Here is a 72,089-nt window from a genome sequence, read left to right as displayed (position 1 = left end):
CATCACTATCTTCTTAGTGCCGTGTAACTTTCGCCGGTGCACAGAACCCACCATTAGCCTCCCTCAAAACAGCCACCATACCTACCTACTATGGCTTTTTCAAAGTCATTCCGAGATATATTGCCATGCAACTACCACCATGACATGTTCCACCACGTCTACATTGCCATTGCATGATCGTAAGATAGCTAGCATGATGTTTCCCTTAATGTCTATGCCATGCTAGATCATTGTCACGGTACACTACCGAAGGCATTCCATATAGAGTCATCATTGTTCTAAGTTTTGAGTTGTAAGTGTGATGATCATCATTGATGGAGCATTATCCCATGTGAGGAAATAAAAGAGGCCAGTGAAGCCCATATACAAAAAGAGGCCAAAGATGCCCACCAAAAAAAATAGGCCAAAGGGCCCACAAAAAAATGAGAGAAAAAGAGGGAAGGGACAATGCTACTATCCTTCCACACTTGTGCTTATTAAGCACCATGATCTTCATGATTGAGAGTCTCTCATTTTGTCACCACCATGTAGCTAGTGGGAAATTTTTATTATCTAACTTGGCTTGTATATTCCAATGATAGGATTCCTAAAATTTGCCTTAGGTCTTCGTGAGAAAGCAAGTTGGATGCACACCCACTAGTTTTCTTTAAGAGCTTTCACATACTCTTAGCTCTAGTGCATCATTTGTATCGCAATCCCTACTCATTCACATTGATATCTATTGATGAGAATCTCCACAGCTCATTGATATGCCTAGTTAATGTGACCATCTTCTCCTTGTTTGTCTTGCAATCTCCACCACACTTCACACCACTTATAGTGCTAAAACCATGTATTGCGTGACAGTTGAAAAGGTTTGAGAAAGTAAAGGTGTGAAAACAATTACTTGGCCAATACCGGGGTTGTGCATGATTTAAATTAGTTGTGCAAGGATGATAGATCATAGCCAGACTATATGCTTTTGTAGGGATAACTTTCTTTTGGCCTTGTTATTTTGAAAGTTCATGATTACCTTGCTAGTTTGCTTGAAGTATTATTGTTTCCACGTCAATAGCAAACTATTGTTTTGAATCCAATGGATCTGAACATTCACGTCACATAATAGGAGTTACAAAGGACATCTATGCTAGGTAGCATGAAAGCATCAAAAATTCATTCTTTATCACTTCCCTACTCGAGGACGAGCAGGAGTTAGGCTTGGGGATGCTTGATACGTCTCAAACGTATCTATAATTGTTTATGGTTTCATGTTGTTATCTTGTCATCTTTGGATGTTTTACATACCTTTTATATCTTTTTTGGGACTAACTTATTAATTCAGCGAAGTGCCAGTTCCTGTTTTTTGTGTGTTTTTCACTCTTTTCAGATCTGATTTTGGAACGGAGTCCAAAGGGAATAAAATCCCCGAAATAAATTTTTCCAGAACGAAAGAAGATCAGGGGACTTGAGGGCCAAGGCAAGAGAGCCACAGGGGGCTGATGACCCACAAGTATACGGGATCAATCATAGTCCTTTCGATAAGTAAGAGTGTCGAACCCAACGAGGAGCAGAAGGCTCTAATAAACGGTTTTCAGCAAGGTAATAACTGCAGGCACTAAAAGTAGCGGTAACAAGTGATGGTGTAGTGAGGTGAAACGTATCAAGCGAAAAGTAACAAGTAACAAGTAGTAGCAACAGTGCAACAAGTGTCCCAATCCCTTTTGTAGCAAGGGACAAGCCTGAACAAAGTCTTATAGGAGGAAAAACGCTCCCGAGGACACACGGGAATTTTTGTCATGCTAGTTTCATCATGTTCATATGATTCGCGTTCGTTACTTTGATAGTTTGATATGTGGGTGGACCAGCGCTTGGGTACTGCCCTTACTTGGACAAGCATCCCACTTATCATTAACCCCTCTCAGAAGCATCCTCAAATACAAAAGAAGAATTAAGACAACGTCTAACCATAGCATTAAACTAGTGGATCCAAATCAGCCCCTTACGAAGCAATGCATAGACTCGGGTTTAAGCTTCTGTCACTCCAGCAACCCATCATCTACTTACTACTCCCCAATGCATTCCTCTAGGCCCAAATATGGTGAAGTGTTATGTAGTCGACGTTCACATAACACCACTAGAGGAAAAGACAACAAACAGCATATCAAAATACCGAACGAATATCAAATTCACATGACTATTATCAGCATGACTTATCCCATGTCCTCAGGAACAAAAGTAACTACTCACAAAGCATAATCATAATCATGATCATAGGTGTAATGAATAGCATCAAGGATCTGAACATAAACTCTTCCACCATGTAATCCAACTAGCATCAACTACAAAGAGTAATCAACACTACTAGTAACCTTACAAGTACCAATCGGAGTCGTGAGACGGAGATTGGTTACAAGAGATGAACTAGAGATTGGAGAGGAGATGGTGTTGATGAAGATGCCTCCCCTCCGACGAGAGGAGTGTTGGTGATGACGATGGCGATGATTTCCCCCTCCGGGAGGGAAGTTTCCCCGGCAGCATCGTCGTGCCGGAGCTCTAGATTGGATCTGCTCAAGTTCCGCCTCGTGGCGGCGGCGAAACCACGAAAAAGCTCCCGATTGATTTTTTCTGGAACGAAACCCTTCATATAGCAAAAGAGGGGGTAGTGGGCCGTCAGGGAGCCCACAAGCTTGCTAGCCGCCACCAGGGGGTGGCGGTGGCAGGGCTTGTGGCACCCTGGTAGCTCCCCTCTGGTACTTATTTAGCCCAGTATTTTTTATATAATACCAAAAAATTCCACGTAAATTTTCAGGGCATTTGGAGATGTGCAGAATAGTGGACTAAGATTTGCTCCTTTTCCAGTCCAGAATTCCAGCTGCCTGAATTCTCCCTCTTTAAATAAACCTTGCAAAATAAGATAGAAAAGGCATAAATATGGTACCACAAAGTAATATAAAAGCCCATAAAGCAATAAATATCAACATGACAGCATGATGCAAAATGGACGTATCAACTCCCCCAAGCTTAGACCTCGCTTGTCCTCAAGCAAAAACCAAGTTCCATAAACATGTCCACATGTTTAGGGGCGAAGGTGTCGATAAAACATAATACGGACATGAGGGTATCATGATCACACGTAGAACATCAATACATCATAAAGATTCTTATGGGAAAGTAACAATTCCTTCACAAAGCAAAGCATGAAGCAAAAACCTTACCGAGAAGTAACCAACAACAGTCCAAAGTCAATGAGGCAATTGCATTTTATCAGAACATCAGAAAGAGTCAAATAAGAGCTTGTAAGGCAAACCCACATACTCAATCATCTCTTTTGTTTTCCACAATTGTTACAACTCACGTGGTACTCATGGTGTCAAAGTTTCAGCTGGACACAGAGGAAGATAGGGGCTTATAGTTTTGCCTCCTAACTATTTACCTCAAGGGTAAAGTCAACAACAATAAAGCATAAGTACTCAACTCCAAGTTGATATATGAATATAGATAATTCCCAAGCATCTGACGGTAGCCAAGACAAGGGAAAAAATAGGGAATTGGTGAAGATCACCATGACTCTTACAAGGGTAAAAAGTAAATGTACAAGATAGGCCTTTCGCAGAGGGAAGCAGAGGTTGTCATGCGCTTTTGAGGTTTGAATGCGTGTCGTCTTAGTGCGGAGGAACGTCACTTTATATTGCCTCCTATGATAAAGAACTTTATTATGCAGTCTGTCGCTTTTATGTCTTCCTCATCACAGGTTCGTACAAAGCTTATTTTCCACACACTAATAGATCATACATATTAGAGAGCAATTTTTATTGCTTGCACCGATGACAACTTACTTGAAGGATCTTATTCAATCCATAGGGAGGTATGGTGGACTCTCATGGCAAAACTGGGTTGAAGGTTTATGGATGCACAAGTAGTATCTCTACTTGGTGCGGGAGTTTTGGCTAATATGAGGTGGAAGCAATCGTCACATGCTAAGGGATCTCTAATCATATAACATTGTTTGGAACCAAGCAAACACAATTCATTATGTTGTCTTCCTTGTCCAACATCTACTCCTAAGCATGTAATAGTTTGGTGAGTGCTCACAATTGTAAAAAGTGTCTAAGATGACATATTTATATGTGAACCTCTCTTTCCTTATTACTTCTTATTAATTGCAACAATGACTGAGGTCTATGTTGATTTTGTTCTCAACAAGTTTCAATCATCATACGTGTCATATGTGAAGTTATCACTTCCCATAAGATCATCTCATGATCTTTCATGCTATCGTTCTTTTCATACTTTTGATCATGGCACAAAGCAAAGCCCTTGACCAAGAAACTCTTTATTATATAGCTCGCAAGCTCGAATACATTGGGGGAGACACAAGGCAAAAGACTCAAACTAAATACTAAAGACTTATTCCTCTAAGAGAAGAAATAAAAAATGAAAAGGAAAGAACTAAAACAAAGGTAAAAGCAAAAGATATAAAGGTGATACGATACCAGGGCAACTCCCCCAAGCTTGGCAGAAGCCAAGGGGATTGCGCATACCAATGCTTAGTTGTCTTCCTTTGGTGGTGAAGGTGGTGGAGTTGTTGAAGCAGTCTTCAACTTGTCTAATTTCCACTTGAGCAAAAAGTTCTGCTCCCTTAGATCGTCATTTTCCTCCTCAAGTTTCAACACTCTATGGCAAAGTTCCTGCTTACTCTCCTACAAGAAACGAGAAGGGATAAATAAGGTCTTAGGCTTCTTCCTTTGGTCAGGGAGGCTTGACTTCTTGAACTCCACATGAGTGCGTCCAGGTTGAGGTAGATGAGCCTCCTCTTCATCGGAACTCGTTTGTTCCTTCCCCTTGGGCTCATAGTCCTCTTCCTCGTTAGTGGTCCAGCCATATGGTTCCAGGTCCCCATTAATCCTAGAGTTAGCACGATCATCGGCCACATAGATCTCTTCTTATGAATCTTGAGAAGACATCTTGACCTAAACCTACGGCGGACAACAAGCTCGAAACGAAAACAGAGGAAAACTGCGCGATACGGAGATCAAAACCTTGGGGCAAATATATATTGATTTTTTCTGGACCAGAAGGAGTGCTCCGCAAGAAAACAGAGTCCGGGAGGCACACGAGGTGCCCACAAGCCCTCCATCCGCCACCAGGGGGGTAGGTGGCGGCTTCCAAGCTTGTGGCCGCCTCGTGCGCTATCCGGACTACTTTTTATTTTTCTAAGTTTCCAAAAAATCCAAAACAGAGGAAATTTCCTATTGGAAAAGTTTCGGAGTCCAATTACTTACCAAAATAGATACCTCTTCGTTTTCAGGGTCTGAAACAGGCTGATAAACATCCCTTATGTACTCCTCTGGAGTTATGACATTGATGATATTTCTCTTAACATTTATGGGAGTACCGGAGATATAATGCTTGATTCTTTGCCCATTTACCACTCTAGGAAAATTTCCTTCCGTGTTATTGATTTTGATGGCACCGGAACGATATACTTCCTCGATAACATAAGGACCTTCCCATTTAGAGAGAAGCTTACCTGCGAAGAATCTTAAACGAGAATTGTACAGCAGGACATAATCACCTACATTGAACTCTCGTTTCTGTATTCGTTTATCGTGTCATCTCTTAACCTTTTCCTTGAACAACTTGGCATTCTCATATGCCTGGGCCCTCCATTCATCTAACGAACTGATATCAAACAACCGCTTCTCACCGGCAAGTTTGAAATCAAAGTTGAGCTCTTTGATTGCCCAATAAGCTTTGTGTTCCAGCTCAAGATGTAAATGACAGGCCTTACCGTAAACCATTTTATACGGCGACATGCCCATGGGATTCTTATAAGCAGTCCTATAAGCCCATAGTGCATCGTCAAGTTTGCTGGACCAATTCTTTCGAGATCTACTGACGGTCTTTTGTAGGATCAATTTGATCTCCCTATTACTCAACTCCACTTGACCACTAGACTCAGGATGATAAGGAGATGCAACTCTATGGTTGACATGATACTTAGCGAGCATCTTGCGGCAAACACCATGAATGAAGTGCGAACCGCCATCAGTCATCAAATATCTAGGTACTCCAAATCTTGGGAAAATGACTTCTTTAAGCATCTTAATAGAGGTGTGGTGATCAGCATTTTTAGTGGGGATAGCTTCTACCCACTTAGTGACGTAATCCACAACAACTAAGATGTGAGTATACCCATTGGAACTCGGGAAAGGTCCCACATAATCAAAGCCCCAGACATCAAATGGTTCAATGACAAGTGAATAGTTCATAGGCATTTCCTGACGCTTACTTATGTTCCCTATTCTTTGGCATTCGTCGCAGGACAAGACAAACTTACGAGCATCCTTGAAGAGAGTGGGCCAATAGAAACCTGATTGCAAAACCTTATGGGCAGTTCTATCTCCAGCGTGGTGTCCTCCGTAGGCTTCAGAATGACACTTCTGCAAGATCTGTCCCTGTTCATGTTCAGGCACACAACGTCTAATAACACCATCTACTCCTTCCTTATAAAGGTGAGGATCATCCCAAAAGTAGTGTCTCAAATCAAAGAAGAATTTCTTCTTTTGCTCATAGGTGAAACTGGGTGGTATGTATTTGGCTACGATATAATTTGCGTAATCGGCATACCACGGTGCACTATGTGAAGTGCGGATGACATTTAATTGCTCACCAGGAAAGCTGTCATCAATAGGTCGTGGGTCATCAAGGACATTCTCTAGCTTAGACAAGTTATCAGCTACAGGGTTATCAGCACCCTTTCGTTCAACGACATGCAAATCAAATTCCTGTAGCAGGAGAACCCATCTGATCAGCCTAGGCTTAGCGTCCTTCTTCTCCATAAGGTACTTAATAGCAGCATGATCAGAGTGAACAGTGACTTTGGAATCAACTATATAGGATCTGAACTTTTCACATGCAAACACGACTGCCAAAAACTCCTTTTCCGTAGTGGCATAGTTTCTTTGGGCACTCTCTAGCATTTTACTAGCGTAGTGAATAACATTCAACTTCTTGTCAACTCTTTGTCCTAGAACAACACCAACAGCATAATCACTAGCGTCGCACATGATTTGAAAGGGCAAGTTCCAGTCAGGTGGTTGAACAATAGGTGCGGTTATCAAAGCCTTCTTAAGTATTTCGAAAGCTTCCTCACAATCCTCATCAAAAACAAAAAGGAGCATCCTTCTGCAAGAGGTTGGTAAGAGGCCTAGAAATCTTAGAGAAGTCTTTAATGAACCTTCTATAGAAACCATCATGACCTAGGAAACTTCGTATACCTCTGATATCTGTGAGGCAAGGCATTTTCTCAATTGCATCAACCTTAGCCTTATCAACTTCCATGCTTCTTTCAGAAATTTTGTGTCCTAAGACGATACCTTCGTTAACCATAGAGTGGCACTTCTCCCAATTCAAGATGAGGTTGGTATCTTCGCATCTCTGTAAGACTCGATCAAGGTTGCTGAGGCAATCATCAAAGGAAGACCCGTAAACGGAGAAGTCATCCATGAAAACCTCGACAATCTTTTCACAAAAGTCAGAGAATATAGCCATCATACATCTTTGAAAGGTGGTAGGTGCATTGCATAAGCCAAAAGGCATACATCTATAAGCAAAGGTACCTAAGGGGCAGGTGAAAGTGGTTTTCTCCCGATCAGATTATGTAACAGGTATTTGCGAGAAACCTGAATAACCGTCTAGAAAGCAGAAGTGTGTGTGTTTTGATAGCCTTTCTAGCATTTGGTCAATAAACGGCAAAGGATAATGATCATTCCTGGTTGCCTTGTTCAGTTTCCGGAAGTCTATCACCATCCTATAGACAGTAATAATCCTTTGTGGGATTAGTTCATCCTTATCATTAGGAACGACGGTGATACCTCCCTTCTTAGGTACGCAATGTACTGGACTTACCCAATCACTATGAGCAACAGGATGAATGATTCCTGCTTCCAGAAGCTTTAATATTTCTTTTCTAACGACCTCTTTCATCTTAGGATCTAATCTCCTTTGATGATCAGCAACTGGTTTATAATCAGGATCGGTTTTAATCTTGTGCTGACATAGAGTGGGACTAATAGCCTTAAGATCATCAAGAGTATACCCAATAGCAGCATGGTGCTTCCTCGGAGTTTTTAGTAACTTCTTCTCTTCGTGCTCTGAGAGGAGAGCACTAATAATAACAGGATATATCTCCTTCTCATCAAGATAGGCATACTTAAGAGTATCAGGCAACTGTTCAAGCTCGAACACAGGATCACCCTTTGGTGGGGGAGGATCCCTAAGCAGTTCAACAGGCAGATTATTCTTGAGAATAGGATATTGTTCTAAGACAATTTTATCTATCTCATCTCTTTCCTCCATATGCATATCATTTTCATGCTCAAGCAGATATTTCTCTAAAGGATCCGTAGGAGGTTCGGCAATAGAGGCAAGAGCAATGATTTCATCCCTACCAGACGCCTCTTTTTCATGGGGTTGTCTTCCAAACTTGGAGAAGTTAAATTCATGAGACACACCCTCGAAACTAACAGTGACGGTTTGCTTAATGCAATCAATGTGAGCATTGACAGTGTTGAGAAAGGGTCTACCAATATATGGGACAAAAGCTATCTTGTGCAGTACCAAGGACGAGGAAATCAGTAGGATACTTCGTCTTACCACACAAGATTTCTACGTCTCTCAAAATTCCTAGAGGGCAGATAGTGTCTCTATTAGCTAGCATAATAGTGACATCAATGGGTTCTAGCTCAGCAGGTGCAATCTCATATTTGATTTCATCATATAAGGAACGGGGTATTGCACTAACACTAGCTCCCATATCACATAAAACATGGTAACAGTGATCTCCTATCTTGACAAAAAACAACGGGCAGGCCAACTACATGTCCGTATTTGTATTTCGCGTGAGGTTTAGCAATTCTAGCAGAGTCCTCACATAATTTGATAACATGCCCGTCTACGTCTTCGGTTAAGAGATCTTTGATAATAGCAACACTAGGTTCAACTCTAATCTCCTCAGGGGGTGCAAGTGGTCTAATGTAACCCCTACGTATCACAGTTGGAGCTTTAGAATAATCCTTTATCCTAGCAGGGTATGGTGGTTTCTCAGCGTAGGCACAAGGAACAACAGGATCACTAAAAGCAATGACTTTCTCCTCAACTAGATTGGTTTTGACTATGTTGCTTTCTACAGGAGGATGATACTTAAACCACTTCTCTTTGGGAAGATCAACATGAGCAGCAAAAGATTCACATAGAGAAGCTACTATCTCAGAGTCAAGTCCATACTTAGCGCTAAAATCTCTAGAGGTGTTTGTCTCAACAAAAGATTTAACGCAATCAAATTGGAAAATCATACCTGACTCCTTACCTTCCTCCAGCTCCCAATCTTCAGAGTTACGTTTGATTCTTTCCAATAAATTCCACTTGTGGTCAATATCCTTCTTCATAAAAGAACCGGTACAAGAAGTGTCAAGCATGGTACGATCTTCATGAGAAAGCCGAGCATAAAAGTTTTGAGTGATAATTTCTCTCGAGAGCCCATGATTGGGGCATGAATATAGCATTGATTTAAGCCTCCCCCAAGCTTGAGCTATGCTTTCCCTGTCACGAGGCTAAAAGTTATAAATAAAGTTTCGATCACGATGTACTAAATGCATAGGATAAAACTTTTGATGAAATTCCAATTTCAACCGATTGTAGTCCCATGATCCAGTATCATCACATAGCCTATACCATGTCAACGCCTTATCCTTCAAAGATAAAGGAAAGACTTTCTTCTTTACCTCATCCTCGGGCAAACCTGCAAGCTTAAATAAACCACAAACTTCATCTACATAGATCAGATGCAAGTCTGGATGTGAAGATCCATCTCCTGTAAAAGGATTAGCGAGCAGTTTCTCAAGCATACCCGAAGGAATTTCATAAAAGATATTTTCAGTAGGTACCTCGGGTTGAGGAACAACTCCTCGTGCTTCCGTTCGTGGTGAAGATACCCCGAACAAACTCCTCAAAGGAATAGTTTCCATAGTGACAAGTGACAATAAATTTCAGCACAGTATAAAAATGTTTCCATACCAATTTCCACTTACCAAAGGCGCTTCACTCCCCGGCAGCGGCGCCAGAAAAGAGTCTTGATGACCCAAAAGTATAGGGGATCAATCGTAGTCCTTTAGATAAGTAAGAGTGTCGAACCCAACGAGGAGCAGAAGGCTCTGATAAACGGTTTTCAGCAAGGTAATAACTGCACGCACTGAAAGTAGCGGTAAGATGTGATGGTGTAGTGAGGTGAAACGTATCAAGCGAAAAGTAACAAGTAACAAGTAGTAGCAACGGTGCAGCAAGTGGCCCAATCCCTTTTGTAGCAAGGTACGAGCCTGAACAAAGTCTTATAGGAGGAAAAACGCTCCCGAGGACACACGGGAATTTCTGTCATGCTAGTTTCATCATGTTCATATGATTCGCGTTCGTTACTTTGATAGTTTGATATGTGGGTGGACCGGCGCTTGGGTACTGCCCTTACTTGGACAAGCATCCCACTTATGGTTAACCCCTCTCGCAAGCATCTGCAACTATGAAAGAAGAATTAAGACAACGTCTAACCATAGCATTAAACTAGTGGATCCAAATCAGCCCCTTACGAAGCAACGCATAGACTGGGGTTTAAGATTCTGTCACTCCAGCAACCCATCATCTACTTACTACTCCCCAATGCCTTCCTCTAGGCCCAAATATGGTGAAGTGTTATGTAGTCGATGTTCACAAAACACCACTAGAGGAAAAGACAACATACAACATATCAAAATACCGAACGAATATCAAATTCACATGACTATTATCAGCATGACTTATCCCATGTTCTCAGGAACAAAAGTAACTACTCACAAAGCATAATAATAATCATGACCAAAGGTGTAATCAATAGCATCAAGGATCTGAACATAAACTCTTCCACCAAGTAATCCAACTAGCATCAACTACAAAGAGTAATCAACACTACTAGTAACCTTACAAGTACCAATCGGAGTCGTGAGATGGAGATTGGTTACAAGAGATGAACTAGGGATTGTAGAGGAGATGGTGCTGATGAAGATGTTGATGAAGATGCCTCCCCTCCGACGAGAGGAGTGTTGGTGATGACGATGGCGACGATTTTCCCGTCCGGGAGGGAAGTTTCCCCGGCAGGATCGTCCTGCCGGAGCTCTAGATTGGATCTTCTCATGTTCCGCCTCGTGGCGGCGGCGAAACCACGAAAAAGCTCCCGATTGATTTTTTCTGGAACGAAACCCTTCATACAGAAAAAGAGGGGGGCTATAGGGCCGTTAGGGAGCCCACAAGCTTGCTAGCCGCCACCAGGGGGGTGGCGGTGGCAGGGCTTGTGGCGCCCTGGTAGCTCCCCTCTAGTACTTATTTAGCCCAGTATTTTTATATAATCCTAAAAAATTCCGCCTAAAGTTCCACGGCATTTGGAGATGTGCAGAATAGTGGACTAAGATTTGCTCCTTTTCCAGTCCAGAATTCCAGCTGCCTGAATTCTCCCTCTTCAAATAAACCTTGCAAAATAAGAGAGAAAAGGCATAAATATGGTATCACAAAGTAATATAACATCCCATAAAGCAATAAATATCAACATGAAAGCATGATGCAAAATGGACGTATCAGTGGCCCACAAGCCGTGTAGCCGCCATCACGGGGCGGCGGATACCAGGCTTGTGGCCTCCCTGGCGCCCCCTGACCTAGCTCCTTCGCCTATATATTCCCTAAAATACCAAAAAAATAGGGGAATCCACGAAAACACTTTTCAGCCGCCGCAAGCTTCCGTTTCCGCGAGGTCTCATCTGGAGACCCTTCCCGGTGCCCTGCCGGAGGGGACTTTGGAGTTGGAGGGCTTCTACATCCACATCATCGCCCCTCCAATGACTCGTGAGTAGTTCACTTTAGACCTACGGGTCCGTAGTTAGTAGCTAGATGGCTTCTTCTCTCTCTTGGATCTTCAATACAAAGTTCTCCATGATCTTCATGGAGATCTATCCGATGTAATCCTCTTTGGCGGTGTGTTTGTTGAGATCCGATGGATTGTGGATTTGTGATCAGATTATCTATGATATATATTTGAGTCTTTGCTGATTTCTTATATGCATGATTTGATATCCTTGTAAGTCTCTCTGAGTCTTGGGTTTTGTTTGGAGAAGTAGATCTATGATTCTTGCAATGGGAGAAGTGCTAGGTTTTGGGTTCATACCATGTGGTGACCTTTCCTAGTGACAGAAGGGGCAGCAAGGCACGCATCGTGTTGTTGCCATCAAGGGTAACAAAATGGGCTTTTATCGTAGATATGAGATTGCCCATCTACATCATGTCATCTTGCTTAAGGCGTTACTCTGTTCTCATGAACTTAATACACTAGATGCATGCTGGATAGTGGTCGACTTGTGGAGTAATAGTAGTAGATGTAGAAAGTATCGGTCTACTTGTTTTGGACGTGATGCCTATAGATATAATCATTGCCTTAGATAAAGTCACGACTTTGCGCGGTTCTATCAATTGCTCGACAGTAATTCGTTCACCCACCGTCTACTTGCTTTCATGAGAGAAGCCACTAGTGAACACTACGGCCCCCGGGTCTATTCACACCTATCGTTTCCACTTTAGCTTTTACTTTGCTTTGTTTCTTTTTGCTTTCAGTTCTCACTTGGCATACAATCTATAAGGGATTGACAACCCCTTCATAGAGTTGGGTGCAAGCTCTTTGTGTTTGTGCAGGTACTTGTGACAATCCTTCACTGGATCGATACCTTGGTTCTCAAAACTGAGGGAAATACTTACCGCCGCTGTGCTACATCACCCTTTCCGCTTCGAGGGAACACCAACGCAAGGCTCCAAGGCCACGGGGGAATCCTTTGCATATTTGCCAAGGAAGTCCCTAAAGGCGTAGCGTAGCAGAAAGATTCCTGGTGCCGTTGCTGAGGAGTATCAAGACAAGAATAGTCTCCCGTCAGCAAGCTTGTTTCTGGCGCCGTTGGAAGGTCTTTTGTTGCAGTAACACACGTGCACGGGGAACTATTCTTCCCCGACAACAGAGTCAGGAAAGTCTTGCAACAAGTAACAGCGAAGTAGCAAGGAACAACAGTAGCAGCAGAGTAACAGTAGTAGCAATAGTAGTAGCAAAGTGGCCCAATCCCTTTTGTAGCAAGGGACAAGCCTGGACGTAGTAACGTAGCAAGGACCAGTAGTAAAAGACTCGTAGGCGGTGGATCGGTGATGGATGAGTATGCCGGATGTGATGCGTCATGTAAGAGCTATAACACGGAGAGATATGTAATTGGCTCCCGTTCGTCAATCTAATGTAGGCATGTATTCCGTATGTAGTCATACGTGCTTATGGAAAAGAACTTGCATGACATCTATTGTCCATCCCTCCCGTGGCAGCGGGGTCCTAATGGAAACTACGGGATATTAAGGTTCTCCTTTCAATAAAGAACCGGACCAACGCATTAACACGTGGTGAATACATGAACTCCCCATACTATGGTCATCTCCGGGACTGGTTCCAGCTATTGTCACTCCGGGGTTGCCGGGTCATAACACATAGTAGGTGACTACAACTTGCAAGATAGGATCTAAAACACACATATATTGGTGACAACATAATAGGTTCAGATCCGAAATCATGGCACTCGGGCCCTAGTGACAAGCATTAAGCATAGCCAAGTAGTAGCAACATCAATCTAGAACATAGTGGATACTAGGGATCAATCCCCGTCAAAACTAACTCGATTACATGATAGGTCTCATCCAACTCATCACCGTCCAGCAAGCCTACGATGAGATTACTCACGAACGGAGAAGAGCATCATGGAATTGTCGATGGAGGAAGCTTGATGATGACGATGGCGACGATTTCCCCTCTCCGGAGCCCGGAACAGACTCCAGATCTGCCTTCCAGATGAAGAACAGGAGGTGGCGGCGCCTCCGTATCGTAAAACGTGATAAAACCTTCTCTCTCATTTTTTTCCGGGCGAGACGGAATAAATAGAGCTGAGTTTGGGGGCGGTGGTGCCACGTGGGCCCCACAAGCCCTCACGGCGCGGCCTAGGGGGTGGCCGCGGCCTGTGGGCTTGTGGCCCACTCGCAGGCCCCCTCCGGTAGATATTTGCGCAGGTATTTTTCTTTTATTCCATAAAAATTCTCCGTAAATTTTTAGGACATTCCGAGAACTTTTATTTCTGCACAAAAACAACACCATGGCAATTCTGTTGAAAACAGCGTTAGTCCGGGTTAGTTCCATTCAAATCATGCAAATTAGAGTCCAAAACAAGGGCAAAAGAGTTCGGAAAAGTAGATACGTTGGAGACGTATCAACTCCCCCAAGCTTAAAGCCTTGCTTGTCCTCAAGATACTCAGTTGACAAACTGAGAGAGACAAAATAAAAACTTTGACAAACTCTGTTTGATCTTGTTGTTGCAACAATGTGTAATTCACAACCAGAATTTCAGCAAGATCACAAGCAAACCACATAAGCAAATGACATATAGGTCTCACGGTAAACTCATATCAATGGCATAATCAACTAGCAAGCAAATAATAATAAGTTTCAAACGTCAACACTTCAATCAAAACAACATGAAGGAGCACGAATAGATGGTATCTCGCTAGCTCTTTCTGAGACCGCAAAACATAAATGCAGAGCACCTTCAAAGACCAATGGCTGACTAAACATTGTAACTCATGGAAAAGAAGATCCAGTCATAGTCACACTCAACACAGTTAAAAGCAAAGCATAAAAACGACAGAGGTGCTCTCTAACTCGTGCTTTTGTAAGAGGAGGATGACTCAACAGGAACATAAATAGACAGGCGCTTCGTAGAGGGAAGCATTGATTTGTAGAGGTGCCAGAGCTCAAGCTTTGAAAACAGAGATAATAATTTTGGGTGGAATGCTTTAATTGTCAATGCAATGACTAAGATTTCTCAACATCTTCCACGCTACACATGCTATAGGCGGTTCCCAAACAAAAAAGTAAAGTTTTGACTCCCCACCACCAATCAATCACACTCCACGGCTAGCCGAATCCTCGGGTACCGTCCATACCAACATCAATCCTGGGGGAGTTTTGTTTGCAATTATCTTTTTGATTTGAGCATGGAACTAGGAATTCCAATTACCGGCCCCTTTCTCGTGAATGATAGTGAATAAACACATATCGAGGATAACACGCATAGCATGGAAGATACCTATAGCCCCCTGCCACCACATGAGCGGTTCGGGCATGCAAAACAGATTATTTCTTGAAGATTTAGAGAGTGGCACATGCAAATTTACTTGGAACGGCAGGTAGATACCGTATATAATTAGGTATGGTGGACTCACATGGAACAACTTTGGGTTTATGGGAGTGGATGCACAAGCAGTATCCCCGCTTAGTACAAGTGAAGGCTAGCAAAAGACTGGGAAGCGACCAACTAGAGAGCGACAACAGTCATCAAAATGCATTAGATTAACTAACATTGAGTGCAAGCATGAGTAGGACATAAATCACCATGAACATGAACATCATAGAGGCTATGTTCATTTTGTTTCAACTACATGCGTGAACATGCGCCAAGTCAAGCCACTTGAATCATTCAAAGGAGGATACCATCCTATCATACTACAACACAGTCATCTCAAAATTCATGTGGGCAACCAAGACAAACCATTATAAGCTCCTAGCTAAGTAAGCATGGCATCAGCAACTATGATCTCTAAGTTGTCATTGCAAACATGTTTCTCTCACAACAAAGCTGAATCAGGCGCGATGAGCTAGTCATATTTACAAAAAAAAAAGATTGAGTTCACACCAACTTTTCCAGGCTCAGTCACTTCATCACATATGATCATTATTGCCTTTCACTTGCACGACCGAATGATGTGAACAATAATAAGAGTGCTCGTGCATTGGACTAAAGCTCGAATCTGCAGGCAAACACAAAGGAGAAGACAAAGTAATATGGCTCTTTGAAAGCTAAACAGGTATGCATGCAAGAGCCACTGAATATTGTAACCAATATCTTCTACCTTGACCCAAAGAAAAAGAAAACTATTTACACGGGAAAGCTCCCAACAAGCAAAAGAAGAAAAAGAAATTCTTTTTGGTTTTCTCAAACTAGACAGACACACGAAAAGAAAACGAGAAAAAGAAAATAAACTAACATGGATGATACAGTGGCAAAGTGTGAACACCGGCTAACAAAGTGAAAGCATAAGCAAGAATGTAAAGTCGGTGAGAACACGTACTCCCCCAAGCTTAGGTTTTTTTCCTAAGTTCGTCTACTCCCAAGGAGGGAAATAACCAGCTCCGGGATACTCCGGAGTGGACTGAGGATGCCACTGTTGTGTGAACTCCTCTGGCTCCCACTGATAAACTGGCATCTGGTACTCGACTGGTGGCTCGGGCACGGGCACCTGTGGTTGCGCTAGGCCCCAATATGCGTAGATGTCCGAGGGCATAATAGTGTACCTGCCTGCTTAAAGGTTGAACAAAGAAGGAGCAGGCAAAGTAATAGTCTCACGGGTACCCTGACTAAATACCAGGTTATAAATCATCCTTCTATTTATATCTCTATCAAGAAAGTCATGGCGAACCATGCTATTGTAGTCTAGATATCTCTCGGGAAGAAGAATCTCTTCTTCCTCCTCCAGTCTAATGGGTATATCCAAGTGTCTGGCAAGGCGGGTAGCATAGATACCTCCATAGACAACACCTTTAGAACGGTTAAGGTCCAACCGTTGAGCTACTATAGCGCCCAAGCTATAAGTTTTATCATTGTAAAGGGCTTCGCGCAAGACCGCAAGATCTGGGGAACTAAGTGACCCAGCTTTCCCACGGCCAATCAAACATTTTCCCACAAATAGTGAGAAGTACCGAAGCACAGGAAAATGAATGCTAGCAGCTCTAGCGCAAGACACTCCTCTCTCCTCTCCTACAACAATTGTTCCGATGAAAGCTTCCAAGTCCCGTGGACGAGGTTCATGAATATCCCCAACGTAAGGTAATTTGCAAACATTGTAAAAATCCTGGAGTGACATGCGCTGGGGGATATCATAAAGTTTGAACTCAATAATAGGAGGATTCTTCCTCGGATAGAAGTTAAAGATTTGTACGAAGATATTAGTGAGGAGGAGGTATTGCGGACACTTATCTTCAACGAAGGCAGTAAGGACTGCGTTCTCCACCAAGTGATAAAAGTCCTCATAAATTCCAGCGGCGCGTAGGAACACGTCGCTTGGCCACTCGCACGCTCGAACTTCTGTGACTCGAGGGACCAAATACTTGGGCTTCTTCTCACTCCCATCATCCTTGGGGTCACGGCTTGAAGAGCCTCTTAAGAACCTCCTCATCTTTCCTTTTTCTATCTCTGAAAATTTTTGAAATTTTTAGTGATTCTAAGGAAAAGTGAATAAGGCTCAACGAAACTCGTAGAAACTACTCCAACAAGTGCCTAGAGGCCATATTACGCATAAAAACTACTTGGGACCAGCTAAAATTAGCATGCAAAGCTCAATAATATGGTCACCAAGGCAGCAAAAATACGCGGAGTATAAGGCACTAGAGCAAAAACTAATTGGACCAATGGAGGAGTCACTTACCAAGGAGTAATTTCCCCAAAACAGTTCGGAGAATGGTGATTTGAGCAAAGAGATCTAAAATCCCAGCAAGAGGAGCAAGAACACAGGTTTGAGCTGCGAAACGATTTTTTTTGGAGGTAGCAGAACCAGATGAGAGCAAGAATAAGTGGAGGGGATGCCTGTGGGCCCTGTTGGGGAACGTCGCATGGGAAACAAAAATTTTCCTACGCGCACGAAGACCTATCATGGTGATGTCCATCTACGAGAGGGGATGAGTGATCTACGTACCCTTGTAGATCGTACAGCAGAAGCGTTAGTGAACGCGGTTGATGTAGTGGAACGTCCTCACGTCCCTCGATCCGCCCCGCGAACAATCCCGCGATCAGTCCCACGATCTAGTACTGAACGGACGGCACCTCCGCGTTCAGCACACGTACAGCTCGATGATGATCTCGGCCTTCTTGATCCAGCAAGAGAGACGGAGAGGTAGAAGAGTTCTCCGGCAGCGTGACGGCGCTCCGGAGGTTGGTGATGACCTTGTCTCAGCAGGGCTCCGCCCGAGCTCCGCAGAAACGCGATCTAGAGGAAAAACCGTGGAGGTATGTGGTCGGGCTGCCGTGGGAAAGTCGTCTCAAATCAGCCCTAAAACCTCCGTATATATAGGTGGGAGAGGGGGGACCTTGCCTTGGGGCTCAAGGAGCCCCAAGGGGGTCGGCCGAGTCCAAGGGGGGAGGACTCCCCCCCCAAACCAAGTTGGACTTGGTTTGGTGGGAGGGAGTCCCCCTTCCTTCCCACCTCCTCCTTTTTTTTGTCTCTTGATTTTCTCTCCTTGGCGCATAGAGCCCTTTTGGGCTGTCCCACCAGCCCACTAAGGGCTGGTGTGCCACCCCCAAGGCCTATGGGCTTCCCCGGGGTGGGTTGCCCCCCCCCCCCCGGTGAACTCCCGGAACCCATTCGTCATTCCCGGTACATTCCCGGTAACTCCGAAAACCTTCCGGTAATCAAATGAGGTCATCCTATATATCAATCTTCGTTTCCGAATTATTCCGGAAACCCTCGTGACGTCCGTGATCTCATCCGGGACTCCGAACAACATTCGGTAACCAACCATATAACTCAAATACGCATAAAACAACGTCGAACCTTAAGTGTGCAGACCCTGCGGGTTCGAGAACTATGTAGACATGACCCGAGCGACTCCTCGGTCAATATCCAATAGCGGGACCTGGATGCCCATATTGGATCCTACATATTCTACGAAGATCTTATTGTTTGAACCTCAGTGCCAAGGATTCATATAATCCCGTATGTCATTCCCTTTGTCCTTCGGTATGTTACTTGCCCGAGATTCGATCGTCAGTATCCGTATACCTATTTCAATCTCGTTTACCGGTAAGTCTCTTTACTCGTTCCGTAATACAAGATCCCGCAACTTACACTAAGTTACATTGCGTGCAAGGCTTGTGTGTGATGTTGTATTACCGAGTGGGCCCCGAGATACCTCTCCGTTCACACGGAGTGACAAATCCCAGTCTTGATCCATACTAACTCAACTAACACCTTCGGAGATACCTGTAGAACATCTTTATAGTCACCCAGTTACGTTGCGACGTTTGATACACACAAAGCATTCCTCCGGTGTCAGTGAGTTATATGATCTCATGGTCATAGGAGTAAATACTTGACACGCAGAAAACAGTAGCAACAAAGTGACACGATCAACATGCTACGTCTATTAGTTTGGGTCTAGTCCATCACGTGATTCTCCTAATGACGTGATCCAGTTATCAAGCAACAACACCTTGTTCATAATCAGAAGACACTGACTATCTTTGATCAACTGGCTAGCCAACTAGAGGCTTGCTAGGGACGGTGTTTTGTCTATGTATCCACACATGTAAATGAGTCTTCATTCAATACAATTATAGCAGGGATAATAAACGATTATCTTGATACAGGAATTATAATAATAACTCTATTTATTATTGCCTCTAGGGCATAATTCCAACAGTCTCCCACTTGCACTAGAGTCAATAATCTAGCCCTCACATCACCATGTGAATTACATTGTAATAAATCTAACACCCATACAGTTCTGGTGTTGATCATGTTTTGGCCGTGGAAGAGGTTTAGTCAGCGGGTCTGCTATATTCAGATCCGTGTGCACTTTGCATATATTCACGTCCTCTCCCTCGACGTAGTCGCGGATGAGGTTGAAACGTCGTTTGATGTGTCTGGTCTTCTTGTGAAACCGTGGTTCCTTTGCTAAGGCAATGGCACCAGTGTTGTCACAGAACAAGGTTATTGGATTCAGTGCGCTTGGCACCACTCCAAGATCCGTCATGAACTGCTTCATCCAGACACCCTCCTTAGCCGCCTCCGAGGCAGCCATGTACTCCGCTTCACATGTAGAATCTGCTACGACGCTTTGCTTGGAACTGCACCAGCTTACTGCACCCCCATTAAGAATAAATACGTATCCGGTTTGCGACTTAGAGTTGTCCGGATCTGTGTCAAACTTGCATCGACGTAACCTTTTACGGCGAGCTCTTCGTCACCTCTATACACGAGAAACATCTCCTTAGTCCTTTTCAGGTACTTCAGGATATTCTTGACCGCTGTCCAGTGATCCACTCCTGGATTACTCTGGAACCTACCTGCCATACTTATGGCTAGGCTAACATCCGGTCTAGTGCACAGCATCGCATACATGATAGAACCTATGGCTGAAGCATAGGGGACGGAGCACATATGCTCTCTATCTTCATCAGTTGCTGGGCACTGAGTCTTACTCAATCTCGTACCTTGTAGAACTGGCAAGAACCCTTTCTTGGACTGTTCCATTTTGAACCTCTTCAAAACTTTATCAAGGTATGTGCTTTGTGAAAGTCCTATCAGGCGTTTTGATCTATCCCTATAGATCTTAATGCCTAGAATGTAAGCAGCTTCTCCTAGGTCCTTCATAGAGAAACTTTTATTCAAGTAATCCTTTATGCTCTCTAAAAACTCTACGTTGTTTCCAATCAGTAATATGTCATCCACATATAATATTAGAAACGCCACAGAGCTCCCACTCACTTTCTTGTAAATACAAGATTCTCCAACCACTTGTATAAACCCAAATGCTTTGATCACCTCATCAAAGCGTTTGTTCCAACTCCGAGATGCTTGCACCAGTCCATAAATGGATCGCTGGAGCTTGCACACCTTGTTAGCATTCTTAGGATCGACAAAACCTTCGGGTTGTATCATATACAACTCTTCCTTAAGGAAACCGTTAAGGAACGCCGTTTTGACATCCATCTGCCAGATTTCATAATCGAAAAATGCAGCTATCGCTAACGTGATTCTGACGGACTTAACCATCGCTACGGGTGAGAAAGTCTCATCGTAGTCAACTCCTTGAACTTGTGAAAAACCCTTTGCCACAAGTCGAGCTTTATAAACGGTCACCTTACCGTCAGCGTCCGTCTTCCTCTTAAAGATCCATTTGTTCTGAATGGCCTTGCGGCCCTCAGGCAGTACCTCCAAAGTCCACACTTTGTTCTCATACATGGATCCTATCTCGGACTTCATGGCTTCCAGCCATTTGTTGGAATCTGGGCCCACCATTGCTTCTTCATAATTCGCAGGTTCATTGTTGTCTAACAACATGATTGATAAGACGGGATTACCGTACCACTCTGGAGCAGACGTGGTCTCGTCGACCTGCGTGGTTTGACAGAAACTTGAACTGGAGTTTCATGATCATCATTATTAACTTCCTCCTCAACCGGCGTTGCAATGACAGAGGTTTCCCCTTGCCCTGCGCCACCATCCAGAGGGATGAGAGGTTCGACAACCTCGTCAAGTTCTATCTTCCTCTCACTCAATTCTCTCGAGAGAAACTCCTTCTCGAGAAAAGCTCCGTTTTTAGCAACAAACACTTTGCCCTCGGACTTGAGATAGAAGGTGTACCCAACTATCTCTTTTGGGTAACCTATGAAGATGCACTTTTCCGCTTTGGGTTCCAGCTTTTCAGGCTGAAGCTTTTTGACATAAGCATCACATCCCCAAACTTTAAGAAACGACAACTTTGGCCTTTTGCCATACCACAGTTCGTATGGTGTCGTCTCAACGGATTTTGATGGTGCCCTATTTAAAGTGAATGCAGCTGTTTCTAATGCATAGCCCCAAAATGATAACGGCAAATCAGTAAGAGACATCATAGATCGCACCATCTCTAATAGAGTACGAGTACGACGTTCGGATACACCATTACGCTGTGGTGTTCCAGGCGGTGTTAACTGTGAAACAATTCCACATTGTCTTAAGTGAGCACCAAACTCGAAACTCAGATATTCACCCCCACGATCAGACCGTAGGAACTTGATTTTCTTGTTACGATGATTTTCCACTTCACTCTGAAATTGCTTGAACTTTTCAAATGTTTCAGACTTGTGCTTCATCAAGTAGACATAACCATATCTACTTAAATCGTCAGTGAAGGTGATAAAATAACGATATCCGCCGCGTTCCTCCACGCTCATCGGACCACACACATCGGTATGTATGATTTCCAACAAGTCACTTGCACGCTCCATTGTTCCTGAGAACGGAGTCTTAGTCATCTTGCCCATGAGGCATGGTTCGCACGTGTCAAGTGAATCAAAGTCAAGTGACTCCAAAAGTCCATCAGCATGGAGTTTCTTCATGCGCTTTACACCAATATGACCTAAGCGGCAGTGCCACAAAAATATGGCGCTATCATTGTTAACTCTAACTCTTTTGGCCTCAATGTTATGTATATGCGTATCGCTATCAAGATTCAATATGAACAATCCTCTCACATTCGGTGCATGACCATAAAAGATGTTACTCATAGAAATAGAACAACCATTATTCTCTGACTTAAAAGAGTAACCGTCTCGCAATAAACAAGATCCAGATATAATGTTCATGCTCAACGCAGGCACTAAATAACAATGATTTAAGTTCATCACTAATCCTGATGGTAACTGAAGTGACACTGTGCCGACGGCGATTGCATCAACCTTGGAACCATTTCCTACGCGCATCGTCACTTCATCTTTCGCCAGCCTTCGCCTATTCCGCAGTTCCTGTTTCGAGTTGCAAATATGAGAAACAGAAACGGTATCGAATACCCAGGCACTACTACGAGAGCCGGTTAAGTACACATCAATAACATGTATATCAAATATACCTGATTTTTCTTTGCCCGCCTTCTTATCTGTCAGATAGTTGGGGCAATTGCGCTTCCAGTGACCCATACCCTTGCAATAGTAACACTCCGTTTCCGGCTTAGGTCCAGCTTTGGGTTTCTTCGTCGGATTGGCAACAGGCTTGCCGCTCTTCTTCGAATTGCCCTTCTTGCCTTTGCCGTTTCTCTTGAAACTAGTGGTCTTATTAACCATCAACACTTGATGCTCTTTACGGAGTTCAGACTCTGCGACTTTCAGCATCGCAAACAACTCGTCGGGAGACTTGTTCATCCCTTGCATGTTGTAGTTCAACACAAAGCCTTTATAGCTTGGCGGCAGTGATTGAAGGATTCTGTCAGTGATAGCTTCTTGCGGGAGTTCAATCCCCAGCTCAGCTAGACGGTTTGAGTACCCAGACATTTTGAGCACATGTTCACTGACAGATGAGTTTTCCTCCATCTTGCAAGCATAGAATTTATCGGAGGTCTCATACCTCTCGATCCGGGCGTTCTTCTGAAAGATAAACTCCAACTCCTGGAACATCTCAAATGCTCCATGACGCTCAAAGCGACGTTGAAGTCCCGGTTCTAAGCCATACAAGACTGCACATTGAACTATTGAGTAGTCCTCCTTACGTGCTAACCAAGCGTTCTTAACATCCTGATCAGCCGTAGCGGGTGGTTCATCTCCTAACGCAGCATTAAGGACATAATCCTTCTTCCCAGCTTGTAAGATTAGCTTAAGATTACGAGCCCAGTCTACAAAGTTGCTTCCATCATCTTTCAACTTAGCTTTCTCTAGGAACGTATTAAAATTCAGGATGACTATCGCGTGAACCATGATCTACAACACAAATATATTCAAAGTGGACTTAGACTATGTTCAAGATAATTAGAGTTTAACTTAATAAAATTATTCGCTAAACTCCCACTCAAAAAGTACATCTCTCTAGTCATTTGAGTGGTTCATGATCCACTTACACTAGCTCAAGTCCGATCATCACGTGAGTCGAGTATAGTTTCAGTGGTAAGCATCCCTATGCTAATCATATCATCTATATGATTCATGATCGACCTTTCGGTCTCATGTGTTCCGAGGCCATGTCTGCACATGCTAGGCTCGTCAAGCTTAACCCGAGTGTTCCGCGTGCGCAACTGTTTTGCACCCGTTGTATGTGAACGTTGAGTCTATCACACCCGATCATCACATGGTGTCTCGAAACATCGAACTGTAGCAACGGTGCACCGTCGGGGAGAACACAATTTCTTCTTGAAATTTTAGTGAGAGATCACCTCATAATGCTACCGTCGTTCTAAGCAAAATAAGGTGCATAAAAGGATTAACATCACATGCAATTCATAAGTGACATGATATGGCCATCATCACGTGCTTCTTGATCTCCATCACCAAAGCACCGGCACGATCTTCTTGTCACCGGCGCCACACCATGATCTCCATCAACGTGTTGCCATCGGGGTTGTCGTGCTACTCATGCTATTACTACTAAAGCTACATCCTAGCAAAATAGTAAACGCATCTGCAAGCACAAATGTTAGTATAAAGACAACCCTATGGCTCCTGCCGGTTGGCGTACCATCGACATGCAAGTCGATATTTCTATTACAACATGATCATCTCATACATCCAATATATCACATCACATCGTTGGCCATATCACATCACAAGCATACCCTGCAAAAACAAGTTAGACGTCCTCTAATTTTGTTGTTGCATGTTTTACGTGGTGACCATGGGTATCTAGTAGGATCGCATCTTACTTACGCAAACACCACAACGGAGATATATGAGTTGATATTTAACCTCATCCAAGGACCTCCTCGGTCAAATCCGATTCAACTAAAGTTGGAGAAACCGACACTTGCCAGTCATCTTTGAGCAACGGAGTTACTCGTAACGATGAAACCAGTCTCTCGTAAGCGTACAAGTAATGTCGGTCCAAGCCGCTTCAATCCAACAATACCGCGGAATCAAGAAAAGACTAAGGAGGGCAGCAAAACGCACATCACCGCCCACAAAAACTTTTGTGTTCTACTCGAGAAGACATCTAGGCATGAACCTAGCTCATGATGCCACTGTTGGGGAAAGTCGCATGGGAAACAAAAATTTTCCTACGCGCACGAAGACCTATCATGGTGATGTCCATCTACGAGAGGGGATGAGTGATCTACGTACCCTTGTAGATCGTACAGCAGAAGTGTTAGTGAACGCGGTTGATGTAGTGGAACGTCCTCACGTCCCTCGATCCTCCCCGCGAACAATCCCGCGATCAGTCCCACGATCTAGTACCGAACGGACGGCACCTCCGCGTTCAGCACACGTACAACTTGACGATGATCTCGGCCTTCTTGATCCAGCAAGAGAGACGGAGAGGTAGAAGAGTTCTCCGGCAGCATGACGGCGCTCCGGAGGTTGGTGATGACCTTGTCTTAGCAGGGCTCCGCCCGAGCTCCGCAGAAACGCGATCTAGAGGAAAAAACCGTGGAGGTATGTGGTCGGGCTGCCGTGGGAAAGTCGTCTCAAATCAGCCCTAAAACCTCCGTATATATAGGTGGGAGAGGGGGGACCTTGCCTTGGGGCTCAAGGAGCCCCAAGGGGGTCGGCCGAGTCCAAGGGGGGAGGACTCCCCCCCAAACCGAGTTGGACTTGGTTTGGTGGGAGGGAGTCCCCCTTCCTTCCGACCTCCTCCTTTTTTTTTCTTTTCTCTCTTGATTTTCTCTCCTTGGCGCATAGAGCCCTTTTGGGCTGTCCCACCAGCCCACTAAGGGCTGGTGTGCCACCCTCAAGGCCTATGGGCTTCCCCGGGGTGGGTTGCCCCCCCCCCTGGTGAACTCTCGGAACCCATTCGTCATTCCTAGTACATTCCCGGTAACTCCGAAAACCTTCCGGTAATCAAATGAGGTCATCCTATATATCAATCTTCGTTTCCGGACTATTCCGGAAACCCTCTGACGTCCGTGATCTCATCCGGGACTCCGAACAACATTCGGTAACCAACCATATAACTCAAATACGCATAAAACAACGTCGAACCTTAAGTGTGCAGACCCTGCGGGTTCGAGAACTATGTAGACATGACCCGAGAGACTCCTCGGTCAATATCCAATAGCGGGACCTGGATGCCCATATTGGATCCTACATATTCTACGAAGATCTTATCGTTTGAACCTCAGTGCCAAGGATTCATATAATCCCGTATGTCATTCCCTTTGTCCTTCGGTATGTTACTTGCCCGAGATTCGATCGTCAGTATCCCTATACCTATTTCAATCTCGTTTACCGGTAAGTCTCTTTACTCGTTCCGTAATACAAGATCCCGCAACTTACACTAAGTTACATTGCTTGCAAGGCTTGTGTGTGATGTTGTATTACCGAGTGGGCCCCGAGATACCTCTCCGTTCACACGGAGTGACAAATCCCAGTCCTGATCCATACTAACTCAACTAACACCTTCGGAGATACCTGTAGAGCATCTTTATAGTCACCCAGTTACGTTGCGACGTTTGATACACACAAAGCATTCCTCCGGTGTCAGTGAGTTATATGATCTCATGGTCATAGGAATAAATACTTGACACGCAGAAAACAGTAGCAACAAAATGACACGATCAACATGCTACGTCTATTAGTTTGGGTCTAGTCCATCACGTGATTCTCCTAATGACGTGATCCAGTTATCAAGCAACAACACCTTGTTCATAATCAGAAGACACTGACTATCTTTGATCAACTGGCTAGCCAACTAGAGGCTTGCTAGGGACGGTGTTTTGTCTATGTATCCACACATGTAAATGAGTCTTCATTCAATACAATTATAGCATGGATAATAAACGATTATCTTGATACAGGAATTATAATAATAACTATATTTGTTATTGCCTCTAGGGCATAATTCCAATAGGCCCCACAAGCCTGGGTGGCGCGGCCAGGGGGGTGCCCGCGCCCCTAGGGCTTGTGGCCCACTGGTGTTCCCCCCCCCCCCCACACACAAGCTCTTTGTCTCAGAATTTTTCAAAAATTCCAGAAAAAATCATACTTGATTTTCAGGACGTTCGGAGAACTTTTATTTTCGGGGTACTTTTCTACCGGACGCTAAAACAGAAAACAGGGAAAACTAAACTAAACCTATCATTTTTCTTCTAAGCAACCGAAGGTGAAAGCTTGGAACAGAGGTTTGTGACTCCTCGATTCATCCATCTCATGGTCATCGAAAGAAATCCGTCAGTGAGGTTGATCAAGTCTCTTTGACAAACTTTTTCGACTCGCAAAAAGAGAACAGAGAATTCTCGAATAGTCACTAGTTCACCTCAATGGGATGTTTATTTCCCCAACAAGCAAATCATACTTCATCTTAACAGGAGGAATAGGGCATTCGAAGCTCCCAATAAGAATCGATGATGTTTTTTCGATAGCATTGATGGAGTGTACTCGATATTGTTTCTTTGGAAATTGCATAGTATGCTCATTACCGTTGACATGGAAAGTGACATTGCCTTTGTTGCAATCTATAACAGCCCCTGCAGTGTTTAAAAAGGGTCTTCCGAGGATGACCGCCATCGCATCGTCCTCGGGAATATCCAAGATAACAAAGTCTGTTAAGATAGTGACATTAGCAACCACAATAGGCACATCCTCGCAAATGCCGATAGGGAAAGCAGTTGATTTGTTGGCCATTTGCAGAGAGATTTCAGTGGGTGTCAACTTATCTAGTTCAAGTCTACGATAAAGAGAGAGAGGCATAACACTAACATCGGCTCCAAGGTCGCATAAAGCAGTTCTAACGTAGTTGCTTTTAATGGATCAAGGTATAGTGGGCACACGGGGATCACCTAGTTTCTTAGGACTTCCACCCTTGAAGGTATAATTAGCAAGCATGGTGGAAATCTCAACCTCCGGTATCCTCCTCTTATTAGTGACAATATCTTTCATGTACTTAGCATACGAAGACATTTTGAGCATATCTGTCAAACGCATTTGCAGAAAGACAGGTATGATCCTTTTTCTTGGATGGTTTGTGAGGAAAGGGCATAGGTTTATGAACCCATGGTTCCCTTTCTTTACCATGCTTCCTAGCAGTGAAGTCATCCTTATCGTATCTTCTATTCTTAGGTTGTGGGTTATCAAGATCAACAGGTTCAATCTGCACATCCTTTTCATTGCTAGGTTGAGCATCATCATGAACATCACTATTGATATTATCATTAGGCTCATGTTCATCACGAGATTGTGTCTCAGCATCAGAGACAGAGGCGTCGTTTGGACTCTTAGGTGTAGCAGCAACAGGGTTGCTAGCAGTGCTAACTCCTTGAGAATCTTGTTCAATTCTCTTTGGATGACCCTCAGGATACAAAGGTTCTTGGGTCATTCTACCGCCTCTAGTAACGACTCTGATAGAATTGTCATTCAACTCATTGAGCAAGTCATTCTGAGCTTTAAGTACTTGTTCTACCTGAGTAGTAACCATAGAGGCATGTTTACTCATGAGCTTAAGATCATTGACATTTCTGTCCACACAAGCACTTAAATGACTAAGCATACGAGCATTTTGTTCCAATTGTCTGCTAACATAGTCATTGAAACTCTGTTGTTTGTCAACGAAGTTATCAAATTCACCCATGCATAAGCTAGCAGGTTTATCAAAAGGAATATCACTCTCATCAAACCTACGCAGAGAGTTTACTTCTACTACCTGTATCGGGTTATCATGACCATGGATCTCTTCGATAGGTGGTAGATTTTTGACATCTTCAGATTTAATGCCTTTCTCTTGCATAGATTTCTTGGCTTCTTGCATATTTTCAGGACTGAGGAATAGAATACCTCTTTTCTTCGGAGTTGGCTTAGGAGGTGGTTCGGGAATAGTCCAAGCATTCTCATTGCACAAGATGTTATTCAGTAGAATCTCAGCTTGTTCTACAGTTCGTTCCCTAAAAACACAACCGGCACAAGTATCTAGGTGGTCTTAGGAAGCATCGGTAAGTCCATTATAGAAGATATCAAGTATTTCATTCTTCTAAAGAGGGTGATCAGGCAAAGCATTCAGTAGCTGGATGAGCCTTCCCCAAGCTTGTGGGAGACTCTCTTCCTCAGCTTGAGCAAAGTTGTATATTTCCTGCAAGGCAGCCATCTTCTTATGGTCAGGGAAATATTTTCCAGAGAAGTAGTAGACCATATCCTGGGGACTACGCACACATCCAGGAGCAAGAGAAGTGAACCAGGTCTTAGCATCATCCTTTAGCAACAAAGGAAACAGCTTGAGGATATAGTAGTGGCGGATCTTTTCCTCACTAGTGAATAGGGTGGCTATATCGTGCAGTTTGGTAAGATGGGCTACAACTGTTTCAGACTCATAACCGTGAAAAGGATCAGATTCGGCCAGAGTGATTAACTCAGGGTCGACAGGGAATTCATAATCCTTATCGGTCACAAAGATAGGCGAAGTAGCAAACTTCGGGTCGTATTTCATCCTAGCGTTCAGAGATTTTTCTTTCCACTTGAGCAGTAGTTTCTCAACGTCATAGCTATCCTTACACGCAAGAAAGTCCTCGGCTATCTCTCCTTTCATAACATAGCGTTCAGGCATAACAGGCAATTCAGGCATAGTAGCAGGTCGACTTCAATAGTATCAGCAGTTTTAGAAGTATCATCACGTCTAGCAGCAACTCTAGCAATTTGTGCATCAAGGAATGCACCTAGTGGCAAAGCAGTATCAGGCATAGCATCATCAGGCATAGTATCAAGCATAGCATCATCAGGCATAGTATCAAGCATAGCATCATCAGGCATAGTATCAAGCATAGCATCATCATAAGCATCATGGGCAGCAGAAGTAGCATCATCAAGCACAGTAGTATCAAGCACATGTGACATATCAAGATTTCTAGCAGGAGGCAAAGTCGCAAACTTACTCATAACTGAAGGTGAATCAAGTGCAGAGCTAGATGGTAGTTCCTTACCTGTCCTCGTATTGGAAGGCAAGATTTTAGTTCTTGGATCTTTCGGATTCCTCATAGTGATCAGCAGACTTCAATCCCAAGTGACTCAGAGAATATAGTTGTGCGTCCTCGGCAACGGTGCCAGAAAAAGGTCTTCATAACCCACAAGTGTAGGGGATCGCAACAGTTTTTGAGGGTAGAGTATTCGACCCAAATTTGTTGATTCGCCTCAAGGGGAAACAAAAGAATATTCTCAAGTATTAGCAGCTGAGTTTATCAGATTCATCCACACCTGAAAGATTAGTGTCTGCAAGCAAAGTATCAGTAGAAAAGTAGTATGATAGCAACGGTGTCAGAAACAGAACTGTTGACGACAGACTATTCCTAACTGTTGTATCAATGGCGCCAGTAAGTTGGACGTGGACGGGGAACTATTCTTCCCCGGCAACGGAGTCGAAAAAGTCTTGCAACAAGTAACAGCGAAGTAGCAAGGAACAACAGTAGCAGCAGAGTAATAACAGTAGGAACAGTAGTAGCAAAGTGGCCCAATCCCTTTTGTAGCAAGGGACAAGCCTGAACAAAGTAACGTAGCAAGGACCAGTAGTAAAAGACTCGTAGGCAGTGGATCGGTGATGGATGAGTATGCCGGATGTGATTCATCATGTAACAGCTATAACACAGAGAGATATGTAACTAGCTCCCATTCGTCAATCTAATGTAGGCATGTATTCTGTATGTAGTCATACGTGCTTAGGGAAAAGAACTTGCATGACATCTATTGTCCATCCCTCTCGTGGCAGCGGGGTCCTAATGGAAACTACGGGATATTATAGTTCTCCTTTTAATAAAGAACCGGACCAACGCATTAACACGTGGTGAATACATGAACTCCTCATACTATGGTCATCTCCGGGAATGGTTTCGGCTATTGTCTCTCCGGGGTTGCCGGGTCATAACACATAGTAGGTGACTACAACTTGCAAGATAGGATCTAAAACACACATATATTGGCGACAACATAATAGGTTCAGATCTGAAATCATGGCACTCGGGCCCTAGTGAAAAGCATTAAGCATAGCCAAGTAGTAGCAACATCAATCTAGAACATAGTGGATACTAGGGATCAATCCCCGTCAAAACTGACTCGATTACATGATAGATCTCATCCAACTCATCACCGTCCAGCAAGCCTACGATGAGATTACTCACGAACGGTGAAGAGCATCATGGAATTGTCGATGAAGGAAGGTTGATGATGACGATGGCGACGATTTCCCCTCTCCGGAGCCCGGAACGGACTCTAGATCTACCCTCCAGATGAAGAATAGGAGGTGACGGCGCCTCCGTATCGTAAAACGCGATGAAACCTTCTCTCTGATTTTTTTTCCGGGCAAGACGGAATAAATAGAGCTGAGTTTGGGGGCGGTGGTGCCACGTGGGCCCCACAAGCCCTCACGGCGCGGCCTAGGGGGTGGCCGCGGCCTGTGGGCTTGTGGCCCACTGGCACGCCCCCTCAAGTGGATCTTTGCGCATGTATTTTTTTTTATTCCAGAAAAATTCTCCGTAAATTTTCAGGACATTCCGAGAACTTTTATTTCTGCACAAAAACAACACCATGGCAATTCTGCTAAAAACAGCGTTAGTCCGGGTTAGTTCCGTTCAAATCATGCAAATTAGAGTCCAAAACAAGGGCAAAAGAGTTCGGAAAAGTAGATACGTTGGAGACGTATCAACTAGCGAGCCATGACCAGTTTTTTCAGCAAAGAAGGAATGTCGCCGAAGAGCTCGGGAATAGCACGTTTTAGAAGGTGACATCCGCTTTGCGTATGTTAGCATACGGTATCCCCGTTGATCCAGTTGATGATCACTTAGCCATGGGTGAGAGTCAAGCCATCATGTGTGTCAAGCGCTTCGCAGTCGGAATTGTGCAAGTGTTTGGCCAGGAGTATTTGAGATCACCCAATGTTGAAGACACTGCAAGGCTATTGGAGATGAACAAAGCTCGTGGCTTCCCAGGTATGCTTGGCTCAATAGATTGCATGCATTGGAGTTGGAAGAATTGTCCTAAGGCATGGCATGGGCAATTCCACGGCCAAAAGAAGGGTTTCATTATAATTCTTGAAGCGGTGGCCAATCAAGAGACTTGGATTTGGCATGATTTTTTGAAATGCCAGCATCTTTGTATGACATCAACGTTGTCAACCGGTCACCATTGATGACTAAGATTACAAATGGGGAACTGCCACCGGTGCAGTTTGTAGCAAATGGTCGTACATACAACTATGGCTACTATCTTGCGGATGACATCTACCCAAATGGATCAAAAGATGCTTTGGTACATCATGTATGCTTGTGTGATCATGCACAACATGATCATCGAGAATGAGCGTGGCCAAGATTTAGACTACTCTCAGTATGAGCTCTTGGAACATCCCGTGCGAGTGCGGCGGAGGGCTGAAAGGTGGTCCGTTTTGTTGCATCTTATCATGTCATTCGGCGTCCCGTAACGCATGTTGATCTACAGAAGGGTCTCATCGAGGAAAGGTGGGCATGGAATAGCCGACAAAGAGCATCATGATTTGTGCATTTGATGTTGTATTGTTGAACTATTTGTTGTATTGAAAGATAAACTATTTGTTGAGTTGTAATAAACTATTTGTTTGAGTTGTAATAAACTATTTGTTTGACTTGTAACGAAATTGAACTATTTTTGTTGATTTATTTTGTTTGTGTTTGATCTTTTTTGCTTGTGTTTTGAACGCATATGTTGTATGAGCTATAGCGCGCCTGCTGGAGCTACGCGCGCTGCTTTTTACAGCGCCTGCCAGAGCCAGCGCTGGCGGCTGCGGCAAAAACAAGGGAAGGGCGCGCCGCAAACTGATTTTTAGTGCGCCGCACGTTGGGCGGCTGTTGAAGATGCTCTCATGACTCATCCAATCAAACATATCTTTTCCATTAAGGTTCTCATTTTAAAGCTGGAGCTAGATGAAAATCAAACATACTTTTTGAAAGAGTTACAACTTTAACATGAAGTTGTTCCAAAATGGATTTGATGAATGTCGGGGGGATAACCCCGGGGTAGGCTCATCAAGCCTGTTCCTTCAGTTCCGGCCCAATGGACGTGAAGGTATGGAGATTCCCAAGGCCCAAGTCTTCAGACCGGCTAGGCATCACCTGCCGCCTGGAAGGCGAGGCGCCCACCTTTCTGGCCGGCTAGGCAACCCCTACCGGTTAGAATCCAGGTGGCCTCCCCTTCAGAGACGGCCTGGTCCTGCCATCCGGACTGAGGAGGAGGCGGCCACCCTCAAGCTGGCTGACCAAGCAGGCTAGCCGGCCGAGGTTCACAAGTCACATCAGATTGTATGTCATTAAGAGACCTCACGACTAAAGGTAGCTACGCGTCAGCAAAGGTACAGGATCAGGGCGCCCGGCAGGTACGAGCGTCGACGGCCACGCCGCTGACCTACCCCGGCTATGATCCATCACCTAGCATAGTGTCGGACCATCACACTCCCACTCCATTACTGCACTCGGCGTGGGGAACAGTGGAGGCGGTCGTACTGCCTTCCCATGAAGAATCTCGCGGGGCGACGCTTGACGTACAACGCGTGCTCAGCGTCAACCTTACGCGGGAGCCCCATTGGCCAGCCGGCGGGTCCCACCACCAATCGAGACCATGTAGCCGGCGGGCCCCTCATCGACAAGACAAGACCCTTGTGGGCCCCTGGCCAGCCGGCAAAGCAGACAGCCGGGTCCCACGCATGTACCCTTTATCCATATTGTAGGCCGGCGGGTTCGTCTATAAAACCCCCCGGTCACCCCCCATGCAGAGGGGCCGATGACTCACCAGTCATTAAACTCTACACACTCACCAACCCACAGAGAGAGAGGTAGAGACGAGCCGGCTGCTCCCCTCTTCCTCCTCCCAACACAGCTCCAGGAGCGACATTGTACTCTGTTCCCATACATCAAACACACCAGCAGGATTAGGGGTATTGTCTCTACGGAGAGCCCTGAACCTGGGTACATCGTGCGTTCCATGCGTGTACCAACCTCGTTCCCAGCGCCCACCTTTGTCCCTTCGGTTCTCACCGACTTTAGCCTACCTATGACATATGTTGTGAGTATTCATCGACATTTGGCGCCCACTGTGGGGCCGATCGCGCCATCGGCTGGCTTTAGGCGCTGGGCGGGGCCCCGCACCTACACCACCGGATCAGTCTGCATGCCCGTGGAGCCTGCTTTCGATGAGGCAACACCCATGATGATCGACGTCCCCGTCCGCCATGCGGATTCGGACGAAGATTCTGATGACGAGGCGCTCCCTAGCGTCGTCGTCGCTGCTATGGAGAACCTTAGCGTTCTCTTCGGCGACCTTCGCCTCAATGACGTCCCGCGCTACTTCGGCGAGGACTACGACGTTGAGGCGCTTTGCACGAGCTTCCGCAGGCTATCTATCGCTGAGATGCCTGCCCACGACGTTTACCCCAGTAACGTCCTCATCTTCGACGGCCCTCCGCCGTCGGTGGGGTTCTTCACCCCATACCACGTTGCTGCCATCTCCAACACAGTGAGGGTGATGGTTATCGGCGCTGGCGCCAGCGCGGCTCTCGGCAAGGCCTCCGCAGGCGCCGCCGAGCCCACTGCAGCCGCCGCTGATAATCTTTGGGACGCCATCGCCGGCCTAAAGACACCGGTCACCGCTTCCGTCGACCCTGCACACGCTCGGGCCTCGCTGGAGGAGGCTCGCAAGCGTATCTTGGAGGAGGGCATCGCCGTGGCCTCGGCGAAACATCGGTTGGAGGCTACGCATCGCGAGTATAACTCCGCGTACGGTCTCACTCCAATTTCCGAATCCCCTAGTCGGCTTGGATCGGTCCGCAGCCACGGCCGGTTCATCGCCGAGGTTCTAGGCGGGGACCTGCCCACCTACGAGACTCCTGCGGCCAACATGCGGGCGGCGCAGGAAGCCATGGAGGAGATGGCAAGCCTGGAAGGCGAGGAGCGCGCCTTCGAGGAGAAGCGTGTCAAGGATCTCCTTGACGCCGCCAACCAGCAACACGCTCGGATTGACCCTTGTCCGGCTCAATCGGAGTCCCCGAGACCGAACTCGGGGGCTCGCCGCAACCCTAGCGGCCATCACCACACAGAAGGATCTTCCTCGCATCGCCCTTCCGGGTGGAGGGGCAAGGGAAGCCAAGACCGGCGCTCGCAGTGCCAGAGCGAGCACACTTCAGGCTTACGCGACGAGGGCGATTCAGAGTACGGGGATCTTCCCCCACGAAGAACTCACGCCTCCGGCTCCCGAGGCGCCTCCCCACTCGCCACCGGGGCTGGCGCCCCGCCACCCAGGATGAGCGGGACGCTCGCCGGCATATCATCGCCCTGGCCCATTCGGCCCTCCTAGAGGAAGACGGACCCGTCGGTCCGGCATGGTTCGGCCCCCGGATCCGAGGGGAGCCGTTCCCCTGAGGTTTCACCTTGCCTCGGGATACGCCGAAATACAACAGCACGGCCAAGCCAGAAGACTGGCTGATCGACTACACCACGGCCGTTGGCATCGCTAGGGGCAACAAGCGTGTAGCGGTTCGCTACGTGCCACTCATGCTGACCGGCTCGGCCCGGACTTGGCTTAACAGCCTCCCGGCCGGCAGCGTCAACTCCTGGGTGGACTTCGAGGAGGCGTTCGTCCGCAACTTCACTGGCACATACAAGCGCCCTGGCTGGCCCCGCGAGCTGGCCATGTGCGTCCAGAAGGCCGACGAACCCCTTCGCGACTACGTCACCCGGTGGACCGAGCTCCGCAACTCCTGCGAGGGGGTGCATGAGGTACAAGCCATCTAGTACTTCATCGACGGATGCCGAGACGGCACCCTCCTCAAGCACAAGCTCATGTGCGCCGAGCCCACCTCTTTGGCGGTGCTCATGGCCAAGGCGGACAAGTACGCCACGGCCGAATCCGCAATGCGCATCAAGGTGACCGCCTTGGACAAGGTTGTGCCTGCGCCGGCTGGGGACAACCGAGGCGGCCAGAATAACTACAAGCGCAAGGCGGATCAGATGGATCCCCGCTCCAACAACAAGCTAGTGGCCAATGTGGAGGGCGAGGCGTTGGCTTCTCAAGCCGGCCCTCCACGAAAGCGTCGCAATCAGGGCAACCCCAACTGGCTGCACAAGCAGTCTCTCGAGCAGCTGCTCGACGCCCCCTGCAAGATGCATTCGGGGGCGACGCCATCTACCCATACCCTTCGACAGTGCGGCGTCGCACGCCGACTGTCGCAAGGGGAGGGCCTGCCGGCTCCTCCAGGTGCGCAGGCGACGCCCCATGCACCGGCTCCCAATCGCGCTCCGCTTCCGCCACACTCGCCTCGCGATGACGGTCCTCACCCTGACGACTATCCTCACCAAGACGGAGCGTTCGTCGTCTTCACCAGCGAAGGCGACGACAAATACAGCCTGCGCCAAAGACGACGCGAGGTAAACGCCACTGTCCCCCCGGTTCCCCAGTATATGCATTGGTCTGACAAACCAATCACATGGAGTCGGGTGGACCATCTTGCGGTGATGCCCAACCCGGGGTCATACGCACTCGTCCTCGACCCCACCTTCGCCTCCAAAAGGCTCACCTGCCGATTCTCTCGGGTGTTGATCGATGGCGGCAGCAACATCAACATCCTCTACCTCGACAGTCTCCGCAAGCTCGGGCTCAAGGAGACGGACGTCCTGCCAACCAGCACTGTCTTCCATGGTGTCGTGCCTGGGCAGTCATGCTCGCCCATCGGCAAGATCCAGCTAGATGTCCTCTTCGGTGACAAGGCCCACTTCCGCAGAGAGTTCATATGGTTCGAGGTAGTGGACCTCAGTAGCCCGTATCACGCGCTGCTGGGGAGACCGGCTCTGGCCAAGTTCATGGCTATTCCGCATTACGCCTACCTGAAGATGAAGATATCGGGTCCCAAGGGCATCATCACTGTTGTTGGCGACTACAAGAAGTCACTCGAGTGTGCCAAGATAGCAGCTGCCTCGCCGACGCCTTGGTGATTGCTGAGGAGAAGCGGCAGATCGACCGGCTCGTGGCCCAGGTTACCGAGCAGCCGGCGATTCCTTCTCCTTCGTCCCAATCGGCCAGCGAGGGCTCTTTCAAGCCGGCTAAAGAGACCAAGGACGTCCCACTCGACCCTGCCAACCCGAAGGAGTGCATCACCATCGGGGCTGGCCTCGGCCCCAAATAGGAAGGCGAGCTCGTCGACTTCCTCCATGAGAATCGGGACATCTTTGCATGGTCCCCCAAGGACATGTCGGGTGTTCCGAGGAAGTACGCCGAGCACAAACTTCACGTGCGACCGGATGCAAAGCCGGTGAAACAACCTTTGCGCCGCTTCGCCGAGGGGAAGCGGCGCACAATTGGAGAAGAGATCACCCGGCTCCTTGCAACCGACTTCATCATGGAGGTTTTCCACCCGGACTGGCTGGCGAACCCAGTCCTAGTGCTGACCTGAATAAGGCCTGTCCGAAAGACCCTTTCGTGTTGCCTAGGATAGATCAAGTGATCGACTCCACTGCAGGCTGCGAACTGCTATCATTTCTGGATGCTTATTCGGGCTACCATCAAATCAAGCTGGATCCAGGTGATCGCCTGAAGACCTCCTTGATCATGCCCTTCGGGGCCTACTACTACACCACCATGACGTTCGGTCTGAAGAACGTAGGTGCGACGTTCCAACGCTGCATGCAGCAGTGCCTACTGTCACAGATTGGCAGAAACATCCACGTCTATGTGGATGACATCGTCGTCAAGGCGAAGCAGCACTTCAGCCTCCTCGACGATCTGCGGGAGACATTCGCCAATCTGCGCGAATACAAGATCCGGCTCAACCCTGAGAAGTGCGTCTTCGGGGTCCCAAGCGGCAAACTGTGGGGACCCCGACTGGTATTCGAGATCGCCGTGCCCAGTGATCCCAAGGATCAATGCTCACTGAACACAGATACTGAATAATAGAGTCTTACATCCATACATACCGTTTGATACAATAAATGACCACTTCGGTCGAGTCTTACATACATAGGGCCTTAAGGCCAAAGCACCAAACTAGACCAATAGCGGAATTATTGGTTGAAAGCGTGAACCCATGCCATCAGCCTTAACCTACAGGCATTCTGACTGGGAAGCATCCTAGCTCGCAAGAACGTCACCGAGTTAATCTTCACCGTATCCTGTCTTTCACACCTGGTCAATGAAATAACCAGTGGCAAGCCAGTGAGTACTTTGAATGTACTTGCCAACAGTCCATGATACGAACAATGAAAGTGAAGGATAACAGTATCATGCATATTTATGTAACTCATCTGGGTGGAATGATCATGTATATGCATCAGGTTAAAGAATTACTTTTGAAGAACAGGTTACAGATATCGACGTATCTGACAAGGGTTGAACACACCGTGTTCACCCTGTATGTCAAGTCATTGGGCTTGTCTTAATCTCAAGGTATTAATGAGGGCTAAACCATCCGGGTTCACCCTATATGTCAAGTCACCGAACTTGATCATATTATTGTGATTATCATGATTATAATAACACCTTTTTAACACCACAGACACACACTTGGTTTATGCGGAAACTCAGGACGTAGTTTAAGCAGCACCACCCAACTGTCCTTGACTGTGGACACGGCTATTCGAATAGTTTACACTCTGCAGAGGTAGTACGCTGGACCCACGAGAAACGGGAAAATTCCTGTCATCCACGACTCGCGGTATATCACATATACCTGAGGTAAGTACCCGATCATCATCTTTCCCCTGACGATACTAGACAAAGAGATCCACTCGATTGGTACCCAGCCCACATGTTGTACGTCTTACGAGCACCGACTCTAGACTGTATCAACCATGCAGGGATCAACAGTGTGCCTGGAACTCATAATAATGGCATAGTCGTCCTACCTGGCACGACCCCATCACGAGAGTGACACCGATCACTCCCGCCACTAGTAATGTGGCTCTTTGCTAGCACCGACCAGAGTAATCAACAAAGCCCCGTCCCATAAAGGGGTATCGTGGTCGTAGTGGGTAAGGTTGGGACGGTCGACACATCATAAATCTAATCCATTTCCGAAACCATACTCACACCAAAATCATCGGTGCATCACTTCACCAAAAGTGATCACCAACTCATCATCACCCTCGGGCATTAGTGGCACCCGACGGGGTTTTCATAAACTCTTTATTTAACTCATCATCATGCTCATGATAAAATGCTCTATTATTACTTGTCAACATGATAATATCATGACCCTCACGGGGTCAAGCTCAATGTAGTGATTCTACTCTACTAGCCAACATGACAGTAGCATGATCCTCGTAGATGGTAGGATCAAGCTCATCATATTTGTGCTCTGAGGAGCCATGATAATATCACTATTATAAATGCAAGTGCTTCGAAGAAGCCTTCAGTACCATCACATCGGTGATGAACCGGCATCGTGATCACATGCAACGGAAAAATACTTGTTATACTAGCATGCATCATTTTATTTACTTAAGTCATGGCAAAAGGGCATGCTTGCCTTGCTCATGCAAGTCCTCGGGGTCTTCGAGGTCTTCTGCTCCGTCTCCGAGTACACCGTCTACCGTCAACTACGTCAGAAATAACCAAAGTAGGCCATATGTCCAGCAGAATAGAAGTGTTCTATAAATAGAAGTTATATTTTTCTTGGACCTCTCTGGTCATAAGAAAAATACCTGAAGCTTGATATAGGATATTTGGGTCATCAGTGATTTTTGAATGGATGGAAAGAGCAATAGGTGGCCATTGAATAAGCCAACAGAAATCTTTCTGTCAAAAATGAGTGGAGGCACCCATTTAACAGAGAAAGATTTTAGAAATATTTAGGAAGTGGTTTCACTGGATTTGGAGTTGAAATGATTATCCTAGAGATTTTACAATGAGGAATAAATAGCAAAGAGAGCTATTTATTTATTGCAACAGAAGGGAGTCACACAAAAATGTTGACCATGGCTCTAAAAATGGGGAGGGATTTTAGAAGTCTCTGGAAATTGGAATCACTCCATTTGGAGTTGAATGAAGCCTATGGGATTTTTACAAGGTGGGGTTCAAAGTAACCCGAATTGGATTTAAATAAAGACACCACAGTAACATGTCTTGGAAAAATGTGCAAAGCACATATGTGGATAGATCTTGAATTTAGGAACCTGCAGAATTTTGAATCAACAGATTTGGAGTCAGTATGAATTCACAATGGATTTTTGAAGTCACAGATAAATGAAAAAGGAAAAAAAAGGGGGCCTCCAAACTTAGCTATGTTGCGCATAAGGCGTCAGAGAAAGAGATGGGCCGGCCCGGTTGTGCAGGCCGCGTGGGAGGCTGCCGACGTCGAAGGCGTACTCCCTCCAATACGTCTTCGCGCGAGGAAGACGTGAACGGCCAGGGGCGTGGCCACTTGACTGCGGGGCCCAGTCGTTGTTCCGCTTACAGGCGGGCCCCACTTCGTCAGGGCTTCTTCTTCCTCCCGATCTGGTGCACACGGGGCGGGGCCAGTCGGGCAGAGGCTGGCGCCGGCGGCTGCTTGGCGGCGCTCCGACCAGCAGGGGCTCGGGGCGAGCAGCCTCCCGCGCCTGAGCAGGAGCCCATTCCCGCTGGGAGCTCCTGGAGGCGAGGCCTTCAGCCATGGCGGATGCCGACGGCACTGCCGCGGTGGGGCGGCGGCTCGGCCGGCTAGAGGAAGAAATGGGGCGAGGGGAAGAATGCGGAGGGCCGCAGGGCCCCTGGGGCACCCCTACGCAGTAGGAACAGGAGGGGAGAGGGGCTGGGGAGTCCCTGATGTAGGCATGGCCGAAGCCACGGCGGCCATGGGAGGAGTGGAGGGAGAGAGAACTGGAGAGATGGAGCTCGAGGGTGGCTCTAGGGAGAGAGTGAGAGGGTTCTGGAGGAGCTAGAGGGCTCGGGGGAAGCCATATGGAGAGGGGGAAGAGGAGAAAGCTCAGGAGCTCTCTGGAGCTCTAAGAGCATGGGGTAGACAGCGTGCCAGAGGGGTTTTGGAGGGTAGCTAATGGATGGAGATGGCTTGAACGGTCAAAAGGAGATGCACTGACGCTCTGAGACATGGTGCAACTGCGGGACATGAGCTAGGGAACAAAGATATGGCGCAGAGCACCATTAGTGCAGGCCAGAGTGGTGGTCACCACCCCACCTGGTGTCCTGGGGCACCCTTTGGCCAGCAAAACCTGTCCAACACTTAAGGCACACACGCAGGAGAGTGACTCTGGAGTTTGGAAGCATTTGAGGCTGGTTAAGGATGGGTTTGACTGTTGTTAAGTTTGTAACAGCAAACTTAAGGTGGGTAGATAGGGCACTAACTTGAGAGATAATGGGATAAAAACATGTCTAGCACTCGTTTTTATAGAAGGACTACAATACTGCAAAGTTGCAGCTCAAGAAAGCAACTTTAGCTAGTACTTGCTATTCAAAGCCACATTTCTGCCAAAAATGAACTTGTAGATGTGCTCCCCATTTTTCCTACATGAGCATGCCTTAACTTGGTTCCAAATGATGCTTTGGCACACAAGGAAGGCTCTAGAAAGAATTGGGGTGATAGCTTAAGCAGAAGAATGGAAAGTGAGGTAAAACAGTGCTGCCAAGGGTAAAAATGGGAGAGAGTTACGAAGGAACCTTCCCAAATAATTGACCAGTGGCCATGGAAAAGTTACTGGAGGTGAAATGCAACTATGAGAGGCTGTGGTAGAAAGTTGAGCTCAAGGGTAAAAGTAGAAGGGGCAATAGAAGCCAAATTAGTGAGTGCACACAAGGTGTTTGATCTGTGGTTAGGCTACCAGATGGATTCCAATGGCTATGAAACTTAACAGGATCAAATAATAGATGAAAATAGGCTTGCACACCAAATTTGGGATTTGCTGGATAAGTTTTCCAATGTAGACATGAAAAACCCTAGAAAGGGGCAGAAATGGGTTTCTGCTTAGAACCCTATTCAAATAAATTCCCACAAATCCAATATTTGGTGTAGGGGCATTATTTGAGCATTAAGGCATGAACAAAGAGTTTGAGGTCAATTGGACAAACTTTATAATGTAAAGTTTGTCAAAGTCAGAAATCAACAGAGAGGGTTTTGAGGGTTTTAGGACAAGTTCCTCTATTCTCCTTGGTGTACCACTTGGTGTGGATGCCTCATTGGAGTACTAGAACATGTCCACCAAATTTGAGCACAATTGGAGACACTTCACAATGTAGAGTTGCTCAAATTTGATTCTGGACAGATAGGGTTTTAGAGTGATTAGGGGAGTCAAATCAACTTGGATTAAAATGAAACTTGGCAATATCATCAATAATATCATAGATGTCATGCTAGAATTTTACTGGAATTTATTGATAATATTTCTTATAGAAATATTCCAAAAGCTTGAAATAGGCAGGAATGGTTTTGGAGGGTTTTGCCCAATATTTTGAACATGACCATGTGTTGAAACTCACAAATATGGAATAAATATATCCACTGAGTTTCCCTAAATTTTCTTAATTATTTTGAAAGCAATAAAAATAACTTTCCTTCATAAGAGACCATTTCTGGCCTTATAGAAGGGCTTTTAAATAAAATACTAAAATAACTTTTTAAAATAATAATGTGATGGTTTTTGAAAGTCATTTTGATAATGGTTTTAAATAAAACAATTGGTGCAAAAGGAACTCCCTAAATTAAGGACTTGTAGTACAAACCTCATTTCAGGGGTTTGAAGGTTTAATTCAAGGGAAAGCTTTTTGGTGAAAATAATATTTGGTAAAACAGATATTTTTCTTAAACACATGGCATGATCATTAGGCAGGAGATCATGGGATGAGAAGATGATTAGGAGAGTGGCAAGAATTAATGGGGATCAATCACATGCAAAACAATCAGACAGACAATAGTCACTCCAAGCATCACAAGCATTCACAAAAAAAATTTAATTGGTCCTAAATTTTGAAACAAGTTACTTAATCAGGAAAGCCAAAATTTGGGGTGTGACACAAACTCTTGGGGTTCTTCGTAGCCGCCCACGGCATCGAAGCGAACCCTGAGAAGATCAGCACCATCGAGCGGATGGTGCGGCCGGCTCGGATCCTCGACGTCCAGAAGTTCGCCGGTTGCTTGGCATCCCTCAGCCGGTTCGTCAGCCGGCTTGGCGAGAAGGCCCTTCCACTCTACCAGCTCATGAAGAAGAAGACGAAGTTCGAGTGGAACGACCAGGCGGACGAAGCCTTCCGCGACCTCAAGCGGGTAATCTCGAGCGTGCCAATCTTGGCAGCCCCATCTGAAAGGGAACCCATACTCATATACATCGCGGCGACCACTCGCGTGGTCAGCGTAGTGTTGGTAGTTCAGCGCAAAGAGGAAGGCAAGGCCCTGCCAGTGCAGCGCCCTGTCTACTACCTTAGCGAGGTCTTGTCCGCCTCTAAGCAGAACTACCCTCATTATCAGGAAATGTGTTATGGTGTTTATCTTGCTGGAAAGAAATTAAAACAATACTTCCAAGAGCATGCCATCACTGTGGTGAGCACTGCTCCGCTCTCAGAGATCATGGGCAACCGTGATGCCACTGGTAGAATTGCCAAATGGTCCATCGCCATGGCAGACCATGATATTCGGTATGAGCCTCGCACCGCCATCAAATCACAGGTGGTGGCCGACTTCCTAGTCAACTGGGCTGAGACCCAGTTCGAGTTGCCGCCTCCAGACTCCACGCATTGGCGGATGCACTTCGACGGCTCGAAGATGCGGACAGGACTGGGAGCCGGCATCAACTTGACATCCCCGAAAGGGGACCATCTCAAGTACGCTCTCCAGATCCATTTCGCCGCCTCCAACAACGTCGCCAAGTACGAAGCACTGGCTCATGGCCTCCGGCTTGCCAAGGAGATTGGCATCCGGTGGCTCATATGTTTCGGCGATTCAGACTTGGTGGTGCAGCAGGTCTCTGGCGAATGGGACGCCAGGGACGCCAACATGGCGAGCTACCACTTCCTCATCCAGCAGCTCAGCGGCCCCTTCGAGGGTTGTGAGTTCCACCATGTTCCGAGGGCGGAAAATGAGGCAGCCGATACACTGGCGAAGATCGGCTCCACGAGGCAGGCCATCCCAGCCGGCGTCTCCCTCGAGCAACTCCACAAGCCGTCTATCAAGTCGTCTCCTGAGTCGGCATCAATCTTCGTACCGGCCGACTCTACGATACAAGTGCCGCCGGCTCCGCCAGTTTCGCCGGCTGTGGACCCCACGCCGGCTGTGCTGGCAGCACCGGCTCCAAATGCGGCACCGACTGAGTCTACGGTGCAAGCGCCGTCGGCTCCACCAACTACGCCGGCTTTGGATCCTAATCCGGCTCCATTGGTCCGACCGACTCCAATAGCGGCACCAGCTACAACGACAACCCCGACTCTATCCAGGCTCGAATCCTCCCAGTGGGTGGACGTCATGGAGATAGACGGTGAGCTGGCTGCAGTAATAACACCATCAAGATCAGGGGCTGCAGAAGCCCCCAACAGTCAAAACGAAGCAGAGGCGGCCCTTGTGTCGGCTCCATCATGGGCTCAGGCCATTCTGGCCTTCCTTCTTCGCGGCGAACTTCCTTAGAATGAGGCGGAGGCGAGACAGATCCAGTGCAGGTCCGCCGCCTACGCCATCATCAATCGCGAACTTGTGCGATGCAACACGACCGGCGTGTTCCAACGCTGCGTCGAATCAGAAAAAGGGCAGGAGATCCTCAGAGACATCCACTAGGGGGGTGTGGGCATCATGCCGCCTCCAGAACCCTGGTGGCCAAAGCAGTCCGCCATGGATTCTACTGTCCCACGGCCCTCGAGGAGGCCGTGGATCTGGTGGACAAATGCGAAGGCTGCCAACGCTTCAGTGCACAAAGCCATATGCCGCCTTCAGCGCTGAAAACCATTCCCTTATCATGGCCATTCGTCGTCTGGGGACTGGACATGGTCGGGCCCTTCAAGACGGCTCGCGGAGGGATGACACATCTTTTGGTAGCCGTCGACAAGTTCACCAAATGGATCGAAGCCAGGCCTATCAAGAAGCTTGACGGCCCCACTGCTGTCAGGTTCATCACAGACATCTCTGTCCGATATGGCGTTCCCCATAGCATCATCACCGACAATGGCACCAACTTCATCAAAGGCGCCCTGGCGCTCTACTGTTCCAAGGTAGGCATCCGGCTCGACTTGGCCTCAGTGGCACACCCTCAGTCAAACGGCCAAGCAGAGAGGGCCAATGGCCTGATCCTAGCCGGCATCAAGCCAAGGCTAGTGGCACCACTCGCCAGGTCAGCTGGCTGCTAGATTGAAGAACTGTCGGCTGTGCTATGGAGCCTCCGCACCACTCCCAACCGGTCAACCGGCTTCACTCCATTCTTTCTGGTATATGGGTCTGAGGCTCTTATCCCCACGGATGTCGAGTTCGACTCGCCTCGGGTCACCCTATACACAGAAACAGAGGCGAAGGAGGCCAGAGAAGACGGTGTGGATCTCCTCGAAGAACCAAGGGACTTGGCTTTGAGCCGGACGGCCATCTACCAACAGAAGCTGAGATACTACCACAGCAAAAGGATCAGGCCTCTCTCTTTCAGAGAGGGAGACTTGGTCCTCAGAAGAATCCAACGCACTGCCGGCCAGCACAATCTCTCACCCCCCTGGGAGGGACCCTTCATCATCAATAGGGTGCTGCACAACAACGCTTACTACCTGATTGACGCCCAGAAGCCAAGGAAGCGCAAGAGGGACGACTCCGGCGAAGAAACGGAGCTCCCATGGAACGCGGCGTTGCTTCGCCCGTTCTATTGCTAAAAGGCAGAAGACAAGCAAAGGAAAGAGCATGCACATGTATCTTCCTCCCTCTTCAGGGAACAACGAAGGCAATAAAAAGAACATGCTCCATGTTTCTTTTTTTTCAAGAGTTCTCACTTAGTGTACGGGCTACACAGCGTACCACCTCTTGCCAGCTTAATCAAGCTCGGAGGCTACGCAGCGCAGCCCCTTGCTAGCTTTAAACAAGCTCGGGGGCTCGCCAGCCGCATGAACGGTCCACCCTTATAACGGACACATAGTGTATCGGCTAACCCCTGGTCCGTCGCTTGAGCCTGCGGGCTGACTCCAGTCGCTTGGTTCGTGATATGATGTCAGGTAAGGTCGAATACATGCAAAGTCCGGCTATACTTGGGACGACCGGCTCGGGCTGGCTCGATCGTATATACGATCTCATTCAAGACTCAAGACGGCCTCTGACTGCCGGGAACAACAAATATGATAAAAAGAGCATGCTCCATGCTTCTTCTTACTAAAGAGTTTTCACTCAGTGTACGGGCTACACCGCGCACCACCTCTTGCTGGCTTAATCAAGCTCGGAGGCTACGCAGTGCGGCCCCTTGCTAGCTTTAAACAAGCTCGGGAGCTCGCCAGCCGCTCGGACGGTCAATCCTTGTAGACGGGCACATAGTGTACCGGCTGACTCCTGGTCCGTCGCTCGAGCCTGCGGGCTGACTCTGGTCGCTCGGTTCGCGATATGACGCCAGGTAAGGTCAAATACATGCACAGTCCCGCTATACTAGCGACGACCGGCTCGAGTTGGCTCATTCAAGCCGGCCTCTGATTGGCTTATGTCTTGTTCTTTACGTCTTGATGGCTTCGGATAAGAGAAGTCAACCAGGAATCAAAAGACGGGATCATAAGACAAACACGCTTGGTGACGAATATAATGCTGAATATATACATTCATAAAAGCATTGGCCCACGGCCCACGTTCGTTACATCCCCCCGGGAGTAGAACCAAAAACACAGAAGGACACCAGTTACGGGACATCGGCCTCAGTGGTCGTCTCGGCTGCTGCTCCTGATGTGGTGGCATCACCGCCTCCGGCTTCTCCCGAGGTGGTTGCGCCGTCTCCCCCGCTGCGGCCCCCAGCTCCGTTGATCCCAGAGTCGGCATACGCCCCACCGCTGGAGGCGGCTGCAGATTCCGCAGCCTGAACCGCCTCGTCAGAGCTGCCGTCGGCGTCATAGGGTTGAAGGCCGTGTAGATCTTCAGCAATCACGCCGCCATCTTCATCCTGCTCCAAGACGAAGTCATCCCAGGCTGTGTACTCGGCGACGGCGCTGGCTCTCACCCGGAGCTCCTCCTCCATGCCTTGCAGCTCCGCTCTGAGCCATCGCGCTGGGCAGCCAGCTTGCCCAAGTTCAGGTTCCGATATCATGACTTGGCCAAGCACAGGGCCATATAAGCCCCAGACCGCGCTGCGGAGGCATGCCAGGCATCCAGGCGCCCTCCACCCGTTGCAAGCCAGCGGGCAAGGCGGCTCATGGTCGTCGGCTCCACGCCCTCCGGCCACAGGGCCGCCACCATCGACGAACCTGCAACCTGGAGTTGAGTCACAGACTCGCCCAGGACGTGCAGGCGGGCCTGAAGGCCCACCCCGATCTCCTCTACGCTCCAGCCGGAGGTAGTATCTACCTCCTGCCCGGCCGCGCGGCGCTCCTCACGGCACACCTCAACGGCAGTGTCGGCTGCGACCTGGGTCTCGAGGAAGAGATCTAGGGCAACGACAACCAGGACGTAAGAACACAGCAAGAGGAGGAGGCGGCAAAAAGACCAAACCCAAAACAAGGAAAAGAGATCCACGCTGAAAGGCGCCGTTGGTCTCATGAGAGACCTCGAGGACCTCGCGCTCCCGCACCTCACTCACACGAGTGAGGCGGGTGATTTCCTCCTGGAGGGTCGCGGCGGATTCCAGCGCCTTAGCCAGCTGTGTTTGCTTCTGGGTAAGGGCTTCATCCTTCTCCCTCAAGGCGGCGTCCTTGAGGTCCACCTCATTGAGGTGAAGCGACGCGAGGCGGTCCACGTCGGCAGAGTAGGAGGCCTCCTTCTCCTGCAGCGTGGCCCGCAGCCGCTCCAACTCGACCCGGCCAGCTGCCTCGAGCTCCTTCTTCTCCGCCTGAAGAAGGTCCAGCTGCTCTTGGAGCCGGCCTCCGGCGTCGCGCAGGGCATCACGCTCCGCGGCAACCTCGCCTAGCCGGGCTTCAAGCTCGGCGATCCGGCTATCAGCCCCCAAGTGCTGGTCCCGAAGCTCGTTGTACGCCTGTACCTGAGCATCGTAAAGCGCCTGCCAAAGGGGAGAGAAAGGGAACATGATTAAGATTCGACCTGGTTAAAAGCCTAACCAGCCCGATTCTCGGGGCTACACCCAGTGGGTGCGCTTGCGCGCCCCCACTGAAGAAAACTGTGAAGGGAAAAAGGCCTCCAAGAGATTCGGACCGGTTGGCAATCAACCCGCCCGATTCTCAGGGGCTGCACCCAGTGGGTGCGCTGTCGCGCCCCCACTGACGTCAAGAGAAGAGAAAAAAGTGCAAAGAAAAACCAAAAAAGGCAAGGCCTACCTGGGTGCAGGCTTCCAGGCGCTCCATGTCGCCGCATACCACGCGGGCCGTCTGCTCCACCTTCGACCGGCCGCTGGAAAACAGCGTCACCAGCTCCGGTACACCGGAAAGAATGGTGTCGGCGGGCATTCGCAGGCGGGCCAAGTTCTCCGCCCGCCATGTCTTCATGGGCCGGCTCCCAGCCCGGCCCCTGGCCCTTGGCGCAACAGGGCCATGCTGGGGAACGACGATCGCGCCGGCTCCTGGTGCCGGCTCGACGGTCGGCTAGGGCGCCGTCCCAACCAGCGCTACCTCCCCCGTAGGAGGTGGATGAGCTATGTTCGGCGCATCCATGGTCGCCCCTGGGGCATCAGGGGCCGCGTCCGGCGCGGTCAGATCCAGCACCGGCGCGTCAGGAGCCGCTTCGGCCCTGGGAGAAACCGGGATCGTCTCCAGGTCCACCTGCTCCGGGGCTGCCGGTTCAGACGGCTGGGCCCCTTCGGTCCTTGGGGCCGGCCTGGAGGTGGCCTCGCTAGCTGGCTCCTCCACACGGGCATGTGCGGAGGTGTCCTGTCTAGCCTTCGCACGCTTCTCCGTCGGCCTCTCGACCCGGCTGGGGCGAGGCTGACCCACGACGGCCTTCCCCGCAGCCGTGTCCCACCGGCGCTTGGACTCTATCTCGAGCTCCCTCTCGGCAGCATCAGCTGCTGCCGAGCCGGCCCGCTCGGCTGCGGAGGCGGTGTCTTCATCCGCATGCTCCGCCTCCCTGTCAAGCCAAGCTTCCCAGGAACAAAGGTCGTCTCAAGGTGAGGAAGGGAAAAGAGGAGGAAACCATACCCTGCAACTACCGGGACCTGCCTCCGGCCACCGCCACGGCGCCTCTTGACGCCGTCTGCTCGCTGCCCGGCTGGAGGACCCGGCGCGGTCGCTTAGAGGCCGGCCGGGAAGCTGTGGCACCCTTGCCCTTCTTCCCGGCTGCCTCGTCAGCAGCGGTCGCTCCGCCACCTTGACGCCGGCCACGCGTCAGCAGTGAGCTGGTGACCTCCTCCACCTCGTCGGAGTCTTCCTCGAAGGCTGCATCAGAACAGAATGAGGCTTCCTCATCATTGCCCGTTGAGTCTGCTACGGCGTGCCGCGAATACTCACCAGACGACTCGGTCCCTTCCGACTCCAGGGGATCTTCCGAGCCGGCGGAGGAGTCTGAGCGGGGCTCCATCGCACCCTCGTCCTCCATCTCGGAGGCATCGGACACCTCCACGTCAGGAGCAGGCTGACAGAGGGACCCCTGCAGGGTCTTGAACATCTACAAAAAAGGAATTCGACCAGGCTCGACAGCGCCACCGGCTCCAAGACAAAACAACAGGGAAGAACGGAGTAAGGCTACCATCGGAGGTGGGTGAGCCCGGTTGAACGGGGGCATCCCCCATGTCCATTCCCCGCCCTCATCCATGCGGGCGGTGGAGATCAGGTTCACCCGTCGCGCCACAGCGCCCGGGGTGAACCTCTTGGCGGACAGCCGCATGGATCAAGCCGGCCGCTCATCTGGCAGACCAGATGCGGCCGCCTCTACAGAGGCAGAATCCGGTGGACCACCATGGTGGCGAGAAGGTCGCGGCCGAGGAGGCCGCTCTTCCCCAAGATGTCGAGGTGGGCATAGATAAGCGCCACCTCAGGATGCGGCTTGGGAGTCTTCGCATCCCAGTTCCGCCCGTCGGAGGAGCGATGGCGAACGGGGGCATGTTGAGGGCGTCCTGGGCCGGGTCGGCGCCCTTCACGTAGAAGAAACCCTTCTACCAATGCTTGATGGAGTCTTGCAGAGGCATCTGGGGAAGCCGGACTTCAGGCGGTGATGCACCAATGCGGCCCCGCACGGCGTCATGGGGCGCGGCCCCTTGAGCTTCTCCGCCTCAGATTTCTCCATGGCGATGGACTGTTGCTTGAAGAAGAACAGGCTGCGCCACAGATCGACGCGAGGCTCGATCCCCACGAAGCCCTCGCACAAGACCACAAAGGCGACCAACTGCAGTAGGGCGTTCGGCGCCAGATGGTGCGGCTGCAGGCCGAAGAACTGGAGCCATTCGGCGAAGAAGGAGCTAGCCGGGAGCCCGAAGCCCCGGTGGAAGTGCTCGACGAAGACCACAACCTCTCCCGCGGCGGGTGCGGGAGCGGTCTCAGAGCTGGGAAGGCGCACCGACACTTGGGAGGCCGGGGGAAGCAGTCGATGGTGACGAAGCGCATCGATGTGCCCCTCGTCGACGTCGCTACCCAGCCAGGCCCCCTGCGAGGACGCCTGCTGCGCCGACGACTTCTTCGAGGAAGATCCGTCGGCCATGGCTGCGGGTGGCGAGAGCTCGAAGCGGTCGACGGAGGTCTAGACGGCGAAGATGAAGAAGACAAAGGGCGCGAGCTTTTCTTCTCAGGAAGCAAGGAGGAAGAGAGCACGGAGCAGGGCGAGAAGAGGGGGCGAATGGCCTCTTCAAACCCTCGCGTCCCATTTAAACCCCCACGAAGCGTCGTGGGGAGAGATCCGGTGTGCGCCGGGCTCCATTAATTCCGCTTATTACGGGCGTAGCGCCCCCCTAAGCCCAACCGTCGCGGAGTAAATCCGCAGAGGATCTCCCGCGCGGTGGCCGAGGGGGCGTCGTTGCGGGACCCAGGGCCCAGGCCCGGTCCCGCCAGCAGTAATCGCCATCATTACGCCAGGCGGGGCCTGACACGTGGCGTTCTTCGGGCCAGTTACGACTGGACCGAGGCGTCGCTTCGAAGCTACCCGGTTCCGAAGCCGGCGTCCTTCGCCGCGAACAACAGCCAAAATATCAAGACAAATCAACAAGCCGGTGAGGCCGCCCGCCAGCAGGCTGACGGCCTCGCCAGCTTCGGGGACTCCTGTCGGGGGATAACCCCGGGGTAGGGTCATCAAGCATGTTCCTTCAGTTCCGGCCCGATGGACGTGAAGGTATGGAGATGTCCAAGGCCCAAGTCTTCTGACCGGCTAGGCATCACCTGCCGGCTGGAAGACGAGGCGGCCACCTTTCTGGCCGGCCAGGCAACCCCTGCCGGTTAGAATCCAGGCGGCCTCCCCTTCAGAGCCGGCCTGGTCCCGCCAGCCGGACTGAGGAGGAGACGGCCACCCTCGAGCCGGCTGACCAAGCAGGCTAGCCGACCGAGGATCACAAGTCACATCAGATCGTAGGTCAGGAAGAGACCTCACGATTAAAGGTAGCTACGCGTCAGCAAAGTACAGGACCAGGGCGCCCGGCAGGTACGAGCGTCGACGGCCACCCCGCTGACCTACCTCGGCTCTGATCCATCACCTAGCATAGTGTCGGACCGTCACACTCCCACTCCATTACTGCACTCGGCGTGGGGAACAGTGGAGACGGTCGTACTGCCTGCCCATGAAGAATCTCGCGGGGCAACGCTTGACGGACAACGCGTGCTCAGCGTCAACCTTACGCGGGAGCCCCATTGGCCAGCCGGCGGGTCCCACCAGCAATCGAGACCATGGAGCCGTCGGGCCCCTGATCGACAAGACAAGACCCTTGTGGGCTCCTGGCCAGCCGGCGAAGCAGCCAGCCGGGTCCCACGTCTGTATCCTTTATCCATATTGTAGGCCGGCGGGTTCGTCTATAAAACCCCCCGGTCGCCCCCCATGCAGAGGGGCCGATGACTCACCAGTCATTCAACTCTACACACTCACCAACCCACAGAGAGAGAGAGAGGTAGAGACGAGCCGGCTGCTCCCCTCTTCCTCCTCCCAACACAGCTTCAGGAGCGACATTGTACTCTGTTCCCATACATCAGACACACCAGCAGTATTAGGGGTATTATCTCTACGGAGAGCCCTGAACCTGGGTACATCGTGCGTTTCATGCGTGTACGAACCTCGTTCCCAGCACCCACATTTATTCCTTCGGTTTTCACCGACTTTAGCCTACCTATGACATATGTTGTGAGTATTCACCGACAATGAAGTATGACTAATTTTATGAAGTAGAGTAGTTTCAAACATGCTGTTAGGTCTCACTTAAGTGGTCGGCTTAACCAAACAAGCAAAGCAGAGCGGCAACCATGGCGACGGATATTGCCGTGATCCGCGCTGGAACTCTTGCAGCATCCCGCCTGAGGAACATCCCCTGCAGCAGCGGATAGCTCAGTGCCACGACGTAGCAGAGGAGGAACAGCTCGCCGGACACGCTGCCGCCCCCGCCGACCATCTTCCACACCCCGCCGAGGAGCGCTGCGGCGTTGAGCAGGCAGAGCGTGGTGGCCGGCAGGAGCAGCGCCGAGCATCCGGCGAAGTCGAACACGCCGTCCCGGTACAGCCTGTCGTCGGACGCCTTGCTGGTGAGGTCGAAGTCCACCGCCCGGCTGCCGGCGCCGGCCAGGCTGAGGGCAACGCGGAGGCAGGCGAAGAGCTGGCCCGTGACGGCGTTGAGCGCCCAAAACCTCTGCTCGTCCCACCACGTCCTCGCCGCCAGCCCGCGCTTCGCCACCGACACCTCCACCAGGTGCTGCAGCGACGACGACACGAACACGGCGCCGAACCAGGGCGTCGACGCCCCGGGAAACGACGTGCCGCCACGGAAGAAACAGAGCTGCGGCACGGTGGCGTAGCAGAGCACGGGGAAGGCGTACAGGGCCATGAAGGCGTAGTAGGCGAAGCCCATGCTCTGAGGCACGGAGACGGCGGCGGAGGCGAAGGGGCAGTGCCTGGAGAGGCCGACGGCGAGCATGCCGGACATCCACCGCTTGTTCTGCACCAGCGCGTCGTTGAGGTTGGTGGGCACGCTGCCGAGGAACGGCGGCCTCGACGCCGTCGCCGGGAAGCAGTAGACGGACGTCCATCCTCGGCAGTAGAGCTGCCGGTAGCCGGTGAAGTAGTCCTCCACCACCGACTGGTACAAGAAGCCGACCTCCTCGCCCCATTCCGTGCCCGGCTCGTACGCACAGGACACCACGAACTCTGCATCCTGTGGGAGAACATCACGCGCAACCGTCGTGCTCCCGTTCCCGGCCGACCGGCGCAGCGACGCTATGTGACCATTGGAGACGCCGAACCTTCTCTTCAGCTCGCCGACCTCCATGCCGGAGAACTGACCCTGCGAGCTGGCCGGCCGGGCGCCGTAGAGGGCGTCTCTTCGGGCGCAGAAGCCGGTGCCGGAGAGGATCGGGCCCCGGAGGCCGTCCAAACCTTTCCACCGCGTCTGCAGCCGGTCGATCGGTCCATGCATGAACCAAGATTTACTCAACGTACATATACTAGTTAAAACTGTAGGGAAGATTGATTGATTCTTCTTACCCAGAAGATGGACCTGAGCTCGTTGGCGTAGATGTCGCTACTGCTGAGATTGTGGAACATCTGAGGGAACTGCACGAAGGCGAGGTCGGCGGGGCGGCGGCCGTCGAGGTGGAAGCACATGGCCTCGAGGACGGAGCTCCTGCTGTTGCAGTACATGTCGCAGTCCAGCACCATCACGTACGGCGAGTTGCTCATCAGGCTCGACACCCGGAGCTGCATTGCACATATTGTAACAAGTAAAAGATGAGATCAACTCTAACAAGTAAGATGATCGATGGCCGAACAGTAGGTGCTCACGAGGGCGTTGAGTGCGCCGGCTTTGAAGTGGTGAGCCGACGGCCTCCGCTTCTCGCGGGACACGTAGACCAGCAAGGGCATGGCGTCCTCATCCTCGTCCCCGGAGTCGATGTTGCTGCCGTCGGTCATCATCTGACATGCATGGTGTGGGTATTAGTGCGATCTATCGATCAGCTGCGCACCGGCGGCTTCGAAATGCAACGAGGGTAACGTTACCTCGATGTGGGCGTCGTGATCTGCTTTTATCCAACTCTGAGAAAGAGCTGCGTCGTTCATCACCTCCTCCACACCCTCGTTGAACGTCTCATACATGTTCTGCAAAGTTGGAAGAAAAACAAATGTCAGGGCGATGCCGTCGGTGTCGCTACAGCCTTGGTTGCTCGGATGGGCCGCACCCCGCCGAATTAGCTGGACCAGCGCTCGAATTCAGCTGGAAGCAATTGTTGATGCTTGGGCGAGGTGCCGCCGGCACCGCAGTGAGCCGAGATGCCGCGAACCGCACGCCAATAAGACCATCTCCAACAATTCGCATAAAAATCCACTTTACAGCACGTAACGCGCCGGCATTCCAGCACACGAGTAAAAACTCAGCGCATTCAACATGCATTTCTAATCATCATAGGATATTTTAAACGATACATAGCATAGTTGCATAGATAGCCTAAATAAATAGAAAAGGGTAAAAACCGATAAAAAAAACTATATAACATATCATAGATAAAAAATCGATAAAAAACTATTCCTCATCATCGTTGTCGGACTCCGACGCGCCGGTGTCCGATTCCTCCGTTATGATGAAAGCGTCAGTCCAGCGTTCATCATTAAAGGACTAAATCGACGATTCCTTAGTTCCATCTGAAAGAGTACGGCTTGCTTCCGAGTACGCCTATCTTCACGATAGGTGGCTTGCTTCGCCCTCCTCTCCGCCCTCCTTTGCACGAAGATTCGCGCTCGTCGAGGACGTCCGGCGAAAACTGTCGGCGCCACTACCCATGGCATGCTCGTCCATCTCAGCAATGCTAAGGCGGCGCTCACGTCTCCGGTTCCGGCGACGGTACTCGTCTGTGACAACCCGTGGACGAGGCGCGAGGTTCTGCACCCACTCCGTCATCATCACCTCGGGGAAATTCATCTTCCGACGAGGCCTGTTGAGGCGCCACGCCCCCGCGTCATATGCGCGGGCGGCCTTGTGGACGGTCTCGAACGTGCCGAGGCCGAGGCGCATGTCGCCGGATCGGATCTCGATGTACAAGGTGCCTAAGGGGTGTGCGCGGACGCCGCGATAGCCCGAAGTTCCCCCGCGGCGCGGCGACATGGTGGCGCGGCGGCGGCAAGGCGAGAAAAGAGGCAGAGGGACGTGTGGCGAGGCGAGGGGGCGACAGTTTCGATGGAAGGGTGCGTGGCGGACGCTTCATTTTATAGGCGCGTTGGACGCCGCACCCCAAATCCAGCGTGCATCCGCCCGCTTTTTCCCATACACGCAACCATTTTCCACGCGCCTGACCGTCTACGCTGAAGCACGACACCGTCCCGCGTGCGTTAAAATAGTGTTTTACGTACACGCGTTCTTTAACGCCGCTGTTAGATGCTCTAACCTACAACCTGCGAGGCATTTTGCTGGAATCGAGCGAGCCAATTTTGCTGAGATTTTTTGTTGCAACCGGCATGCATTTTTTGCTACGACCAGGTGACATTTTTGCTGCGTCAAACAACCAAGGTGACGTATATCGCAAGCTCGGGTGTCGCGGAATACGGTATTTATTTGATACTTGTTGCTTCAAACTGCCTGAGCTTCACACATACAAGCAACCAAGCAGCTACGCAACAGGCCAGTCCGTTTAAACATTCCAATGCCCCCGGTTTGGGGAACCATTCCCAACCGGTTTTGTCTGGTTTTAGTACACTTTTAGAAAGTTTCTTGAACCAGTTTTTTCTATGTTCTGTTTTTTTTTTCTTTTTTTTCTCTTTTTTCTATTCTCCCATTTTTTTCTTTTTATGTTTCATGTTTTAAAAATCTTTGCAATTTCAAGATGTGCTTGTTATTAAAAGAATATTCAGGAATTTAAAATTGTTCATGGTTTCTTTATGTTTGTCAAACAATATTTGAGAACTATAAATTTTGGTCAATTTTTTAAAACATGTCTTTGTTTTACAAATTAGGAACCTCAAAATTGTTCGTAAGTTCCAAGAAATATTAGAATAAAAATAAATGTTTGAGATCTGCCTCTACTGTGTGTTTTTGAATATTTGTGCTAACCAATGATTAACTGCCGGCGGCAGCTCCAGTAGCTAGCTGCATGTGGTTTGATGTGCGAGGGTGTGTGTTCGAGTCCTTCCAGTGTCGGCCCAGTAGTGGACCCTCTGTTCGACACGCGTTCCATTTACCGGAAAACCCGGCATATAGGAGCTCCCGGGTGTCGCCACCAACGGTAGGTGCACGATGATGTGTGGGCAGTGGGCCGGTCCAATTAGCGCATCCTTGTTCGCTCCCGATCAAGGAAAAAAGGTTAGCACCTTTTGCTCTATAAGAAAGGTGATTGGGAAAAGCCCAGCAACGTCTGGCTAAAAAAATCTATGTTAGTTAAAGAAATGTAGATTTTACAAAATATTCACAAACTTAATTTTTCCTAATTTTCTTTAAAATGATCAAGAACTTAAAAAATGCTCATGATTTTTCTAAACATGTTCACGAATTTAAGTTAAAAAGAGGAAACACAAATGATATAAAAAAAGGAAATTTAAAAGGAGAATACCAACAAAAGTTGGTAAAGAGAAATGAAAATACGAAATGAAACATCAGGTTGAGCAACGAATGATGGTCACGATGGAGCATACCCTAGGATGGCTGGTGGGGTATGCCAGTGCAGTGGTGGAGCTAGCAGAGAATGGATAGGGGACAGGACAGGAAATATGATTAATTGGGGGGGCTAATTACAATTTTTTTTCTTCAATCTTAGCCCTTGGAAAAAAAATCTTCAATGTTTTCTCTAATCTTGAGGGGCGCCCCCCCCCCCACCCCAAGTGCACATAGCTCCATAGCTCCGCCGTTGTGCCAGTGTCCCATTTTTGGGCTAACCGAGTTTACATGATTTTTGAAGGATTCTCACAATTTATTTTCTGATATGTAGCGTTTGTTTCACCGGAATAAAGAGACGACGGTTCCCTAGGATTGTGTCAGATTTGATTCCATTAGATTTATGTCTCGACCACTTGTCACAGACTTGGCTATTCTACGGAATCCCACCTGCCTATCTATGCTTATGTTATGTACCATTGTCGAGCCATATGGTGATGGTCTATCTATGCTTTTGTTATGTACCATTGTCGAGCCATATGGTGATGGTCCTGCTAGATGCCTATGTTGTGATTTGTATTCCTTTGATTATTGACTTTGAGACATGAAACACCGTGTGAATAACATGCCCAACACGACTAGTGACGTAACTAGCGGGGGTGTGTCGAGGTGTGCCTTGCACACTCAGAATTTTTTCCCTCCCTCGAAGTGCACATAGATCCGCCATTGTGCCAGTGTCCCATTTCCGGGCTAATTGGGTTTATATGATTTTTGAAGGATTCTCACAATTATTTTTCTCATGTGCAGCGTTTGTTTCATGGGAATAAAAGATGAGGATTCCTTAGGATTGTGTTTGATTTGGTTCCATCAGGTTTATGCCTCGACCACTTGTCACAGACTTGGCTATTCTATGGAATCCCACGTGCCTATCTATGCTTTTTTATGTACCATTGTCAATCCATATGGTGATGGTCCTGCTAGATGCCTATGTTGTCATTTATATTACCCTGATTGTTGACTTTGAGAAACGAAACAACTTGTGGTTAACAAAGCCAACATGACTAGTGACGTAACTAGCGCGGGGGGGGGGGGGGGGGTGTGCCATGCACAGTCAGAAAAAAAAAATTTGGGGGGGGGGTGCACATAGCTCCGCCATTGTGTGAGTGTCCCATTTCTGGGCTAATTGAGTTTACATGATTTTTGAAGGATTTTCAGATTATGATGTGTAGCGTTTGTTTCACGGGAATAAAAGATGAAGATTCCTTAGAATTGTGTCAAATTTGATTCCATCAGGTTTATGTCTCGGCCACTTGTCATAGACTTGGCTATTCTACGGAATACCACCTGCCTATCTATGCTTTTGTTATGTAACATTGTCGAATCATATGGTGATGGTCCTGCTAGATGCCTATGTTGTAATTTGTTTTCCTCTGATTATTGACTTTGAGACACGAAACAACGTGTGTGGATAACAAGGCCAACACAACTAATGACATAATTAGCGGGGGTGTGTGAGGTTGTGCCGTGCACACTTAGATTTTTCTTTTGAGGGGGGGGGGGGGGGGGACAAAATGCACATAGCTCCGTCATTGTGCCAGTGTCCCATTTCTAGGCTAATTGAGTTTACATGATTTTTGAAGGATTCTCACAATTTATTTATTTTTTGATGTGTACCTTTTGTTTCATGGGAATAAAAGACGAGGATTCCTTAGGATTGTGTCAGATTTGATTCCATCAGGTTTATGTCTCGACCACTTGTCACAGACTTGGCTATTCTACGGAATCCCACCTGTCTATCTATGCTTTTGTTATGTACCATTATCGAGCCATATGGTGATGGTCCTGCTAGATGCCTATGTTGTGATTTGTATTTCTTTGATTATTGGCTTTGAGACACGAAACAACGTGTGGATAACCCCGCGCGGCGGGGGGGGGGGGGGTGTTGTTCCATGCACACTCAGAATTTGTCAACATTAGCTGATTTTTAATGCTCATCCAAGGCAATTGGAATATATCTTGATTTTTTTGGAAGTGTTCATATCCTTTATTTTATTTTTAGGTCCGAACATGACTCTATCCCTATGACTGTCTATTGACCTCCATGTGTCTACCCGTGGCATGGGGGTGCCGCGGCACACATGTTTTGCTAGTTTGGAGCAAACGACATTTAGCTGTGTCGTATAATTATTTACACACAAAAAAATGGTTGTTAAGACATGTCCACGTAAAGCTAGAGCTAAGAAATCAGTGCGATGTCTCGCCAAAACATAAAAACTCAGTGCGCGATCTATCAGCAAGGCTAGACCTACTTAAACTAACGTACAATTTTTACGTAATTGAAAGTGTGAAGACTTGGGATTGGATTAAAGGGGTGGGAGAACCCCACACCCATGAAAAGCAGGGGGGGGGGGGGGGGGGGGGGGGCAAGAGGATTAGTTAGGAATGTTACGTAAGATTTAGTAGAAGAATTACGTAGGTCTAGCATTTTTGGCGATCTATGATGGGTTTAGCCCAAAATACTGCAGGTTTTCTTTCAAAAATATTACTGCTGCGAGTTTGTAATACTACCGTGTAGACGCGGAGCACGGCAGGTTATTTTCAAAGTTTAGTCTGCTGACCGTGGACAAATGCAGCACTCACTCAGCCATCAGTGAACCGTCTGTGACGTCGACAAGTACTATGCTTTGCTGAAGTTGTACACCCAAACAAAAGCCGTCGTAAACATGATCTGTTAATGGATCACTCTACATATATAGGAGTATACGCAATTCTTACTGCTGCTGAATCAATCATATACGCACCTTGATCCTCAGCATGTCGTCGTCGAGCTCTTGGCGGTGGTGACCGCCGAGGTCGAGCTGGTCGTCGCCGGCGAAGAACCTGTCGGGGCACGGGCACCGCACGCCGTACTTCCTGCAGAAGGGCACCCAGGCCCTGGCGAAGGCGTAGGCCTTCCTGGCAGCGAGCAGGGTCCGCGGCGACCCGGCGTCGTCGGAGAGGTACACGCTGAGCCGCCCGCCCGGGTAGTCGAGCGCCATGGCGGAGACCACCGTGCTCATCACCTTCGCCGCGGGCTCCTTGTCCGGGTCGGCCGTCACCACCATCACGTCCACGGCCGGGAGGGCGGCGCGCGAGAGCCGGGACGGGAAGGCGGCGCGGGAGACGGGACGCCACATGGGCGCCTGCGACAGCGCCCACAGGAAGAGGAGCGCCAGGTCGGCCGCCAGCATCACGTGGGCGCCGCGGTGGGCGATGGCCGCGGCGGCGAGCGCCACGTGGAGGGCGGCGAGGAGGCGGTTGACGGTGGCGAGGGGCTGGTCCGTTTGCACGGTGTTGAGCTGGAGCGGCGCGTCCTGCGACGGCGCCGCCATTATTCCCGTTTCGCGTTGGATAGCAGAGCAGGAAGCTCAGAGAAGAAAAGGGGAATCTTGTGCCGCCGGTCTCCAAGACCAGTCGGCAGTCACAGTGTCAAACCGCAGAAGGAAATGGCGTACCCAAGTTGCTCTCCTTGACTTTATTTATACAGCTCCTGCGCAAGCACGTGGGAAATAATCTCGATGCATGTTTAATTTTTGAATTTATTTTTTGCACCAATGCAGATGTATTTTAGTAATTGTTTATATATATCACTGCTCCGCTCTAATTAATAAACGAGACAAAATACATTAATTATACAGTGGAGATGAGGTTATCATGAAAACTATGTGAAAACCATGTTTGAAAACGAGAAACAACATGGGTATGTTTGGTTCCCAGCCACACTTTGCCAATCAAAATTTATCAGCCACAGTTTAGTTGGCATATGTTTGGTTTTTGCCATACTTTGGCTTGCCACACTTTATTGTCCTTATGACCCATTTGTTATGGAGTCAAATTTTTTGCCAACATTTGCTAAAATTTGGCATTCGTTTTTTCAGCCACACTCTGTGGCTTGCCACACTTTGATGGCTTGCCCACTTTGGCTTGGTAAAATTAGTCTTCAACCAAACAGACCCTATATCTCTCCCTAATAATAAAGCACCTATTATTTCTGTCGTCCGTCATTAAAATTACCTCTAAACTTGATAAAAATTACCCACCAATGTCATCTGTAATTATAAAACCTGTTCATTTTTTGGATTTTAAAAATCGCCACCCTGTGTTATGTTTTTAAAGGACTGATATTTTGAAAGACCAGTAATAGAAGAGTAGCGTGATGGTCACAGCTGCAAGCCTAGACCTTAGATAGCAGGGTTCGATCCTTTGTTCTCACCACTTTTTCTCTACTTTCTATTATTTTTTCTTTACTTTTTTATTCCTGTTTTGGTTTTTTCTTCTCTAAATTATTTCCAAATTTCATAATAACAAAATTTTTAAAATTTGTCAGTTTGAAAAATATAGAGAAATGATAAACTGTTTGTGTATTTACAAAATATTCGACAAGTCATAAAATGTTGATGAGTTCAAAAATTGCTCACATATAATAAAACAAATCACGATTTCAAATAAATTGTCATGAAATAAAAAATGTTTGTGATTTTTTAAAATGATCCGATATTCAAAGCACATTTTATGACCTTTTTCCACTCTTATGCATGAGCCGGCCCATGTGCAGATCAAGGCAACCTGTTTAGTATTTTTTTTCTTTACTTTCTTATTCCTGTTTTGGTTTTTTCTTCTCTAAATTAATTACAAATTTCAAAAGAACAAAAAAAAGTTGCCAATTTGAAAAAAGTAGGAAAATGATAAACTGTTTGTGTATTTAAAAAATATTCGGCAATTCATAAAATGTTCATGAGTTCAAAAATTGCTCACAAATTATAAAACAAATCACGATTTCAAATAAATTGTCATGAAATAAAAAAAGTTCATGATTTTTTAAAATGATCCGATATTCAAAGCATATTCAGGAATTTGGAAAACATGTATATCAACTTTTAGAAAATGTTTGTAAAAATTAAAACACATTTGTTAATAATGAACATAACTAACCGTCACTTACATAAAGGTTTTATTTGGAAACCTGTAGAGGTCGTTTTCTGATTTTATTTAGTCCCTCACGTCGGATAAAAAAGGTTTCCGTGTTTTGCAGTTTGCTCAGCCATAAAATATTTTTTTCTAACGCCTTAAAAAATCAAGCCGCGATGAGCATCATATTTTTAGTTTGTGGAATTACATTTTAAAAGTGCCTTATCTCATCATGACATCACTCAGATATACTTTGTGAAATAAGATTTCAAAAATCTTTATGCCATTATTGCATTAGATTCATACCTTTTTATATCTATCACACCTGCATAACCTGATAGTTTTTCTTCCGTTACAACGCACGGACATTTTTGCTAGTCCTTACAAAAGAAGAAACGAGGTGATATATACACACATAGAATGGTGGCTTGACCAACCTGACTTTAAAGAGCTAGTTCGTAAAACCCGGACTAGTACAACATGTTTGGGTAAGGCTATCGATAACTGGATGAATAAGACTAGGATTTTATGGAAAAAGATTAAAGGCTGGAGTATCAATTTAGAGGCTGCTATGAAAAAGAAGAAAAAAGTTCTTTTACAAGAATTTGACATCCTTGATGTGTTTTCGAAAACCAATCGTTTAAACGCTAATGATAAGAATCGTATGGAGGAGATTAAGAAAGAATGAGAGGAAATCTGGAGGGAAGAAGAAACTGCCTTGTTGCAGTGATCCAGAGATAGGAGAATCAAAGGTGGTGACAAGAATAATAAATACTTCCACACGTTAGCTAACCATCGTCATAGGAAGAACCACTTATATGAATTGAATGGTGATGATGGTCCAGTTCACTCTGGAAATTGCCACTTCTTTCTATAAAAACATATTTGGTTATGAGCATAAACATAATATTAGCTTGGGTCATTCCTTTTGGAAGGAAGAAGAGATGGTTACTCCTAAGGAAAATGAGACTTTACAAAAAACATTATCTGAGGATGAAATTAAAAGGCCATATTCACATCCTATGCACATGGTGCTCCAGGGCCTGATGGACTTTCTTTTTTGTTCTATCAATCCTTTTGGGAGGTGATTGAAGCTGACTTTATGGCTTTAGTGAAAGATTTTGAAGAAGGGAAGCTCGACATCTATAAGTTGAACTTTGCCCTAATTTTAATTCCTAAAGAAGTAGATGCCAAGGATATGAAGAAGTTCAGACCTATTAGCCTTGGAAATTGTGCAGTTAAGATTCTGACTAAAGCAATGACTACTAGAATGTCCCCTATTGGGGATAGAATAATTTCTCCCAATCAAACTGCTTTCATCAAAGGAAGATTTATTCCTGAGAATGTGGTGCTGGCTCATGAAGTGATTCATGAAGTCAAACAGTCCAAAACTCAGGGGCTTGTGCTCAAATTAGACTACGAGAAAGCTTATGATAGAGTTAGCTCGGAGTTTCTTTTTGAGATGCTAGAGTCTAGGGGATTTGGGGCCAAATGGATCTCCTAGATCAAAAGTGTTCTACTAAGGTGTACGTTTAGTGTCTGTATTAATGATGTGACTGGCCCCTGCTTTGTTGGTGGCAAAGGCATTTCGGGGCTTCTACCTCATGTAATAAAAGGAGGGATCACCAGCTTGCAATATGTTGATGATACTCTGCTTTTCCTAGAAAATTCTTGTGAAAAAGCAAGAAACTTTAAATGGATCCTATCTTGCTTTGAAAACCTCTCTGGGATGAAAATCAATTTTCATAAGAGTGATCTTTTGACTATCAACATTGAGGATGAGATGACTAAATCTTTTGCCCAAATTTTTAGTTGTAAGGTTGGGACTTTCCCTATTAAATACTTGGGTGTGCCTTTGCACTATGACAAACTGCGTAGGGAAGACCTTCAACCAATAATTGACAGGATCATCAGATGTATTTCTGGTTGGTTAGGTAGACATCTTACTTATAAAGGGGAGTTGATACTTCTTTGTGCGTGCATCGTCAGTATCCCTGCTTATCTTATGGCGGTGATCAAGTTCCCCAAATGGGCTATTGAGGCTATTAATTCACAAATGGCTCATTTTTCCTGGGGGAATATAGGGGAGCAACGCAAATATCACCTGACTAATTGGGGACTGATTACCAGGAAGAAATCCTTTGGGGGTCTAGGTATACCCAACCTGAAGGAATTTAATATGGCCTTATTGGCCTCATGGGGGAAGACGTTTTTTATAATCAAAAAAAGATTGAAAAGATGTTATTTCTTTCAAGTATAACACTGAATCTCCCAATATACTTTGGTATAAATCTGACAATGGATCTTCTTTTTGAAAGAGTGTAACATGGGCTCTAAATGCCTCCAAGATTTTCTACAGGTGGAAAATTGGTAATGGTAGAAATGTCAAGTTTTGGCATGATTTATGGGTTGGAGATTGTTCCCTGAAGGTGCAATTCTGGAAGTTATTCTACATCTGCAACCAACCTGACTGCATTGTCTCTCAGGTTTGGGATGGTGTAGATCTTAAGCTCTCCTTTAGGAGGTGTGTAGATAGTAGGGGGCCTGATAAATGGAACCAATTACTTGATATTATTTAGGGCATTCCATTATCTGCTGCCCCTGATGTCCACATATGGATGTTGGAATCCAATGGAGTGTACTCTGATAAGTCCTTTTATAGTACTATTAACTTTGGTGGGGTGGCTCTTCCATAGGTGACAAGCTGTGGAAAATTCTTTGTTCACAAAATATCCATGTTTTTCTTTGGCTAAGTGTTTATAATAAAGTCTTAACGAGAGATAACTTAGCTAAGCGAAGGAATGTTGATGACCCTTCTTGCTTATTTTGTAATGAATTGGAATATGTACAACATCTGTTTTTTGATCGCATAGTGGCTAAATGCATCTGGAAACTTTTTGCTAAGTTCTTTCAGATGCCAGTTATGTCCTTCTTTAAAGATATTTGTGCCTTGTGGCTGATTCATAAGAAAGTGCCAGTCCAGAATATGATTGTTGTTGCCCCCTTGTGGAGTACTTGGAGACTAAGAAATGAATTTTGTTTCCATGGTCGATCTTGGAAAGGTGTGGATTGCGTGCTTGTGAAACATCGAAGTTTTCTTCGGCAATGGGCTGTACTCTGCGACGCCACACAAGAGGGAGTGCTGCGACAATTCTTCACTAAGTTTCACAAATACTGAGGGGAGCTTTTGCGCATCGCTTGGAGGAGTCTACAAAACTGAGCTTGGAGGAGTCTGCAACCGTGAGTATCATTTACCTTCTCGCATGTAGTTTGCTATGACTTTTTCTGTGGTTGGAGTGTCGTAAACTTTTGGTTTTCTCCTGTAATTTTTATGTCATTCTAGAGGATGATATGTCTGTACCTGGCTTGACTTTGCTTCATTAATAAAGTGGAGCAGGGGAACCCTTTTTATTCAAAAAAAAAAAAAAACGCGCACAACCGCGTTTCTAGCGGCAACAACTTAGGAGCGTGCAAACCAATCCACTGTTGAATGGTTACAAGGACTGTAGTATTCCTGTCTATTAGAGTTTAAATTTCAGATTTAACATTGGTGTTTGTATTTTTTGAATTTATTTTAGATATTTCAGCGATGTGCGTTTAATGGAAGAAGACGTTTTCATCGACTACAAAGACGTCTGTGGCGACTTCATCAATTTCAAAATGATGTGCCGGTCCAGTCTTTCAAAGATGTTTATTGGGGTATATTGTGCGTGCATATGTTTATAGGGTAAGTCCACTCCAGGAGCCGGTGGAGTTTTAGTTTGTATTTGCGGAGCGTTACTTTACCGGCTCCGCAGCTCTGCGGAGCTGGTGGGATTCTGAACGGACCATAAGTATATGTATATGACGACTTCGATTGTACTGAAAGCGTGCTGGTCAATTATTTGGTTAGACTTTTTTTTTTCATAGCAATAAATCCAATTCTCTATGTAAGCAAAAATCAGGCGACGAGACCATATAGGAACGAGTGAAATGTAAAAAGAACACCACAATAGAGTTTTCATTAGCGGAAAACCAACACTATGCAAACCGTGACAAAATTCAACGTGTTAAAAAATGACAGTGCAAAAACATTAACAAGAACTTGATCTAATTTTGACGCAATAAACCATCCACGTGCCGATAGTGGCTATGGCACGCGGCTAATGGCCCTTAGCGCCATGAGAAACTGTTACGCTGGAGAAAGTAGAACCAAGAATTAATTGCTTGTTGTCTCAAAAAACAAGAATTAATTGCTTTACTTTGAAAGGAGGATAACCCGGCCTGTGCATGTGCATGCATTCATTTTATAAATTATTCATAAAAATCATACAAAGTAAACATGAGCAAGTCTTGAAGCCATTTTCTTGACAACATGTGCCATTACTCGTATCTACTACTTGGTAAAGGGGTGTCGAAAGTCCGTGTCGAATATCAAACACACCTCACGTCAAAGCCTACCATCTTAAACCGGAGGACCTAACCAAGTCGCATTGCCGGTCTCGGGCACACATTGGTCTGACGCACTCTTAGTGGTTATCGCACGCTCACGCTGTAGAGGCAACCACAACCGTCTTCCACTAATCTATCTTCAGAGTAGGCACTCGTGCATCAACCTAGCCAAGCCTAACTGTCGTTGACGCCAACACGACGCCACACAACGTCATCATCCTGCGCTCGCCAATCAACACATGTTCACCACCGAGACCGCATTGCATCATGCTATTGAGACCCGTCGTCGATGACGCGGTAGAAATCACGCCACTCCACCGCCTATCTACTCGAGTCTATAACTGCTCCAAAACGATGCCACCCGCAAGGAGCACGGCGCTAGATGTTGCTTTCGTCCGATCCGGGATACATGTCTAGGGTTTCCCCTCGAGCAGGTCAAAAGGAGCGATGTAACTTGGTATGCCGATGACTTCGACAAGGTAACACCGCTTAAAGACGTTGTCATCGTCCGCCATGACCGTAGTCGAGGCTCGGTCTTCGTCGCTAGTCTTGCCACTCCAAACTCTTCAAACTCATTACCGATCAGATCTAAAGACAAATCTGTTGTTGTCTCTTGGCTGGCCATCACAAACGCGCAAGCGCGCAGCAGGAGGCGACTGCCGTCGCAACACCGTCGGACGGGCTCAGCCCGATCTGGATGCGCGACTGAGGGCCCTAGATCGGCGAAGAATCTCCCCATCCAAGTCACTGATCAGGGCCCCCCTGGGACACACCGGCCCCACAACGCCTACAATGCCAGGTCCTTCATATCGTCGTGCGCGGTCCAACCCACAGCGATGGCCGTCGTCGTTCGCAACTCCTTCGCAGCGCCGAGCGCCTGCACGCCTACGCGACCACATGGGAAACTAGATGACCCGCCACAACCTTCCTCATGGCCAGGACGACCTTGGCCACGGAGTCCCTTCCGACGATGGAGAGACTAGCAGGGACACGATAGTAATTTCACGGACAATTTCTTCTAGTACTAGAAAGGGACTTGACAACTCGCTCTCCCGCTAGGGTTCCTGTCCCGCCCCCGTCCTCCTCACGTCGTCGTTGGCCTCCCTAGGGCCTCCCTGCCGCCGCCGGTCGGCCAACGCGGATCCACCCTTGCGTCGCCTCCGTGGGAGGTGGCTGAGGCGACGTGCGCCCCCACCCCTTCGGCCGCCCCTTACCCCCTTTCCTCCCGTTGCCGCCGGCGGACGCCCCCGACACATGCCCGGGTGGTGTTGGCGGCGGAGGGACCTTCTTTCCCCATGCATGAACCTCTCCTGCCCAGGGCATGGAGCGGCGGCGGTGTTCCTCGGCTAGGTGGCGGCCTGGCTACCCGGCGACAGCGACCGGCTGCGCGCGTGGTGGTGGCATCACCCCTTGGCGGCAGGACATCGTGGTGGCGAGGGATAGCCGGTGGCACGCCCCCGACCTAGATCTGGGCCCTGTGGGTCCCATCTGGGTCTTAGCGGGTCGGCCTCCGACGTGGCTTTGTCATCGTCCGTGTGGTGAGGAGGAGGAGCATCTCAGACGGGTGGCAGCGATGTTGACGGCGTGCCTACTGTAGCGTGATGACGGGAGCTTTACGGGCGTGGAGGGCCTCACCGGGCCTGTGAGCCCACGGACCTCGTATGCGCCTGCTATTGTGTCCGGTTGGCTACCGTCGCTGACGGTGTGGAGGTTGTGCCCTCCCGCGTGCCGATGGTGCTGATGCCCTAGTCCCGGCTCCTATTCAGCACTGTGCAGGCCTCACTTTGCAGTGTCGTGGTGAGACAGCGTGGACGCTTGAAGACCGCGTTGGCGCAGGATGGTGGTCGGTTTGGTGGCACGCTCCATCGCATCCGAGGTGAACGTTGGGATCGGAGGAAACCCTTGTCGGCCTAGCCGACACCGATGTGGTGGCGCATGTGGGTGCTGCCAGACCTTCCTGGAGGGCGTCGGGGGCTACCCTTCTTCTCGTCGTGTCGTGTACCGAGGGAAACCTTTGGCTGCAGCGTCGTCATCATCACTGTCCTTCTTGGAGATGTTGATTGGCATCGGCGCTTCGGAGCCTTGGAGCTTGGTGGGAGATCTTTGGTGGGTGCAGTGGTCGTGAAGCTTCTTCGTTTCTGTCGATCCGCTGTTGTCGGTATTGATACGTCCCAAACGTATCTATAATTTTTGCTTGTTCCTTGATCTTTTGGGTGACACTGTTATATGTTTTTCTACACTTTTATATCATTTAACACATACTTGGACTAACCTACTAACTCAGTGCACCCAATGCCAGTTTCTGTGTGCTGATGTCTATTTTGCAGGGGCTTTTACCCAATTTTCCGAAGCCCAAAAAATTCCAAAAATATATAAAAAAATCAGCGGAACAGAAGCTTCTAGATCACCGAAGATGGGCTAGAGGGGGGCCAGGGGCCTCCCAGTCGGCCTGCTGGCGCGGCCAGGCCCTAGGCCGCGCTAGGAGGTCGGCTGGTTGGGTCCCACCTCCTCCAGTCCCTCCTTTGGCTTATATTTAGAGTCTCGATAGGAAACCCTGATATAACTTCTGGAATCGCGAATTTCTCCATCGTTCTGCTGCCGCAGCACTTCCGAGATCGGGAGCGTCAGGAGACCTCTTCCCGGCACCCTGTCGGAGGGAGGATTGACCTCCGGGAGCTTCTCCACCGCCATGGACGCTTCCCAGACATGCCGTGAGTAGTCCTCCTTGGACCATGAGTCCATGACCAATAGCTATGTGATGTCTTCTCTCCAATCTTGTGCTTCAATCGTTAGTCCTTGTGAGCTGCCCTACATGATCAAGGCATCTATGTAATTCTCTTGCTATTGCTATGCTCGGTTTGTTGGGACCCGATGGAATATGAGATTATGTTCAGATTGTTATGAGTTATGTATTTGATTATCCTTTTACATTATATTCCTTAGTGATTCATGCATGTTCTCCATTGCTATTTATTGCTTTGGCCAAGTAGTAGATTGTAACTTCAAGAGGGAGCGTTATGCATGATTGTGGGTTCATGCCCTCGATGTCTAGCTTGAGTGACAGAAACATGAGACTAGGGGATGTGCTTGTTGCCACCAGGGAAAAAACAATGGTGCTTGTGACCACGGTTGAAAGGATTGTTTACCTTACGCATAGTTCGTTAATGCACTTGTCCATTGTTTTGATTTTACACTTTGGGTGGGGCTCGCAAGTTAATACCGGCGAGATGTTCTGGATAGATATCTCAAGGTGGATGATTAGTAAGTAGATGTTGATGAATAAATGGTGTACTTGTCTTGGCGTACTGCCCATTACTATTGAACCTCTAATAATCAAGTAGTATAATTAGCATTGCGGTGCGATCATAATTCTGTCAATTGCCCAACTGTGATTTGTTTACCCAAGCATAGTTGTTTATCGTCTTTTGGGAGAGAGACATCACTAGTGAACATCACGTGACTCCGGTCCATATCATCATCATTGTTTACACCTCCATCATTTACCGCTTTCATTTAATTTTTCGTTGCAATCACTATTACTTTCCCGCTTGTGATTTGATCCTTTGCAAACTACAAGGCTGGAGAGATTGACAACCTCTCTGTACTCGTTGGGAGCAAAGTTATTTGTTGTGTGTGCAGGTCCACATCTTCTTCTGACCATGACAGGAGACACCTACTTGTTGAGCCTAGGAGTCCTCTTGGTTTGATAAACCTTACAGTCTCCATGTAAGGGAAATCTGCTGCTGACTACATCTCCACCTTCCACTTGGGGTAACCAACGAGGGGCGAGAAGTATATCCATCAACTCATCATCAAGCAAAATTTCTAGCGCCGTTGCCGGGGACTCGAGTCTTCAAGATAGGGGAGTTGCACGCTATCTTTTATCTTTGCTTTTTAGTCTTGTTAGTTTGCTTTTTAGTCTTGTTAGTTTGCTTTTTAGTTTTTACTTGAGAGTCTTATACCAAAAACCATAAAAAAATTAGTTCCTTTGTTCTTGCTTTTTTCTGCTGCTACGGGTTCCACTGAAAACATCAAGTTGTGTGACTTCACTAGTCACAACAACAATGGCTTTATGTGCACTCCTATTGCTGCTCCCGCCACTGGAGCCACGTCCTATGAGATTAAACCTACTTTACTGAACCTTGTTATGAAAGATCAATTCTACGGTGCTGGAGATGCTGCTGCCTTGCACTTGAACAATTTTGTTGAGCTCTGTGATATGCAAAAATATAAAGAAGAAGATGGTGATATTGTTAAACTTAAGATTTTTCCTTTCTCCTTGAGAGGAGGAGCTAAAGTGTGGCTTCAATTTTGGCTAGGAATAGCATAGATTCTTGGGATAAGTGCAAAGATGCTTTTATTTAGGACAGTAAAACTGAACCTAAACCCAGCCTTCTCACGCCACCATCGATTTTGGCCGTTAGATCATCTGTTTGGGGTCTTTTTGGCCGTCCGATCATTGTTTGCACTGCACTTCTCGCTAACTGGGCCTCCTGTCCTAAGGGGCAGCTACTCAGCAGAAAATTCGGTGGCCTCTGGTTAATTGGGCCAATTTCCACACGATGATTCAGTCTCATCAAGCCCACAAGCTCCTCCATGTATCGGCCCCTTTTCGTTCCCCCTCCGGTCCTCCCTCTCTCTCCTTGACTTGCGCCGCCGCCCCAGCATTACGTCTTGTATTTCTCAATCAATCGGGAAGCCGATACAGAGAGGATGCGGCGAGCGACCGATAAAGAGGACGTGGGTGGCCTGCGATGGAATCCAGCCGAGGTGCGACTGGATGGGATCCAGCGGAAGCGCCGGATGCGGGTGAATCGGGGGCCAGTCAATCCAGTCTTCGTGCAAGACGCTGTAGAAAGGTGGGACGACATTGGCGATATTGGCGGCTCATCTCGTGGAAACTGCTCCACTCAGACTTCAAACACACAATCATACTTCAGTTTCTAATCACGCATTCATGGCGGGGGCCGACGTCTCATGTGTTGGGCACTTCAGTTTCCATGTGGTACGTGTATATAGGCTTCCTCCCCTGCCCCTCTTCGCTCATCCTCTGTGATCCAGCAGAACAACATCCTGAGCATTGCCCGGTGGAGCCGTAGAAGCATGGGGGCGAACGGCCCAGCTAGCAGCATGTCCGCCTCGTCGTCCAATTCGTCGATCATGGCTGTTGATGGTGGCACAATCCAGAAGCCATGGTTGTATGTCTGGCTTGGGAACCCCGACAGGATGTACAATCTAATGGGATTAAGCGCCATCGACGAGGAGAGGTGGAGGCTTGAGGTACTAGCTGCTAATGTTTCAATCCTACTAGGCAGTGCCTTGCTATTAATGTCTACTACGGCAGTGGAAAAGAGGAGTTCATTGCAGTCTATAAGATGGATGTGTGATCCGTGAAGTAAAGATCCATCCGGCATCCGTGAATGGCTGAGGCAAAATTTTAGTGTTGAATAGAAAATAAGTAGATTTGTTGGAAGTGCATCAGTAGGATGCAAATGGAACTTTTGAGACTTCATGAAGTTGAGCAAAACTGCTGAAAATAAATTCAGTTATGCAACCAAAGTAGAGCCTCTTCAGCAAGAGAACCTACATATTTTAAGTTTTTTATAGCCTGATCCGGATAACGTAAGTTAAGTTTGTAATCTTTGTGAATCATTTTGCTCCAGTTTTCTTAGTATCCTTTTTGGTTATGCTAAACTTACATCCTTCTTTCAACAGTTTAGTGATTATTTAGAAGGGACGCTGCGTATTCCTAGATGCACCGGAGCACTAGATGTGGTCTGATTTGGCCTTTGTACTTCATTTCACTCCACATCAGTGACTCTTAATGAAAATTTAGTTGATGTAATTTGTGATCAAACTTGTTGCCTGCTACCTTATTAAATCTAATTGCACAACTCGGTGGGTAGGCTCGGTTTACCTGAAGCTTTATGTTCTTGCCTACATTTTTTGCTACTTTCATTGGTTTTGCGAAGCCATGTAATGTTTGTAGTAGCATAGCCTTTCTTATATAGATTTTAACAGCAGTGAGATTTATTTTTAAGGATAACACTGGGATATTAGATTTTTTTTGTAGAATTCTCAAATTGTTCTCAATTATGCCACCCTGCCTACTTGGATTTCGCCTCGCTTGTTCTGAGGGAGCTGTGCTAGCCACCAT

The 72,089-nt window shown here is 47.9% G+C and overlaps 1 protein-coding gene across 1 annotated transcript; it reads right to left on the bottom strand.

The window, feature by feature from the left end:
• Positions 1-52,129: 52,129 nt before the first annotated feature.
• LOC123442813 (cellulose synthase-like protein G3) lies at positions 52,130-60,044 on the bottom strand. The gene is made up of 5 exons (XM_045118961.1): positions 59,356-60,044; positions 53,977-54,075; positions 53,761-53,892; positions 53,464-53,676; positions 52,130-53,368 (listed from the first exon to the last, which is right to left on the bottom strand). The coding sequence occupies exons 1-5, from the start codon at positions 59,923-59,925 to the stop codon at positions 52,202-52,204; spliced, it is 2,181 nt and encodes a 726-aa protein (XP_044974896.1). The 5' UTR covers positions 59,926-60,044; the 3' UTR covers positions 52,130-52,201.
• Between the last annotated feature and the right edge of the window lie 12,045 nt (positions 60,045-72,089).

Source organism: Hordeum vulgare, chromosome 3H (assembly GCF_904849725.1).
Source record: "Hordeum vulgare subsp. vulgare chromosome 3H, MorexV3_pseudomolecules_assembly, whole genome shotgun sequence".
Lineage (NCBI taxonomy): Eukaryota > Viridiplantae > Streptophyta > Magnoliopsida > Poales > Poaceae > Hordeum > Hordeum vulgare.
The sequence above is the reverse complement of the archived record's forward strand: the minus strand, read 5'-3'. Positions and strand labels throughout refer to the sequence as shown.

Coding starts and splice junctions, on each gene's coding strand:
- LOC123442813 (XM_045118961.1), bottom strand. CDS start 59,925: ATGGCGGCGCCGTCGCAGGACGCGCCGCTCCAGCTCAACACCGTGCAA. Junction 53,677..53,760: donor CCGGCGCACTCAACGCCCTC/GTGAGCACCTAC, acceptor TGTGCAATGCAG/CTCCGGGTGTCGAGCCTGAT. Junction 53,369..53,463: donor AGCTCAGGTCCATCTTCTGG/GTAAGAAGAATC, acceptor GACCGGCTGCAG/ACGCGGTGGAAAGGTTTGGA.